The 72089-nt window shown below is 36.6% G+C and overlaps 2 protein-coding genes across 13 annotated transcripts in view; both read right to left on the bottom strand.

Moving 5' to 3' along the window:
* LOC149220968 (heat shock protein 90-5, chloroplastic-like) overlaps positions 1–11375 on the bottom strand; it is a 14195-nt gene extending 2820 nt beyond the window's left edge. For 2 of the 12 annotated variants that reach the window (XM_089384969.1, XM_089384968.1), the window contains exons 1-5: positions 10776–11358; positions 5371–5570; positions 3988–4065; positions 3335–3586; positions 3135–3237 (exon numbers count right to left, since the gene is read on the bottom strand). In XM_089384969.1, coding sequence (XP_089241095.1) covers positions 3135–3237; positions 3335–3586; positions 3988–4065; positions 5371–5379 — 442 coding nt within the window. In that variant the 5' untranslated portion in view covers positions 5380–5570; positions 10776–11358. Of the gene's footprint in view, positions 1–1579; positions 1623–3134; positions 3238–3334; positions 3587–3986; positions 4066–4498; positions 4592–4716; positions 5306–5370; positions 5571–8444; positions 8548–10775 lie in introns of those variants that run through there. The other 10 variants (XM_089384965.1, XM_089384970.1, XR_016249326.1 and 7 more) reach the window with 10 other exon arrangements.
* Positions 11376–32891: 21516 nt separating this feature from the next.
* Positions 32892–47891, bottom strand: LOC149220967 (aspartic proteinase nepenthesin-2-like). Its single transcript, XM_089387269.1, has 6 exons — positions 46499–47891; positions 41984–42037; positions 41737–41781; positions 41551–41624; positions 33269–33322; positions 32892–33017 (listed from the first exon to the last, which is right to left on the bottom strand). The coding sequence occupies exons 1-6, from the start codon at positions 47889–47891 to the stop codon at positions 32892–32894; spliced, it is 1746 nt and encodes a 581-aa protein (XP_089243395.1).
* Positions 47892–72089: the final 24198 nt, after the last annotated feature.

Here is a 72089-nt window from a genome sequence, read left to right as displayed (position 1 = left end):
GATTTGACACCCATACATCTACATACCTAGGTTGGGCCCGAAACTTTACCCTAAGAGGTTGATGTAGCTAAAAGAAAAAGAAAGAGCATATCATGGCCACAAAATAAAATAAAAAGAATATCAAAATGCCAACCCTCAAATGATAATTCTAGGAACCGCAGAGTGATATTGATGGATATTTGAGGGAAAACATTCAAATAATGATTTTTAAAGGCTTTTACACCACACTTGCCACCCAAAAGCCTCAACGCATGCCACATGGAGCTCATTTATTGGATGACACCAGCCTTTTGAGGCCTCACTGCTCACACATGTGGGCTCTCATTTGCTTTATTGTCTAAGCTATATGGGTTGACTTGTAACCCAATGCATCATTATGATTTTACTTGTCTTTTAGGGGCTTTTAGACTAAAAATTATACTTGTCCTCTTGATATAAATAAAGGAAAGGATTTTTTCATTTGTCATCATCATCACTTGTGAATTCAGCGTCTCTACTTGAGAATTTGAGCCTCTTTTCCTATTGGAGAGATGTGATCTATGGAGAATACTTTGTATTGGAGCTATATTCTTGTCTTTGGAGAAGTTGCCTTGGATCAATGATTGGATTGTACATGCATATTGTCTTGCAAGTGCTCTTTTATTGAAAAAAATTGATTTCATGTCTAATATATAGAATAAATCGGTGATCTAGATTAAATATTGTGCCTTAATTTTGTTTAGTATCAACTTTGTGGATGCTAATTCATATTATTGCATGCATTACTCATTGTATGATATGTGAATGGAAAGCCCCTTGGTGATCTTACATTAGCTCTCCCAAGTGAATTTTGGTCCCACATAAAGAAAATACTTAGGGTTATGATGTTAGGGCATCAAAATATCCTTACTCCTTTACAAGTTTTAGCCAACCTAATGAATCCATACACTCCATCAACACTAGGACTAGGCATCGCCCATCCTTATTTGGTGATAAAGTCAATTTTCATCCATTAAGTTTACTTTCTCTCTCTTACCTATCTTGGTCCTCTGAATGGCCAAGCAACCAACTAGGGCTCTCAGTGACAAGGAGAGGGAATTTTGGTCATGGAAAGTCTAAACATCGAGGGTTGAGTGGTTGCCACAAAATCATTCCCCTTGGTGGGCATTCATTCTATTTTTATGAATAATCTCCCTTACCCTAGATATTTTCCCTAGTGTAAACCCTATTTTAGTTATAGCTTCAACTTGGGGGCCTCTTGAGGGTTTCGTGTGCCTTAACCTTGTTGGAATATGTTGTAGGAAGCCCTTTCTTGGCATCTTGACCTTTAGTCATCCCAACTCTCAACCTAAAAAAATCAAACCCTAGGTCTTATGTTGCCCTAATTTGGCCTTTTCAAGGAAAGCGAACTTCTTCCTCTTGATGCCTTATGCCTAAATTGTGCCTTTCCCTTGGAGGCCTCTTTGTCACCTTACACCTCCAAGCTTAGAACACCTATTAGGTGACTTATTATATATAGGGACTCCTCCCATTGGTGAAAATCCATAATGAGCAGGGAGTTTTGGTTGTGGTGACAATGGGCCGCCACACTATTGTTGTCACTTAGTCTAGTGCATTCCTTGTAGGGTACCCCTCTCCAAGGCCTGATAGATTTTGCGGCAACACAAACAAAAGAGGTTAAAAGACAAAAGAGGCTGCAAAGGCAAAGACCACTGCTTGCCATTGTCATTGGCCTAGCACAGTCTCCAAAAATTTTAGAGATAGTTGTACAAGGATAATAATAAAGGTTGTGATGCCTCTGAAGAGGGATTGAGTGCATGAAGTATAATAGAGGTGTTAAATAGTATACTCCATGGAGGAAGAGAGTGCTCAGACACACAACAAATCGATAGTATTAGTAATTATATGCATATCAATAACAACAGCATATTTCTCCCTGTAATACCTATGAATGTTCCTACTAAGAGCCAGATGCTTGAATGTGCATTGAGAGGCCAAGAGGGGGAATATCAGTGATCAATATGTGTGCATGAGGATATGATATGTGTATTAGAGAAAAGAAAGAAATATTTCTGAGTGAAACTGTGTTTGTATTTGTGTGAAAGCAAGCCTCTTCATTGGTCAGAACAGCTAGGGATAGGATGTGTAAATGATGTATGTTCATATGATAGAGGTTCTGCATGTATGTGTATGCCTTGGTTATGTACTGACCAACCATTGCAGGTTTGTTGCTGAGGACATGGTACAAGGTCCCAGCAATGAAGAATGTTGCACTGGACACCAAGGACTCTTACACAACCTTTGTCTGCAGGTAAGAATAAATTCTGCTGCAAGAAATAGTGAGCCATTGGTGCCCAAAGAGGACATGAAGATACCTGTGAGCATGTGATGTGGGCATGCAAGCACACAGAAGAAAAGAGAAAACCAAGCTCACTTCTTTTGAAGTTCAATATTTTTCATAACACGTACTCAATCAGACAAAACATAGGACTTAGACCATATGAATAAATGTGGACAAGAACAAAAAAAAGATTTAAAATAAAAAAGACAGCAATTTTGTTCTAAAAATATCCAATCCAGACATGCATGCCTGTTCTCTTTGAAAATATAAAAAAGACAGCAATTCTGTACTCAAAACATCCAATCTAGACATGCATGTCTGTTCTCCTCTGAAAATAATAGATCTACTTGCAAGCAAAAATAATGATCACTCAAAAGCAGAGGATGAAAATTATAATAATAATCTAATTTTAAGATGTATGAAACCCCCTTGTTTGTGGGACAAGTGACCCATCTCCATGCAGTGATTTGACTGCTAAAGTCTACTGAGGTGTACATACTCTAACCCCCTGTGGTTTGACTTTGAACTTGTGACCTCTTACAAGGAAGCACATGTTATCAACTATTAGGCCCACTCAAGATGTACAAAACATAGTTTTCTCTGATGTCAGAAATGAAATTGACAAATTTTGCTTCATTTAGGGTCATGTTTCTTCTGCAACTGATGGTCAGAGAGTTGCTCTTATTCATGGATAATTTTCTACCACATTCATTGGCATGCTTCTTCAGAATGAGACAGACTGTATAGAACTTCCCAGACTCTAGTTATTGTGTTCCATCATCAAGTATATCAATACAACATACAAATTACTTACCTAGGTCCAGGTCTTCTTTTCTAATATCAACAAATTTTTTGTCTTTGTATGTCTGAAGATTTTTAATAGCGACCTCATCAATTGGGTCTACGAGATAGAGGACCTGTAAAGCAACACAGTACAATGCAGTTGTCACTTTGTATGTACTATCAAGGTACATGAAATATATAAGTCATTTATGTGGAAAAGTAAAATCATACCTCAATATCCTTCTGAAATTTTTTTTCCAAAAATGGTGCACTCCTGGCACTTTTAATGCTATCTGAAGCAATATAAAAAATACCATTTTGTTTTTCAGTCATGTTTTCAATATAATCATCCAAGCTAATCATCTCCTCATGCATGGATGAGAAGAACCGTAAAAGAGGAGCAATCCGTTTATGATTATTTGAGTCTTCGATACAGCCCAATTTGATATACTTTCCAAAGTTCTCCCAGAAGTTCTTGTAATCCTGCATTAATAATCCAAAATAATGTAAATTCCTTTTACAGAAGCTTCAAAACGCATTCACTCAATCAACATCAAAGAATATGACAAAAGACAATGCAATAATACTTCAGTTTCATTAAGCTGACAAGAATCAATCAACATTGCTGTCACAAAACATGATTTCCATTTCTGAGAAGAAAGTTCAGGAACATAAAGATGTAAGGAATCTATAAACAACTCAAATTATGGCATAGATATTAACTGGATTCTACTAATCTATGAAACATAACTCCATTCAAATAGATAGTGTTTAATGAGAACCTCACATTGAATTTAAGGTGGAAAGTAGGATAGCATAACAATATTTCTTGGGCCATGACACGGTTAATAACTTTCCTCTAAATTTACAGGTTGTGGACTTACATCTTTATTCTCACTTTGCACAATGCCCTGAATCATATCAAATGTCTTCTGTACAAGACGCATCTTCATTATACGAACCTGACATGCACATTCAAGGATTTAGTCACAACTAAACTTAATTAGTCAAATGTTCAACCGAAATGCCATTGCATCAAACATTTACTACTGCTAAAGACATGAAAGCAAATAATCACAATATCTTGTAGTTAGACTCGTTGAAACTTCAAATGGCATATGACTTGATGTAACAGCAATATAAAATCCCTACCTAGCTCCAGAACAAAACATTTACCATCTACAACTAAATCAAACATAAAGACACAATCCATATTTTTCTTCTTTAAACCCACGAAATACTTGGAAACCAAAATATTTCCAACATAGAAGCTCATATTAATGCTTGCATATCAATATTATTCAAAAAAGTACCAACTGAACTGCATATTAAATCTTATAATTTAACGTCATACAATGGCATATTTGAAAAGGAAGGTGTGAATGAGGAACTTACAATGCGGCTTTCTTGAAGGATCTCCCTGGAGACATTAAGAAGAAGATCATTTGAATCGAAAACACCTTTAACAAAGCTCAGCTAGCATGGAAACTACATACAGGTAGAACATATTTTGTTCAACATAAGCACCAGATACCCTCAAATGAGACTATAATTTTTGGAGGAAACATTCCAGGAGTGAAGTAGTTGCAAAAAAGACAATCAATACAACTTACCAATTCACCATTAAAGTCATCAGAAATAAAAACACGCTTGACATATAGACGAATGCTCTTAGTCTTTGGATGCATTATATCCTCAGTGCTGAGGGGAGCCATACCAGGGATGTAAAGGACACTTCTAAACTCTACTTCACCCTGAATTCAGACAGTATGGGGCAATTTGTTGTAATAATCTTTCATACACCGATTACGTGAACCAAAAGAAGAAATTTTCTTTATTAAAGATCTCTGTACATCTATCCAAAAGGCCATACCTCGGTTGTGAAGTGAGTGTATGTCAAAGGATCTAGAAATTCATTGAATGCCTTCTTGTAAAACTCATTGTACTCTTCTGATGCAACCTCTTTGGGATTACACATCTAGAACATGAAAGTTAGAAAGACATAAGGCTAAGCCCCAGAGGAACAACTAGAGATTGACATGGGCCATGCTTCTGCTATATATAAAGGATTCAGGCATGCAATATTAAAATGAAATAAAACAGAATTTTGAGTTCATAATTAGCCAGAAAATATATGAAATGGTTGTTCAGAATAAGATAACACCCAATGCATCCACAGGGTCTTCTAGTAGCAATAAGCCCAACATTTTTCCCTGGTGGTGCATCCCAATGTACAGTACTAGCATGATCAATACGTTGATGATTACCTCCACCATGAGGATGCCCAACTCGATTCATCGCCACGCCACGAACCTTGGGCCAACAGTTTCTTTTGACCCTATATTTGTGGTATGCATTGTGAGCCTTAAGCATTGGTTTTTTTGTTCTTCCACCTCCATCAACTTGACCAATCATAGCTGTACAACCACTTGACACAATCTTCTTAGCTCCAGAGGGAATCTTCACCCTGAAAAATGAGACAATTAGAGTTATCCCTCCCGTCATATAACAAAATTGAAATTCAACATAGAACCGAGATTCAACATACAATCTGAAAATAAGACCCCAAGTGACCTGTAAAGTGTGATTAACATGTTTCCTATAAATTTTAAGAATCATTAAAATAATTATTTTTTCTTTCTAATATTCCCATTCAGATAACATAGATCTATGGAATCATGATAAAAGTTAAGCAGTCCCACTCCTCATTCTCATGTTTCCACTACCAAATATTCTAGCTTAAAGTCATTTAAATAAATCTGTTGATGTTGACTATGTTGTTTTTGCTATTCATGGTGTTATAAGGTAAGACAAAGCACCGCATCAGATCATGTTCTCTTATTTTGAACTCCATTTTTCTTACATGCCACCTTGCATATCTGTTATTCATCAAGATTATGGGCATGGCACTTCCAATAAGGTTATGTAAGCTGATTCTTCTATTACTCATGTAAATGTTCTTCTAACTGGTTAAATGTATGTGTAAAGCTAAGATAGGGCTTTATTTGACCTTTTCCTATTGCTCATTTTTCTTGCAGTGTTTACTCCACGATCTATTTGAAAAAATAATATGTATCAGCATATTTGTGGAGTCAATTCTTGGCTATGTGGCTGACTAGTCATAATCTAATCCATCAAAGTCACCCAAGGATTGTTCTTGGCCCCATCCACATGAAATGGTTCCTTGCAGAGTCAAATAGCCCACAAGGAGCACATGTCAAAAGCAAGATTCAAACCTAGGTGGAGAATACAACTTCTAAACATCCTAGCTAAAGCTTGTTAACTTGTTTGAAGCTTGTGATTATGCTTTCACACATAGAAAACATGTTACATTATGCATCAAAAAGCAGCAAAACCAAAGACAAACAAATACACAATGTAAAACTTAACTCCAAAACACATGTTTCATGTAAACTTGGTAAAATAAAATCAACAATTTGTTCAATTTTTAAATAATGCTATAATTTCTTCTTCTTAATTTGTTGTTATTCATTCTAATTATAGGGTAGGACACCATGTATTGGACTTGTATTTTTCCCAAGGTATATTTGGTTCCTTCCACTAAACACACTCGACTTGTTTACGATGGTTCTATTTGATACTATTTTAGATAATGACTTTTTTATATGAATTCTTCTCATTTAACTTATTTTTTACCTTACACGTTCGACTCTCTCCCTATAGAGAAACCATTTCTGCTTTTGCTACATTGGATAAGATACTTATGAAGACGTTCTTCGACTCCTTACAAGTTGTTTGTTTATTTCTAGGATTCTCAACCATGAGGCCAATCCCCTTCTCTAGGGTTTTCATGCATCATTATGGTTTGAGTGCTTGGGGTTATTTTAATTGGTTTAATCAAGCCTCCATATGGATAAGCTTCCAAACTAGCTTTCCAAACCTTCTCCTTATTACAATGCCTAAGTATTTGTATTAATAAAGATTACAACTAGTTAGCTAAATAATTATGTCTCTAAGAGTATTCTTAATTTTAGCTGACTTTTAACTCAGGATTTGTTCCTACAATGGAAATTTTTGTCACTTATTATCTTTATAAAATAACCCTATAAGAAAGAATTTTAATCCCTTACTTCTGTTGGAAATTATCAGTACATAAGAACTCTTTTATAAAGTGATATTGACCCTACTGTTAAAATCTTTTCTCGTTTAAATTATTACAGGACTTTTTCCTTCCCTTAGTGGGATTCTTGCCATTTTATCATTGTATTAGGTTGAAGACATTGTATATATTTCATGTCAGACGAAATAAAATTTGTGCGATGTTTCTTACAATACATGCCCTTATGCATGATCGAATGCCATATTACTCGTTTTTTTTCTTTTTAAAGTATCAACCCATTATAATCGTTTCTTTTCTTAGTAGTAAGAAATATGGGTAATATGTGGTAATGCATCTCTTCGGATATTTTGTACTATTTATTTTTCATGTTCTATTATCTATATTGTTATTCATTAAATCTTCACTCTAGAATATTTATTTATCTAAAGAGATATTTTAGACTTGTTTAGAACATGTGTTTATTTGTAATTACATGTATTTATTTGTAATTATTAAGTTCATTCTCGAAAAAGGGCAAACTGACTGGTAAATTTTCACAGGTGAACAGAGGGCGAAAATAATTGAGAAAAGAAAAATGATCACCAAGAAACGTAAAAAAGAGTAAAATGATAATATATTATTTTCATAGAATCAACATAAAACATAATATAATACGAAAATTGTTGTTGGACGTGTTGCTAGCTTTTTCGTTGTCACTGATTTCCAGCGAAACAACTGATGGAATGATGGGCAGATATGGCTGCACAGGCAGCAGAATCATGGGCAGTAGATATAGATAGTCGAGCTTCAGTCGACATAGTTTACAGGGAGCCATGGGCAGAAGTGGAGGCATCAACTGTAGAGGAACCACCGGATAAAAGGCATCGTTGAAGGCAGAGGCATCGATTCCTTATCTGTTTTTGAATTCTTGGACATAAATATCTTAAACCATGTTTTCATCAAATATATCAGCGTAAATTTTTTATAAAAGAACCATGAAAAATAGATGAATACCATGACAAATTTTTTGTCAAATATATCAAAATTTAAGATAATATAAAAATATCTTCACAAAAAACTGTTAAAAGGTTGAAGACTCAAAAGAAAATTTAGTTCATGTGTCAAAAGTTAAACTAATTTAATAGACTATTCAGAAATACTCTGAAAATTAGAAAGCAATGGATTATGAAATTTAAAGAACTCATCAAAACCGAGAAGTACACCCAATACTATTAGAAATCACGAATGTAATTATTATTATTTTCCTGAAATCGAATGTACCTAAAATTCCCCAGCCGAACCTTCTTCAGTCAATCGTAGGTGCAGGGCACAAACATTGTGATCCATTGGCAAAACGTAGCACCCGTACACAATTTCTGAATCCCTTTGGTGGAACACGTCTATGCATCATTGATAGTTTTTTACCACTTGGAACTGCAATAATGTTGGTTAAAAATTTATTCCTTAAAAGAAAGGAATTATAATGTTCGATTAAATTTAAATTGAATTTAAGTTAAATAAGAAATAAAAGGGGCAAACTTTCATATTATATGACCCTTCAATCAAGGAGATGCCGGATAAATTGGTGCTTTCTGGTCAACTTTTTGATAGGGTTTTCAATTAGAAGCCCTGTTCTAATTTAAAGAGGGAAGCTTCACCCTGTTAGTGCTTTTAGAAGCCCAGAGGTTTCGACAACCCATATTCTGTTAATGTTTCCAGGTCTTGGAATCTTTCTGGGCTTCGACGTTATCTATGTCCTTCTAAATCCACTTAGTTTTTTTTTGGGTTTGTGTGGCTGAAAGTTTGACAGCTTCCCTTTACCTAAAGCTTCGATAGTCCTTCCTCATCCTTTTGGGCATTTGAACTCCATATGGTCATGCTCACAAAATTCTCTGATACTGCAGTTTATCAGGATGCCTCTTTTCTCTGAGGAAAAGAGTAATTCTTGACGATAGGCTTTCTTCGTTTAGATCAATGTTTGCACATATCTAGAAAAGGAATTCAACTTGTGTTCCATCGTTATCCTAGTTGGCTTAATAAAGCCAACTGGTTAGAAGAACGTCATCCTTACAATTCGAAAGTTCTAAGGAAAGGGTGGTACTACAATCTGATTCAGACTAGAGTGTTTATGGGTACATCCAATTTTGGATCAAATATCCAATGCTGCATAAGAGTCCTGCCCTACCGAGGTCCTTTTGCCATCTTATATTTGAGAAGGATGCAAAAATCGCTAAGACAACAAATATTTCCTGCAAGGGAAAGCTCGATCTCCCTGGCTTTTGAGCTTAAACAATGTCTTTGGTAATTTGAACCCCCCAGCCTCTGACAGCTTAAAATAATATATGTTCTGAAATTTGAAACCGAGGTATTCAAATCTGATCCCAACTAGAGAGCGTATGGACAAATCATTCTCAAATCAAACCCAATGATCCAATACTAAAACGAGAGCCCCTCCTTACAGAGGAACCACGAACCTTTGAAATCCATTTTGAGAAGCATGTGGAAGTTTTTGATCCATAAATTTGGCCAATAAGGGAAATCGCAACCCCTCCCGATAGCTTCCAAGTTATGTTTTTGCAAAACCGCCGAGGTATTTTCCGATGGTAAATACACATACTTCCCTCGGTCTAGATAAGGGTTCATCTATATGCTTAATATTAATACAGATTTTTGGCGCCTGTGTCAATTCTCTAAAACTACAGACCTTTGAAAATCCATTTTGAGAAGGATGTAGAAATTTTTAATCCATAAATTTGTCTCATTTTGAGAAGGATGTAGAAATTTTTAATACATAAATTGGCCCAATAGAGAAATTTGAACCCTTCCCGATAGCTTCCAAATTATGTTTTTGCAAAGCCGCTGAGTTATTTTCGGAGGGGAAATACCCATACTTGCTTCGGTCTAGATAAGGACTCATCTATCTGCATAAGATTAATACAGATTTCTGGCACCTGTGTTGATTTCTTGAAAAAGCTAGACCTGGATGGGTCCTGGCCTAGGATTCCTGACAGCTTTGCTTAAAATAAAAGCCATCAGCCCCTCCCCCGATTCAACCTCAGTAAATATCCTCCTGAAAGATACAGGCAAATCCATCACACCGCCGCTCTTTTCTTCTACCACTGCACTGCCTCTGTCGGCAACTTATGAATTTAGTATCAAGATAAAGCTAGTGTCAACATTATTAGGCCCCTTGAAATATAGATCGATGTTTCTAACTTTCGATTTGCTCACACATATTCTCGTACATACCTCCTTAATCCCAAATTCCACCTTCTTGTGCACTTTGTTACATTAATGGTCATACCACTCCTTACTGTCTAACACTTGCCGAGTAATTGGTGGTTATAGATTTATGTATAATAGGATTGAAAAGGCGAAATGAATGGCCCTAACATGGTCTATTTTATCTGAAAATAGGGTTTCTAGGGAAATAGGCATGGTCTATTCTATCTAAGAATAGTGTTTCCAGGATTTTTCATTCTTTGAAATAGAATAGGATTTTTAAGATTTTCATATAAAAGTAAAAATGATGAACAGATTCTTTAAAATAGAATACAACTTCTAGGATTTTCTTCTTTTAAATTAGAATAGGGCTCTAGAGGGAAGCTTCACCTTGGTAGTGTCGTTATCAATATTGTGGCTGACGACGATGTCTTAGTCTCCAAAGCCCTAGCAAACCTCCAAAATAGATCTCAAAGGCAACAAGTTACCCACAGTCAAAATGGCCTTCTTTCCGCAATAAACAAACTGTCCCGTGTAAATACCTTCGGTAACTAATAAGAGCTTTTTTTTATGCTTGTAATGGAATGGGTGCCCGAAGGTCACTTTGCAGAGGGGAGCGTTGCGGCCAGGGTCATGCATTACGTCCGTGAAAATTACCCTAATGTACCCATTATGCTTGCCATAGTCGAGGCTTCCCAAACGTGCAGGTCCCTTCCTATGATGGGTGTGGAATCTGAGCATGGAGCCTGCTCCTTTTCTCTGTGCACGAATAGCGCGACCCATGTTTGCAGACCAGAGCAGATCACTACACACGGAGTTTGGATCTATTGTGCCTCCGAAACTGGAAATAACAGATATGGCTATACATACAACCTATAGGTTTACAGGAATAATTTATTGTGTGCCTATAAGGAAATTCGGTTGAGAGATTATGCTATATCCACATGGTTAAACCCTTGGCCGCTAAAGCCAAAATAAATGGCCGCCCGATAGCAAAATCTGAGTTGTGAAGTCAAAAAATTCTATGTGTAATGGAAATTAATTGAAATTTTAAATATATTTATATTAAAGAAATTTTATATATTTTAATATTTAATATTTAATTATTAAATTTAATAATTTAAATTTTTAATAGGTTTATATAAGATGAAATTTAATATCTTTTCAATATTTCATATTTAGATTTACATTAAAGTTTTAAATTTTGAAAATAAAATAATTTTTTGGAGGGAGGAGTGAAATATGGTTTTTTTTGGTGAATTGTAATTTTAAAATTGTTTATATTTGTCAAAATTAATATAAATTATTTAAATTTAAAAATTAATGGAAAGAAATGAGCAAAAGCAATGGTTGTTATAGAAAGAAAACCACATATTTGTTAACCTTTAAGATGTATGATGTTGAATTTTGTTCGAATTGAAAATTTCTTATTCAAATTTTTACTGTATCGTATGGAATTCGAATCTGAATGGTAACTATGGTTTAAAGCAATGCGATTGAAGAGGTTTTGTCTGTATCCAGCGATTGTTTGACACAAATTCCATGATTCCTCTTCTCAGGACCCGAAATGCAGGGATTGCACAGAAGATGAACTATTGCATGATTTAATAGCGTGGACTACGGATTTTGTAAGGGTGGAAGAATCAATCATGCAATGGACACTACATTCAGCGAGTTCCAGGTGTGCTAAGGAGGGAGTGACAAGGTATGTTATGCATTACTGCCAAGGCATGCTAGAGTGCTAGGGAAGCATACCAGGATGTGCCAAGCACCAAGGTGTGCCAATGCGTGCTAAGGAGTGTTAGGGAGTGCCAGAGAAACTTAAGGGAGCACTAGGTCAAAATGCATGGAAATGAATGAATAAGAGTGTGTGATAGGGAGTGTGAGTGAGTTCCAAGTGTGCTAAGAAGAGAGTGGCATGGTATGATAGGTTGTGCTAAGTCATGCTAGATTGCTAGGACGACATGCAGCCAAGATGTGCCAGGTGCCAGGGTGTGTCAACATGTGCTAGGATGTGTTAGGGAGTGCTAGGGAAACACAAGGGAGCATTAGGTCAAATTAGTGCATGCAAATGAACAAATAAGAGTTTGTGACAGGAAGTGTCAGTGAGATACATGTGTGATGAGGGAGTAATAATGTATGGTAGGCAGTGTTAAGGCATGATAGAGGCTAGGGAAACATGCCAAGATGTGCCAGGTGCTAGGGTGTGCCAATTCATGCCAGGGAGTATTATGGGGTGCCAAGGAAATAAAAGGGATCACTAGTTTCAAATACATGGAAATGAATGAATAAGAGTGTGTGACAGGGAATGTTAGTGAGTTCCAGGTGTGGTAAGGAGGGATCAACAAGATATGTTAGGTAGTGCCAAGGAATGCTAGAGTGCCAAGGAAACATACCAAGATGTGCCATGTGTCAGGGTGTGTCAATGCATGCCAGCGAATGTTAGGGAGTGCCATAGAAACATAATGGAGAACTAGTTCAAAATGCATGGAAATGAAGAGATAAGAGTGTGTGATAGGGAGTGCCAACAAGTTCCAAGTGTTCTAAGGAGGGAGTCACAACGTTATATGTTAGGCAGTGCCAAGGCATGGTAGAGTGTCAGGGCATGTCAGAGAGTGCTAGGGTGTGCTAGGGAGTGCAAAGAATGCCAAAAAAAGTAGGGGATGCTAACCCACACCACATAGGGCTAAGGGATTGTTAGACGTGCCATGTGTTATGGCATGTCAAGATGTAAATTGTGTTTCTTAGTTGTTTTATGGCCATGGTTGGTCGTGAGCCTTGAATTGGTAACTTATTAAGTGGGATGAGTTGAGATTGGACATGAGTAGCCGAAGATGTGTTATAGGCAGTTCTTAGGTGAGCAAGGCATAGTCTAATTGTAGTAACTATTACTTGGTTAAGTTGTTGTAGTGGGGGAGGAATTGGTTGGGTTCCGACTAAGTCTTAAAAAAAGTAAGGGTAGTTGTGAGGGCATGATAGCTAACTTGTGCCAGGGCATGCCAAGGAATGAAAAGGTGTGCCAACACATGGCAGACAGTGTCAATGGATGGTGAGGAGTGTTAGGGAGAGTCAAGGGAACAGAAGGGAGAACTAGGTCAAAATGCTTGGAAATGAACAAATAAGAGTGTGTGCCAAGGTGTGTCAGTGAATTCCAGGTGTCCCAAGGATGAAGTGTTTTAGGAGAAGTTCAGAATAGGAATTGCAGGAGGCAAGCCTATGGTTGTGATAAGGCATGTACAAAGAAATTTCAGAGAAAGGGAGACTTTGCGTTGGGCACAATATTGTTTTGCTAATGAATTGGTTGGGTTCCCAAGTTGCAAAAAAGGTAAGGTTATCTGTGAGGGTGTTAGTGTCATCAATTCAGCCTGTCACCAATGATCAAATATGCTATTACAAGGTGTTATTAGGGTGTCAAGTCAAATTTTTTTCATTTCAGTGAGTCTTCAAACAAAAAATTGGTCACTAGCTAGTGTGTCTAGGGCTATTTCCACTCTCTCAAGAATTTCATATGTCGGTCACTTTCATCACTCAGTTGAGTCTACCATCATGAAAACATCATTAATATCACTTCAGTCACATCATCATGGTCTCCATTCAGCTCAGTGTCACCATTAGGTCATTAGGGTTAAGGTCACAAAATCAGTCATTTCATGAATAAATCGGCAAATGAGGAGTAACAATATGTAAATTTGTTCAATAACACTTGATTTCAAATGTAATTTATGTTTTTAAATGTAATAATGTTCATAAGGTTCTAAAGTTACAAGAAGAGGTCCTAAGGCTACAAAACTAAAAAAGAAAGTGAATTGGTGAGGTGGGTCATCCTACCTCATTAATCACTTAGACAACAAAAGCAAATTATAAAAGCACATGGAGCAGCTCATTCACACTCATTTGCACTAGTCTACCATGCTAGCGTCGAGCTCCCCCCTCTCCTTTGCAAAAAATTGTGATTCCATAGCCCTCACTCGCAAAAATTGACTCTCGTAGCACATAGAGAGCCTTCGTTGTGCACTTGGACAACACAATGTGCACGGGGCAGAGTTGTCCAAAATTGTTGTTTGACCACCAAAATTCATTTTTCAAAGCTCCTCTTCAGCCATTTCATCCTCCATGCTCTATAACAAGTAAGTTTTATCATTTCCATGTCCTCCTTTGCCTCATATATCAAGAAAATGATCAAATACTTCTTCGTCTAGGGTTTATATGGTTTTCATGGTTTTGATCCTCAAATGATTAGTTGTTTCCATAAACCCTAGATTCCTTGTCCCTACACCTCTGTTTGCAGCTAATACACCATTTCCATCCATCACAAAGCCTTATCCCCTCATTTTCTATCATTTTCCTCTAAACACTAATCTATCCTATCTCTTTCTAGGATAGGCCTATGTTTTGGCCTTTTCCACCCCCTCCCCTCACTCATTTCCCAAAATTCCTTTTTCCCCTACTCACTGACATCATCCCCTACCCTCCTAAATTTCCTTACAAATTTAGGCAACTCCTAAGTCCATCGTACCACCTCATTCCCTCACAGAAACAAATTCCATTATTCTTGCTTGCCTTTCACCTAGGGTTTGAAGTATGGAGCCTGACTAATCACCATCAGAGAAGAGGAAGTACAACAAGGGGGAAAGATACTGAGGTTTGAGCCCTCTAATTGCAATGAAATCACCTCCTCCCCGTTTGTCATGAAATGCTTTTAAGATGTCAATTGTTTAGGGTTTTGTCAAAGAGTGGAGGAAATAGGTTACCATGAGCATCTCACAGGTATATTTTCCCTCACCTTGAAGGAAGACAAGATCACCATTGCATGGACTGATTTCATGTTTTCAGAGGATGCCATCTCTCAAGCTACAGGCATACCAAACCATGGTGAAAATTGGTTCAAAGGCATGAACCTAAACCTAGAAGAGTACAAACCCTACTTGAAATCACAATGCAAAGGAGCTCACTCACATGTTTTCCCATTCAAATACTTGTTGGAGAGATATGCACCATTGATGAAGGCTATCATGAAGTTCTTCACATGTGAGGGTGAATTTTCCAGGCTATATCAATGCCGCATAAGACTGCTCATGCACTTTACAGCTGCCAAGTCTTTAAATTTGTCAAGCTACTTATATATGAGCCTAACCAAAATGTCTGAAAGGGTGTAATTGAAAGGAAAAGTGCATTATCCCAACCTCTTTCACCATAGCCTGATAAAGGTTATAGTACTCCAACAGTTGATAGAGAAGAATATGACATGGGACACCTTCATTGAGGCAACCTTGAAAACGCATATAACCACTTCACCAAGCCAGCGCCAAACCATGTCAGTACATCCCATGGAGGTGGGGTCATCAAGTAAACATGATGAGGTTTCCAAGGAACCTAGGACTGAGGTGACGAAGACATATCATAGAGGCAGAAAGCTTATGTTTTCTCCTCAAATTGAGGAAGGGGCCAAGCCTACTACATCAACTAAACAAGGATCACCATCACATCACGAGGCTTCTTTGCATGATGAGGAGCCCATTGTGCATGAATTTGACCTAGTTGACTTGGAGGCACATGATTAGCATTAAACCCTGCTACAAGTCATCAAAGAGAAGGATTATCAGATCATGGAGCTCAAGGACAATTTGGAAAGGGCCAAATTCATCATTTCATTCCTTGAGCAAGAAAACAATAAACTTAAGGTAAAACAACTAGTCATGGAGAAAGAGCAATTCAAAGCCAAGAAAAAAGAGATGAAAGGCAAGGAAGTGGTGTAACATGAGGACACTTAGCAGCATGAAGGACATGTGGCAAGGAACAGACCAAGGACAATGGGTCTTAGGAAGGCACTTCAGAGGGAAAGAGAACAAAAGCCACCAATGGAAGAATTGACCTTTGAAGATAGGATAGCAATGGAAATAAATATGGACAGGGATTTTTGGCTTGGAAAAGTCAATTGCCACCTTGAGAAGATCCTTAACAAGGCCAACAAGGATAACAAGTTGCAAAATAAAATGGCCATCCATTATTACACAAGGAATCAGGTTGCCAAGGTCAAAATCAAGTAGTTGAAGGAAAAACTCAAGGAAACCCTAATCAGCCAAGAGGAGAAGGGTACATTAGATTTGCTTGTTAATTCATCCATGATTGCATAACATACCTCATCATGCATCTCTGGAAAAATTTTGGGAGGATTTGGAGAAAATTTTGTGTTTTGGTGCAAATTGGTGCAGACTTGCAATTTTTTGGCAATTTTATGTCTAAGAGCGTAGCGAGCTCACGTTGTGCTTCTTCCTTAGGGCTCCAAATTATGGAAAATCATAATTTTTGGTAATATTATGACCCCATCGCAAAACCCATTTTCCCACTTTCTTGGTTTGGGGCTTCGTTTTTGAGAAATTTGCAAAAACGAGGCCAAAAATCACCTTTCTGCCCCTCTATTTCCATTTTGTTGCACACCTCGAGACACCTTGGGAGAATGGCCATATCTCATAAAAAAATGGGTCCTTTTGAGTGAAAAAATACTCATTAGCATCGTCATCATCATAATCATTGCCATCATCATCATTGTCATTGTAACCACTATCGTCTTTTTCATCATAATCACAATTCATGTCATCGCCATCATCTTCATTTTCATCATTGTCAAGATTATTGACATTGTCATCAATTGTTCATAACTGCCAATGCCATAAGGAATATCATCAATGCAGAAAATATGATGAGTGTTGGAAAAGGAATGCAAAAGCGAACATAGAAATGGGGGCAACAATAGAAGTAAAATTGGATGAAGAGTGGATGCAACATAAGTAGATGCACAACAACATGAAAAACCTGACACAAAAGTGGATGCAAAAGCAGATGCAGTTGTCAATGCAAACTTGGATGCAAACATGAATGCAAAAGTGGAAGCAAACATGGGTCCAATGGTAGGCGTAAAACTTGGCACAAATTGTGGTGAAACAAATGTGGATGCAACAACGGACGCAGAAAAGGACACAAACTTAGATGCAAAAAAGAGACAAACATGGATACAAAATAAGATGAAAAAATGGATGTAAACATGGACACAAACATGGGTGCAACAGTGAACACAAAATTAGATGCAAAAATGGATGAAACAAAAGTGGATGCAATAGGGGATGTAAAAACATACACAATATTCGATGCAAACTTGAACACAAAAGAGGGTGCAAATGTGGATGCAAAAGTGGAAGCAAATGTGGTTGCAATGGTAGGCGCAAGATATGGTGCAACAAAAGTGGATGTAACAATAGGAAAAAAAATATGCAAAATAAGATGCAAAAAGGGATGTAAAAGTGGAAGCAAACATTGATGCAACAGGCGAAACAAAATTGGATGCAAAAAATGGATATAATGGAAGTAGATGCAAAAGTAGATACAAAACGAGATGCAAAACCCAATGCATAAACCTGACACAAAAGTGGATGCAAAAAGAGATGCAATATTTGATGCAAAAGAGGATGTGAACATGGATGCAAAATTGGAAGCAAACGTGGGTACAACAGTAAGTGCAAAACATGGTGCAAATTGTGGCACAACAAAAGTGGATGTAATGATAGATGCAAAAAAAGAATCAAACTATGATGCAAACGAAGATGTAAAAAGGGATGCAAAAAGTGGACTTTAAAATGGGTGCAACAGTGGATGCAAAATTGTATGCAAAAGTGGATGCAATAGAAGTCGATGCAAAAGTAGATGCAAAATGAGACACAAAACCCAATGCAAATCCTGATCCAAAAGTGGATACAAAAAGGGATGCAAAAATAGATGTAAAAGTTGATGAAAACCTAGACACAAATGAGGATGCAAAATTATAATCAAAAGTGGGTGCAAAAGGAGGTGCCAAAATAGGCACCAATTGTGGCACAAAAATATTAGATGCAATAGTGGGCACAATAATAGATGCAAAAGAGGATGTAAATATGGATGCAAAACAAGATGGAAAAGTGGATGCAACAAAAGTAGATGCAAAATTATATGCAAAACTAGACACAACACTCGATGTAAAACTTGGCGCAAAAGGGATGAAAAAATGGATGCAAAAATGGATGCAAAAAATGAGTTAAAAAAGGATGCAAAAAAGGGTGCAAAAGTCGATGCAAAAGTTGATGCAAGTGTAGGTGCAAAAAGTGGATGCAAATGATGATGCAAAAGTATGTCAAACAAAATTAGGTGCCAAACTTGATGCAAAACCTAGAACAAAACCTGGTGCAAAGGGTGACACAAAACTTGGCATAAAATTTGGTGCAAAACGTGGTGCAAAACCTATTGCAATACCTGGTGCTAAACTTGGTGTAAGATTTGGTGCAAAACTTGATGCAAATTTTGTGTCAAGTTTTGCACCATATTTGATAAATGGATGCAAATAGCACCAAAAATGGGCTCTAGATGCAAAAAAAGAAGTAAAAAGGGACGCTAATCGTTGGTTTTGTTGTAGTGACAACCCTTGCCATCTTTGCCAAGTTTTTTTCAAAGGTACCTACTGCCATACTTAAAAGAGTAAGTTATTTATCTATTTCCAATTGTTCAGAATGGTTAAGGACCATGCACTCCAAGCAATCATACAAGCCATCTTTGACCTCCCCAACCCGCACATCTCCTAGCCGAGCTTTATAATGCTACTTTGGGTTCAAAAAATACCCAACTGCATGTATATGACAATGGAGTTTATTTTTCCATTTGTTATTAATGATCTCCCAAATATGCCCATATTTAGCTAACTTATCCTGCTAAGTTTCCTGTATCTACTCCTTTTCCTGATCCATAGCCTCATAGATGTATATAATGGCTAATTTTCCCCCATCCACAATCCGTAGCACCTTAACAAGGGGCTTAGTATTTTTCACAATCTCTGCAGACTTTTTCCAAAATTAATTGTCAAAAACTTTCTTTTTGGTGTCTTTTCCATCTTGTCTACGAGACCACCGAGATGAAGTCGAATCATCAGAAAAAAACATTTTCTGCAAGTTTTTTTTTGTTGAGAATTAAGACATTGCAATGTAAGGAAGTGAGTTGTAAATCTCATAATTGCAGGCCTCTTTGCCCCCAATGTTTTTCCTCATTAGGCTCAATACTCATGAGTGTTTGTAGATGCATTTTGAGATGCACTTGGAATGCTCTACAATGTTTTTTACCCACTCCACTTTGCATATGTCCTCATGCATGAGTTCTATGCAACGTGGAGCACATGGAGTCCAAAATATTGTCTTATATTTTGACTCTAGCATCTTTCAAGCAAGAACATAGTTTAAGGCATTATCTATAATGACCTGCATACAAATTTTATCCCCCATTATTTGTATAATCTCATCCAAAAGCTCAAATATAAGGTTTGCATCCTTCACCTTATCAGATGCATAGAATGATCTAAAAAACATGGTTCCTTGAGGGCAAGAAATAAGGAAATTAATGATAGTGCAGTTATTTCCATTGATCCATCCATCTTACATGATGGAACAACCTGTTTTGACCCATTACTCTCTATACTCGGCCAAATAATCATCAATGGAACAAATCTCTTTTTGCGAAAGAGATCCCCTCAAGTCATGCACACTAGGGCCTTTGAAGCCCTTTCCTACAACTATAACATAGTCCCACATAGTTTGGTAATAAGGTGAGCATACAACATTAAATGAGGTATTTGCATCATACCACAATATAGTGATGTATTGAAAATAAGATTCTTTGCATTGCTTCTTTCAATGGTCATCCAAAGTGGGTTGATGTTGAGTTAGACTTGGTTGGGAGGAAGTGGGATTAACAAAGGTAGTGGTGGAAGAGGTTGAGAAATAAATTTGGATGTTCATCCTATTTTTTACTTTAGATTGTTGGCCTTGACGATAAGACCCTAGAGCGGGAGGAACATAATGAAAGGGGTCATTGGTGGAAGGGATAGAAGATAATTCTTGAATATCAAAATCATCATACCCACCATCTTTCATGGCTTGTAAAATTTCCTTCTTCCTTGTAATTTCTTCTTAGATAACCTTTTCCCTAGCCTTATTCTCCTCAAACTTCATAAACTTGGCAAGGTATTATGCCTTAACAACACCTATCACTTCCTTTGGTGCATCACATGGCTTTACTTGGTCTCTTATCCCAGCGAAGTGTTGTTTCAACTTGAGAATACCCCCCCTCCAATAGATTTATTCTAAATTTTGCATATCATTTTTCCATTAATCACATCGTAATGAGCCCATGCAATGTGCTTGACTTTTGGAGGCATGGTGGCTAAATAATTTGAAATTTGAAAATGAAAGAAATCTGCAAATTAAAAAAAGATTGCAGCTAAGTAAAATGGAAAACCTAAGATAAATTTGGGGAAAAAGGGGCATATTTAGCTTACAAAATTTAAGACTTGGAATCTAACAATCGAATTTAAAAATTGATATAATATAACATATAAAAAAAATAAATACACGGAAAACAATGAAATATGGAATTTTTCAAGTGAAAATCCTTACGTGGAAATGCAAACTAGCTCCCTTAGACTCATCTTGAAGATGCCAACTCCATTAACAACTCCAAACTAGCTCTAAGTTTAGCTCCAAGCCTCCAAGATGACTAATCAAACAAAAACTCAACACTCTTCAAGCTCCCAATGAATCTCACAAAAATTCCAAATGAGATGTGTGAGGAAAATGAGAGTGGAGACCTCCTTTTATGGTCTTGGAGGGGTTATTTTTGGAGGGAAACAACCCTTAGTTTACCTCAAAACCAACTCACAAGCCTCAAAAAAGTGTCTGGTGGGTACACAACCGACGTAGCAGTGGAATTGGCCAGTTAATGGGAAAAATGGCCGGTTCTGTCATAAACTGGTCGGTTTATGCTGGATCTGACCCAAAAACCGATGAGGAAGGAGGGTTAACTAGGTTTTTCTATTGGTTTGGTGGATTTAGCCAATGAACCAACCGGTTTAATTAGTTTCAAGTTCAAACTGACCATTTTTGAATACTATGGCTGTGACTGGACACAAATTTAATACAAAATATATTCATTTATGTGAAAAACAAAAAAATAAAACTTCTGATTAAAAAAAAAAACAAAAACAACTTAATAAATTTTGTTAATAATTAATTATGTTAATAGGCTTTACCTAGTGAAGTGTTTGATGCCATGTGTGAGAGAGATGTTGTAGTTAAATATTAGATGAGATGTATGTGAGAGATATTGTATTCAACTGTTAGAGGATATACGTGAAGTGAAATGTCGTATTTAAAAATAATAGTAATAAAACATAATAAACATATTAATAAAAAATATAAGTGAAGTGTCACATTTAAAAATAATAATAATAAAACATAATAAACATATTAATAAAAATATAAATCATCTAAATTCAATTTGTTATATTAAAATTTATTTTTTATTAATAAAAATATAAACATTTTTTTTTTTTAAATTCATAACATATGTATTACATTAAAAACAATTTAAATAATCACTATTCATATTTGTAACTATAATATTTCATAACATAATATTTAAATTTAATTAATAATCATACCGAAAATTTATAATTGCAATAAAATATTTTTAATCAAATTCTTTATATATATATATCTATATATATATATATACACACACACACACACACACACATTATATCCTCGCTCCCCTGAGAAACTCTCAGGGAAACGTTTCCGTACGTCTAATTTTTTGAGGACATTGAGGGAAACTTCGGAGGACTTTTTTCTGGTGATGAAAAGCATCCCGCTCCCCAATTTTTTTTGCTAATAACAATTAAAAACATAAAAAATTTGAAAAAAATACAAATTTTAACTTAATTAAAAACATTAAAAAATTAAAATTAAAAGATAAATTAAAACTTTAAAACATAATCATTCACATCTCTCATTCATTTCTCATTGACCCTAGGATTTTGCCTTGCCGCTTGACATTCGAGGGCCTGAGACATTTGGAGTTGTGATTTTCATTTTGTGTTTTGGAGCTACTGGGATTCTACTTTTAGTTTAGTATTCTATGGTTATTTTAGACTTCAACATAATGTCATTGTCATATGATGAATTTACTTTTGGATGGCTATTGTGTAATTTCAATTGTTAAATGATTAATTTAATTTGGATGTACCTTGGATAATATTAATATTGATTGCCAAATGATGAATTTAGATGGAACATTGCATAATATCAAATGATGTTAGGTCCCTATACTACTAGTGTAACCCCTTATTGTTTTTAGTGCAACCCCCTTATTATATTGTTGTGCCCCTGTAGTCCCCATATTGTTATTATTGTGCCCTTACATTATTATTGTTATGTTGGCTCTGATTATATTATGACCCCTTAGACTCCTATATATAGAAAGGAGGTCGTGTCATTTGTATCATCCAAGAATTGTTCATTTGTGTAATGTAAAGGAGGTTGCCCCCTTGAAGAGGCTGAATTCTAAGGCATTTATCTCTCTTTTATATCTTTTTGTGAGCTAGTTTCATAAAATTTGGTATCAGAGCTTTGGATTCTAGGGTTTCGCTGCTCCAAACATGTCATCGTAGAATTTTCTCTATAACTTTTTCGTTACGAAGTTTCAGAAGCTAAAACAAAAACCCATTTGAGCCGAAATCATTTTTCACCTCGAGTCACAATTTCAGATCTTCTCTCGCTATATTTTCGGAGATATGATCTGAGGAAGTTAGGGTTTTTGAAAGCTCCAGAATTCCATCTCAAATAGGTCAGCGTGGAATTTTCACTATAATTGTTTTTCTGCGAAGGTTCAGACTTTGAAATTAAAACCCATTTGAGCCACCATTTTTTTGAAGCTCGAGCCTGAATTTCATATATTTTCTTGCTATATTTTTGGAGATACAGTCCAAGACATTTAGGGTTTCGGCAGGCTCCTGAATTACATCCTAAACATGTGACCTTGGGAAAATCGTCATACCTTTCTCCCTGAGCATCAAATTGAAATTTTGTAAGAATTTTCAGAAAGAGGACGGATTGTAGCTTTTTGTGTATTGGTTTCAGGTCCTAAGGTTGAAACTGTGACATGTGACACTTTGTACAAGTGCGCTCTACTGAACTAGTCTATAATCAGGTCATCGTAGAATATTTGACATAACTCTTCCTTGCCGAATCCAACCTTGATCAGACTTGCGGGGTTAGAAATAGAACTCAGAGGGCTACTGCGAGACCCAATTTCAAAAATTGGAGATCTGAAATTATAGAGTTATAGTTGTTTCAAGATCGAGCTTCTAAAATCAAGAAAAGGCGATATGAGGAAGTTTGATGGCAATGATCCGGTAAATTGGATACTACAGATGGAGCAATATTTTGATCTACATGAGGTGCAATTGTTACAAAATGTACGTATTGCATCTTCATATTTAGAAACATATAAATTTTTATGGTATAAAGGGCTTTGTTCTCATAAACCACTTGTTACGTGGTCAATTTTCACGGAGGAAATGATAGCACATTATGAGGATACAAAGAGAAACACCTTCTTTAGCCAATTACTAAATCTAAAAAAAAATGTTCAATGGCAGAGCACATTGAGGACTTTCAAAAATTGAGTATAAGGGAAAATGATATTCTAGAGACGCAGAGGATTGATGTCTCCATAGGGACTTTAAAGGATAACATTCAACATGAGGTTCATATTTGGGAACTTGATTCATTGGAGAAGGCATTCAGGTTGGCAAGAAAAGTGGAAAACGAAATTATGGAAACAAGGAAGTCTACCCTTCACAAGTATAAAGATGGAAGTGTTCTTTCTCCTAGCCTTCCACAACCTATGAGGTTGACACCACAACAATTGGTAGAAAAAAGAGAAAAAGGGCTTTGTTACAATTGTGATAACAAATACATTAAAGGTCATAAGTGTGCTAAGAAGAAATTATTTTACATAGATTGTGAAGAGGAAGAAGAAAAGGATCAAGAAACATCAAAATAAAAGGATATACACCAGGAACCAACTCCAGAGAAAGAAGAAATGAATCCAACCATATCTTGTAAAGCATTGGAAAGAATTACCACTCCTCAAACTCTAAAGATAGAAGGACATATCAAGAAGAAAAAGGTTCAAGAACTAAAATATCACATCGAGAAAGAAGAAATGAATCTAACCATATCTTGTAATGCATTAGATGGAATTACCAGTCCTCAAACTATCAAGATAGAAGGACATACCAAGAAGAAAAAATTAATAGTGTTGATTGATTCGGGCAGTACCCATAATTTTATTCATTGTAAGATAGCCAAGGAATTGAATTTCTTCCTATATCCAGCACCAGAGTGTCAAGTGATGGTTGCAAGTGGAGGAACCATAAATTGCTCTACAAAGTGCCATAATATCAAGCTATCCATGGGAGAATATGTATTTAATAGCCCGATACTTTCCATTCCAATACGTGGTGCTGATGTTGTATTAGGTGTCCAATGGCTACAATCCTTGGGTACAATAGCTTTTAATTTTCAAGAAATTCTCATGAAATTTTCTTCGGAAGGAAAGGAAGTTGAATTAAGGGGTATCACAAGGAAATTGGGAAAGATAATCAGCTATAACAGATTAACAAAGCTTCTAAAGAAAGAAAAACGAGGCATAATTGTAAAATTATGTTCGTTAGAGGTTCCCACATCGAAATCATTTGTTTCTCCAGATCTCAAAAAAAGTTTTGGACAATCATTTCAAGGTATTGGAGACTCCCAAAAGCCTCCCACCTATTCCTGATCATGATCATTCTATTCATTTGATTCCAGGAAGTATTCCTCCAAACATCAGGCCTTACAGATATCCCTATGCCCAAAAGAGTGAAATTGAACGTATGGTTGCAGAAATGATAGAGGTTGGTATTATTCAACCTAGTCAAATTTCTTTCTCTGCTATAGTAGTATTGATGCATAATAAGGATGGGTCATGGCGCATGTGTCCGGATTATAGAGAGCTCAACAAACTCACTATTAAAGATAAATTTCCCATTCCTGTCATTGATAAAGTATTGGATGAATTTAATGGATTAATTTACTTCACCAAGTTGGATCTTCGTTCAGGATATCATCAAATAAGAATGAAGACTGAAGACATTCCAAAAACAACATTATTGAAGAAAGATGCATTCTCAAGGACTTTGAAAGAAATGAAGGCTTTGAACTTCTTAAAGAGACAATGTGCCAAGAACTGGTCTTAGCTACACCAAACTTCACAAAACCCTTTATTGTGGAATATGATGTATCATGAAATGGAATTGGTGATGTTTTAACACAAGAAGAAAGATCCATTGCTTTCGAAATTCGTCCAATCAAATGAAAGTATTTACACAAAGCTACTTATGAGAAGGAAATGTTGGCAAGACTACATGCACTTAAGAAATGACGACCTTACATAATGAGAAGATCTCAGTTCAAACAATATTGTCAGAACTTGACGAGGAAGGAAAAATCATATTGGAACCTGGAGCAGTCACAGAAACAAGAACCTGACAACTACGAAATCGATCAATTTCAGAGTATCTCATCAAGTGAAATAACTTACCCGCTGAAGATTCCACATGGGAGGACAATAATTTTATACAGAAGCATCCATAACTACTCAAGTGTTGAAGACAACACTTTTTGAAGGAGAGGAGCATGTTAGGTCCCTATACTACTAGTGTAACCCCCTTATTATATTGTTGTGCATATGTAGTCCCCATATTGTTATTATTGTGCCCCATAGAAGCCCACTATTGTTATTATTGTGCCCTTACATTACTATTGTTATGTTGACTCTGATTATATTACGACCCATTAGACTCCTATATATAGAAAGGAGGCCTGATCATTTGTATCATCTAAAAATTGTTCATTTGTGTAATGTAAAGGAGGTTGCCCCCTCGAAGAGGTTGAATTCTAAGGCATTTATCTCTCTTTTCCATTTTTTTGTGAGCTGGTTTTATAACAAATGGTGGATTCAATTTAGTAATTTAATCTTAGATTTATAATTTTACATTGATGATTGCAAAAATGTCAAATGATAATTCCGATTCATAATAATCTAATACTAAATGATGATCATATTTAAATGTACATATCATAATAATTAAGATTTACTATTTACTAACTTAGTTATTGACATATTGTTGGGATTTTATATTTTAACTTTGTATATTAAATTTTTAATAAAAATATGTGTAATATAAATAAGAGTTATGAATTATAGTTTTTTGAACCTCTCTTATTAGTAAGTAATAATATTAACTCATGGTATTGTAACAAAACTTATTGACATATTAAAATTATAAATAACAATGTAGAGCTAAATTTTTATGGTTAACGCTCCAATATTCATCCATTCACAAGACACCCAAAGTGAACAAACTCCATAAGGTTGGATGGGAAAGTATATTCTATGGACTGTTGTTTTGTATAAACAAACTTCATGAGGGTTGACTCAATTGACAACATATTTCCGAGAAATAACTTCATCCCTACGTTTCAAGGTATACGAACATGCAAAATAGCTACGTTTTATTGGTTACATTTCAAAAATTAGAAGTCTGAAACCATCCAACTTCAATGCAATTGCTAGAAATCAGAAAACTTCATGAGGGTTGACTCAATTGACAACATATTTCCAAGAAATACCTTCATCCCTACGTTTCAAGGCATACGAACATGCAAAATGGCTATGGTTTATTGGTTACATTTCAAACATTAGAAGTCTGCAACCATCCAACTTCAATGCAATTGCTAGAAATCAGAAAACTTGAAGCATCACACTTGAATGCAACTATTCGAAATCGAAATCACAAAGGAAGAACAATAGTCCGTGCTTGTTTGAAAAACAGTACCTGATAACTTAATTCTTTCGAGAATGCTGGAGTCTAAGAATGAGTGTCAACACTTCAGAATTATGAAAAAATTGTCTGCAACTGTCACGTGCTTTGTACCACATGGCCTTTTTGGACCTTTCCCACTTCTCGTCTCAAATAGAAGCTACCATGGACAAAGAATATTACTCGCTCGCTCACTGTCACACTATGAATATTGTTAGCACGAAGCTGCCAACGCCGCTAGAATCCTAATGGAAGAGAGTTGTGATAGGGATGCGGGGAGGCTCGTGGCCGCCCCATTTCTGGTGAAGACGTATCGTTTCGTGGATGATCCCTCCACAGACCACATTGTTTCATGGGGAAACCACAACAAAACTTTCGTGGTATGGCGCCCCAAAGAGTTCTCCACATCTATACTGCCACGTTATTTCAACCACACCAATTTCTCTAGTTTTGTTTGACAGATAAATACTTATTTTAGTGTTCTTTCAATTTAATGTAACTTATCATTAGTGAAAGCAAAATCAAAATTTGGGTGTGTTAATGTGGTTGATAGGGTTGGTGATTGAGCTTTTTCTACTCGATCCATCACATTGATATTTTTAGTATTAAAGTTTCACATAATAAGTGTAGTTTACCTTTATGAAAATTGAATGAATAATGAACATATGATGAATTAAATGTAGTTATAGATTTTCATCATTTAGTCTCCAGAAGAAGCATTATATTAGGCCCAATATGTACAATATTTACAACGGTCACATCAATCACATTTATAATCACATTTATTTCTCCAAGATACAGCTGCTCTATCGCGCAGCGCCACAATTGACGAGATTCGATCGCGGGCGGGGTGCGAGGAAGCCGACAACCCCCACCGCGCGAGCCATGCACTCAGGTGCTCATTCATCTATAATAAATATGAACTAGATTTGACGATTCTAAATTTATACGAGATTTGAAAGAAAAGCTCAACGCAATTCAAATCACAGAAACTTCAATTAATTTAAAGTAAATCATGTAGGGGTAAAAATTTAAAATAAATGATGTAGGGATTTCCAAAGGTAGTTCGAGGGGTCTGCGAGTTTGCGCATGCGTTATTCAAGAAGGGTCAAAATCATCTACTCTCTCATATCTAGAGAAGAAATTCCACCACGAATGTGTCCCTCTCTATTAGAAAAAGAGGGTGCTGGTAGAAGGGTCAGAATCATCTACTCTCTCATATCTACAGAAGAAATTCCACCACGAATGTGTCCCTCGCTATTAGAAAAGGAGGGTGTTGGTAGAAGGGTCAGAATCATCTACTCTCTCATATCTACAGAAGAAATTCCACCACGAATGTGTCCCTCTCTATTAGAAAAAAAGGGTGCTTTCTAACAAGCAGTATGAGATATTATATTCTTATTCGAGGGCTTCCATGATGATCTTTTGCAGCATGCTAATTTTTCCAATTTGAGAATTGTGTTGCAAGCCATGGTTTCCCGGATCCTCTTCGCTCAGGTAGCACGAGGTTTGTCATTTCCTCATTTGTTTTTGCAAATTTTGATGAGCACTTTTGAATCGCATTTTCTTCATAGAAGTTATTAAATATTTTCGGTGCCTTCTTGATTGAAAGTATTGAATGCTGGTATGATTGCAGTGATTTTGTTGACAAAGATTTTGAGCGTTTAGAAATATCCCAGTGCATTTTCGTGATAGAAATTATTGAGTGCTAAAAGAATTTCAGTGGATTTTCTTGATGGAAATTATCGAGCGCTAAAAGAATTGCGATACATTATATTTATCGAAAATATCGACTACTAAGAAGCGATGCACAAATTTTCTTGATATAAATTATTTAGTGTTTAAAGATTGTAGTTCTTTTTATTGATTAAAATTATTGAGTGTTTTTAAAGTTCTTGTTGTAATAGAAATATATAAGGTTGTTTATTCCATAAGGCTTTGGGTTGATGGTCAATGGACATATTAACAAGGCACTCTCTATGAAATGGTCACTGATTCAAATCATTAGCCTAATAAAAAATAAAAAAACATAAATCTTAGAATGAAGGCTTTTGTGATTCATGATTAAAGAAAAACTCTTCTGGATAAATCACATCATTGTTTTAGGATCCTAAAACAGCGAGGTGATTTATCTGGAAGAGTTTTACTTTAAAAAACATAAAGTTAAACTTTTCATATTTATGTCAATAGGAATGTCTATTTTAGAACAGGGCTTCCAAAATTTTAATTTATCTATCAACAATTATTATGTGCATGGTAGGGATTTAACTTCCATGAAATATTTTTAGAGGTATGGAGAAATCAAAACTTGAGATTTATCTCCAAAGTAGTTATGTCTTTTTTTCCCTTTTAATTAAATTGATTAATTAAAAAAGATGTGACATGAAGTGAATTATGGTTTATTGGGCATGTTGTATTGATAAACCATGGTATTGTAACAAAGCCTATTTACAAGTTAATAATATCCATTATAAAGTGGGGGTAAATCTCCTTGGTTAAGAATCTTGTTCCATTTTTTTAAATGTACATATATTTAATTTATATATTACTTTTTTTTATAATTAATAATAATGATAATAACAATTTAGAATAATGAAATAATAAAAAAATAATTTACTTAGTTTTTTATGATTTTTTTTCTTTATTTTATTTTTATTTTAGTAATGAGAGATGCATACATGTTTTGATGTTTATTATGAATTGATACCTATGGATAACCTATGGATATTTACCAATCATTTAATTTATAATTTTGTTGGTTTAAAAGTTGTTAAACAACATAAAATTTTATCCAAACAATTTTTTACAAACAATTAAAATTATTGTTTAATGATTACCCAAAAAATGATTAAAAATATTTACACATATTTAATGTGCTTTCCATAGTATGGATATGGTTGTTAAACATGAACACCCACCAACATTGCCAGCCCGTTGTAATTTTAATCATTCTCTGAGGAGGAAATTGTGGCCAACACATGAGTACTTGAACCTCGAGGGTCCGTAAGATCTCCACTATTAGATTCACTGACTATGTAACCATTTATGTGAGCCACATGGGAGTATAGATTATCCAGGAAAAACCTTTGGAACTCACTTTGAAACATTCTCAAGGAGCTATGAATCTAAATGGGATTGTCGTTGAATCCCAACTTAATTCTCTAGCACCCTGGTGAAACATCATTGAAGTAGGTGGTCCACTAGCCCAAAGATGCACTGCCACCTCCTCCCCATATGCAATGCTAGGATACATATGTGCAATAGAGAGGGAGCACTTTGGGTATCCATTATAAATACCACGACCTACAAAATAATAAGAAAAGGAACTAGACACACCAACTTGATAGCCTAACCATAATCCCACTAAGTCATCACCAAATCTCCAAACGAATGGTTCAAATTCCACTGAATTGACAGGAGGGACAATTGGAGATTCACCACCCTCAGCAGATGCCCCAACAACCCAGTACCATGGAACACCATAATATGCCTAGATATAACACAAGACCTCAAATACAATACACAAACAAAGAAGGGAAACCAACGACAAGGTAACCCGACACAATTCTGATGAACTTCATCGGGAAAAACTCTCGGATCCTAAAAACAATGAACACTTCATATCTCAGGGAACCCCAAAGACTTGAACCCTCAAAACAAATACTTCGAAGAACAAGAATGGATCGTCGACCTCTAACCTCTACCAAGAACTGAACTTTAACAAACTCATGAACTAACCCCAACAATAAAGACCTACTCCTCAGGTATTGAAAGACCCACAAAGAAAATAACCCAAGATAGGGAACTAAAAATTTACACAACAGAAAATAATTAGCACCCTCATGAGTCCAACATAGAACCTAAAGCCTCACAATTGACAACAATATCAAATGCCATTAAAGCTTTGCTGTGACATACCCCCACTCCAGAGTACCAAGCTCACCCCTTCCTCAGAACCGACAATTAGCCAACAAATGGAGGTCAATGTCCAACCCTCATCTCCACTCCAACATGCTCCTACAATATTGAAATCTTCCATTTTCACACCCGTATAAAAATGCTACTAATTGTAAACCAACATACAACTTCGAATGGGCTCCTTCCAAACCCCTCCATGGTTTTAATGCACATTACAATTGTGACGTGGTGGACACAACTCCCAACATCCTCATCTCATCAGCATTGACACTCCAATTAGGGGGATATATATGATATATCCAATTTAATTAATATTATCAATTTATTGATCTTCAAAATAAATATGTTATGGGATGAATTTATCTTTCAATTATAAATATAAATGTATTTCATTTTTACATTAAATATAGTTAATGAGTTGTATATCAATTTTTTATAAAAATTATGCTTATAAGAGTTTGTTTTATTTAAATATCATTTATATATAGAAAATTAATGACCTTAACTTATTACAACTTTAAGATTATATAATAACATTTATTTTTTAGCATATATGTACAGACATATTTATGGGTCGTCGGGTCGTCTCACCCAATAGTGGGTTGTTGTTTCATTTGCATTTTTAGACAAAATGTACTTAGTTATTCTAAAACATCAATAGAGATAGAATTCATTTGCCTGTCATGAACTTTTATTATGGACATACATTTCACTAAGTATGTGACTCATCTTCAGGATCTTAATGTTCATGTCATTTTGTCTATGCATTACTGACAAATTATATTTTTTAAATTCCATTATAATAAGGTGGAAATCTTTTAATGATCTATTGTTAGTGGTGTTGAAAAACTTAATATTGTTGCTTTGAACTTGGCAATTATAATTTTTAAATTCCATGATATTGAGTTGGAAACCTTTTAAATGATATAATAACAATGAATTTGGCAATCTTTACTATTGTATTTTGACTGATGCAGGAGCATCCAGCTCAGGGAGGTCATGGCTGGGAGTTTGTCTCTTCTAACAGTTTGAGTTTCGTTAGTTTTTCATTTTCATTTACATTTCTAGGAATGGTTGTCCCAGCTAGTGTTAGTGTTTTGCTTACGTGTTTTCTTTTTCTTGTTAGTTTTATTTAAAATTTTCTTTTAGTTTACAAAACAAGAAAAGACAGTTATTCCGAAACCACTTAATGTAACCACATAATGTAACTGCTGGCAGTTTGCTAATTGTCCAGTGTTATCTACAAAACAAAGAAAGGAAACGACTGTTGCAATCTTTTGACCATCATAGAATTGAATGAAGAGAAGGCACATAAACATTTCTGAAGACAAACATCTGAATCCATTCATGTTACAGCTTTAGCATCTTTCCTATAGAGTACAATTAATTTATTTTCTTTTCTATAAGAATAATGAAGACAGATAAGTGAACAGTAATCACCAAAGAGAGGAGAGCACCCAGACAAGCGAACAACACAAACAGAGCGAGCTTACGAAGGGAACGAGAAAGCTATTACCCAAGAAAACAAGCTACAGGTACAAAAATGAACACGTAACCTTTTTTTCCTTTGCAAATTTGTAACAATCGAAACTGCTGTATAAATATAAATATATTTGTCAAAGCAAGCATCCACAGTTCACTGTTCAGAGACCAATACATAAAATAGAGTTGACAAAACTACAAACCACCATGAGGTCATTACAGGACCGCATTAATACAACCATGGTTACAATAGCAGAGCCATAAACAAAAACATATAGGAAAGCCACAGGCACAGTGAGGCCAGGGCACAGCAAGGCCGTAGCCAACCTCAACTAAAGACCCATAAAACCATACAGCAAAACCCTTAACCAGTCAACAGGAAAATACCAAGGAGCGACCCTACCCGGTTCAGGCGTAGGCGATAAGGTGAGAGGATGACAAACAAGCCCGTCGCTCACCTACATTGGCCAACAGGCAGGCCATTAGCAACGAAGAACAAAACCACAACTACAGTTACAAAACACAACCAGAAACAAAGGAAAGGGTTATGAGAAACTCATCAAGGGAGAGTCAAGCCCGTGCAAGCCAGAAGAGAAGCCACGGAACTAAGGTTGCAGTCACAGAGTTGCTCGCTGCCCACAAGGAGCAAAGATTGTCAGTGACGGAGAAAAAATGAAGCAGATAAGACTAGCACGGAGGGAGGACATACCTTTTGGACGACCGCTGAGTGAGAGCGAAAGTCGAGCCACTCCACAACCGCAACCTGTGTTAAAACAAAACCAGACAAACAGTCAAACTGTGAAGCAAGCGCATGGGGGATAGTCATGTAAACCAAAGCTGCAACTGAAAACACAACTAGAGCCGAGCGAAATTGACAATAGAGACCGATACCAACGGTTCAAAACCCGGGTCTCGAAACCAAGCACGGAACAGGGAGCATAGACATCATTTGCAGGTGGAAACCCTCACCAAGTTGCAAGCCAGGCACAATGGAAACGAAACCCTAGCAAAGAGACAGAGCAAATCCTCATTTCGTGAAACCGCAGACCTCACAAGCAACACAGCGACACAACAAATGGAATGAACAATTCGAGGTTTTAGAGGATAGTAAGAGCAGGAAGGAACGAGGCCCAAGGCCAGGACATATGTCCTCGTCACAATAAAACAACAATACAATATCATTAAAGTCCACCAACCACCGCGTTAATAAAATCCAATCAATAGTTTAACTCGAAGGTATTAAGGGTTGGACCCATCAAATTTTGGTATCAGAGTAGGTACAGTTAACTGTTTTTTTTATAAAATGGAAGCTAGAAGAAGAGGTCGTGGCAGAGCTATTTGAAGAGTGGTAGATGAAGGATTGAGGGAAGAGATTAGGATCCTGAATGCCCGTTTGGCGACAGTAGAAGCAAGAAGGAGAAGGGATCCGAAAGTAGGGGATGACAGTGAAGAAGAAGTTGTAGTTATGACAAATGGATCAGATGAAGAAGGAGCTGAGATCAAATTGTTAAGGTCAGTTTTGTTAGCTAGCAGTAAGCCAAAGCCTAAAATTTCGAACTATGATGGTAGCTTGTCCACAAAAGTGTTGTTGGACTGGATTAGTGAGTTAGACAAATATTTTGAATGTGAGGAGGTCATCAAAGATAGGAGAGTTAAGTTTGCTACCACCAAGTTGAAAGGACACGCGGCCTTGTGGTGGGACAGTGTCCAAGCATAGAGGAGAAGATTGAATAAGTTACCCATTAAGAAGTGGACCAGAATGGTCACCAAGATGAAGGGTAAGATTTTGCCCAAGGATTACCAGATTGCTCTGTATCAACAGGTGCAGAATTTGAAGCAGAGAGGAATGACGGTGAAAGAAGATACTGAAGAATTCTATCGGGTGAATTGGAGAGCTGGTTATACTGAAGACACCCCAGAAACAGGGAAAATTTTAAGAACCCCCCCTAAATTTACATGGATAATAAATGGGCGAATCTCCATGGTATATAGGAAAAATGGAAGGCGATTTTATCAATAATATGATATGTATATATAATTTTTTGGCAAATCTCTCACCAGGCATGGCGAATATTTTACTCAATTATAAAATCTTGTGTTTATTGAATATACAAATGAAATCATTGCATTTCTTTAAAATATCTTTTGAAATCAAAATTACCGAAATTACATATCGATAACCTAGTGGGTGTAGGAAAAAATTCACCTGTGCCATTCATAGAAAGCATGAGAAAAAACCTAATACTATATATAAAACCAAGAAAATTTCAAATTCAAAAAACCTAATACTATATATAAAACCAAGAAAAATTCAAATTCAAAAAGCCTAATACTATATATAAAACCAAGAAAAATTCAACTTCATCACTTCTAGGGACCTCGTAACCACCTTGCCAATACACAAGTATGTTCCTGTTTGCAATTAGAAAAATTACCCAAATTACAATCTGTTTACTCCACTTCTAGGGACCTCGTAACCACCCTGCCAATACACAAGTATATTCCCGTTTTCAATTAGAAAAATTACCCAAATTACAATCTATTTACTCGAGCATATGTTGGAAAGTTATAGAAGGATGAATAGTGCAATCAATCCATTCCTTTTAGCCCTGGATTTGTTTCAGTTTAAAACAGAAGTATACAAATATACTTGTCCAATGTCTATGCTTTAACCATTCATGTTAAGATGTTTTTACAATATAATTTCTTAAGTATATTTAATATCTTCATTATCATAAAAACCAACCTATATCCATCTTAACTCCACATCTACCACTCTTAGGGGGATGAAATCTATTTATCCCTCTGAGCACTTGGTAGACCCAGAATTAAGATGGATCTAAGATAGAATTTCCCCTTTAAATAGTCTATGCTCACATGAATACCATGGGTCAATACCATGGGTTATCATAAACCTAGAGCTTAAAAATTACTATTAGTAATTTATAAAAATTAATAAAATTAATAGTTGATTTTTATTTTATTTTTATTTTAACCAAGCTAAAATGTTTAACATACATTAAATTACAACATCCATTTTTACTCTTGATCGGATCAAATATTTTTCACTCTATGCTAGTTTGCATATCACAATATTTGATACCTCTCGGGGGTTAGTAGATGCAGAGTAAAGATGGATCTATGCTGGTTTAATTCCCCCAATTAAATAGGCTACATTCCATGTGAATACCATGGGGTCAATACCATGTGCCATTTTGGTGAATACCATGTGCCATTTTTATTTTTATTAATACTAATATTAGGGTTAATAATGTTTTTTTGCATGGTATTAATAACAATCTAGTCCATGGTATTTGTCCCATAGTATAAATATAATGTGACTTATGGAGTAAATATAATTTTTTTTTTTATTTGTTTACTATACCTCTCATTTATTTATATTTTTATTAATTTACCATACCGTTCATAAATACAAATATAATGTGACTTATGGAGTAAATATAAAAAATGTTTTATTTGTTTACCATACCTCTCATTTATTTATATTTTTATTAATTTACCATACCGTTCATAAATACAAGGTGACTTATGGAGTAAATATAAAAAAATGTTTTATTTGTTTACCATACCTCTATCTTATTTATATTTTTATTAATTTACCATATCTCTTTTACAAATATGGTATTTGGCCCATAGGATTCACTTAAATAAAACCTCTTTCTTGAGCCTTCATAAATAGAACGAGGGTTATGGACTAAATATAAAAAGAGGTTTTATTTATTTATGATGTGTCTAGTTTATTTATATTTTATTTATTTACCATAGCAAAGACGTTTTATTTATTTACCATACCTCCACTTTACTTATATTTTTATTTGTTTACACCCTTGCATGTATATAAGGTGACTTATGGAGTAAATATAAAAAATGCTTTATTTATTTACCATACCTCTCATTTATTTATATTTTTATTAATTTACCATACCTCTTTTATAAATATGGTATTTGGGCCTTTGGCCCATAGGATTCACTTAAATAAAACCTATTCTTGAAAATGGGCGAATGGATTCACTTAAATAAAACCTATTCTTGAAAATGGGTGAATGGAAGGTTGTAACTCCTAGTTTCAAGGGCTAAATTTACCTTTTTTACCCTCTCCCTTAAAATAAGGTGTGCTATTTGAGGTGATTTGTAAAAATGTACTATGATACAAAATATTCGCCCACTAAAAATTTAAAACCCCTTAATTTCACCAAAGGGCGAACATTCGCCCCTAAAATCACCCCTACCCAGAAAAGACAACAAGGTTTGTGAATGGCCTAAGGCTGGATATATTGGACAAGATAGGTATTCTTTCTCCAAAAACCATAGAGGAAGCATACCAGAGTGCCTTAAAGGCAGAAGAAAATATCGCAAGAAAGCAAAATTCCAGGAGAGGACGAGGAACTGGCAGAGGGAAAGGACAATCCTTTGGCAGAGGAAGAACTGCCAACAATGGTGAAGAGGGCAGCAGTTCAAAGACCTCAGGGACAACATAAAAGGAAGGTAGCACTAGGGGAGGAAGGCCATATCAGAGAGGTAGGGGAAATGGCAGAGGCAGAGGAGCTGCCTACCAGTGTTACAAGTGCCACAAGTGGGGGCACATGTCCTTTGAGTGTCCTGAAGGAGAACAGGCTGGTCAAAGAGGAGCATATGTTGCTCAGACAGAGGAAGCAGAGACACCACCTCAGGAGGTAGAGAATGTACTGGAGATAGGATAGTCTTGAACAAGGTACTGCTAAAACCGGCAAAGAAACAACTGAACAAACCCAAAGAAAGGCATTATTCCGGACTGTGTGCAAGTCACATGGCAAATGCTACAAACTGATTATAGATAGTGGAAGCACTGATAATGTGGTTGCAACAGAGATGGTGGAGAAATTGGGTTTAAAAAGATTGAAGAACCCTACTCCCTATAAGGTGTCGTGGTTACAGAAGGGTCACCAACTGCTAGTTGATGAGCAATGTGAGGTGGAGTTCCATATTGGCAAGTATAGGGACAAAGTGATTTGTGACATCATGCCCATGGACGTGTGTCATATTCTGCTAGGTAGACCATGGCAGTATGACTGAAATGTTGTTCATGATGGGAAAACAAACTGTTACAAGTTTGTCAAGGATGGGATTAAGCATACGCTAATACCCATCAAGGAAGAAGAAACAACAGAAATTAGTGGGACAAAAGTATTGCTGGTGGGTGGAAAAGAAATTTTGAAATAGATTGAAGATGACGAGGTAAAGTATGCTATTGTAAGGAGACCGAGAGTAGTGCTGTTGCACATTGAAATTTCTGATTTACCTGAAGAAATCCAGGAAATGTTGCAGGAATTCAGCGACATTGTGGTGGATGATTTACCAGATAAATTACCACCAAAGCGGAGTATCAGTCATCACATAGATTTCATCCCTGGAGCTAGTTTACCGAATAAAGCTGCTTACCAGATGAGTCCCAAGGACAACGAAGAGATCAGGAAGTAGGTACAGGAATTGTTGGACAAAGGCTTGATACAGGAAAGTTTAAGTCCCTGTGCAGTTCTGACAGTTCTAGCTCCCAAGAAAGGAGGCGAGTGGTGGATGTGTACAGATTGACGAGCAGTAAACAAAATTACTATCAGATATAGATTTCCATTGCCACAAATGGATGACATGATGGACTGCTTGAGTGTGGCAGCGTATTTTTTGAAGATAGATCTGAAGAGTGGATACCACCAGATTAGAATCAGAGAAGGGGACAAATGGAAAACAACTTTCAAAACTAATGAAGGGCTGTATGAATGGCTGGTGATGCCATTTGGGTTGAGTAACACCCCTAGTAATTTCATGCACTTGATGAACGAGATGTTGAAGGAGTTCATTGGGAAATTTGTGATTGTGTATCTTGACGATATACTGATTTTCAGCAAGACCAAGGAGGAACATTTTTGACATGTTTGATATGTTTTAGAGAAGTTGCAGCAAAACAAGTTGTTGATAAATCTAAAAAAATGTACCTTCTTTCAGAAGGAGTTAGTCTATTTGGGTTTCGTGATTGTAGAAAATGAGCTGAAAATGGACCTAGAAAAAGTTGCAACTATACTTAGCTGGCCATCCCCTAAGAGTCTGTTCGAAGTTTGAAGTTTTCATGGGTTGGCAAGTTTCTATCGCAAGTTTATAAAGAATTTTAGTGGAATCTGCGCACCTATGTTGGATACAATTAAGAAGGCAAGTCAACCTTTTCAGTGGACTGAAGCTGCAGAGAAGAGCTTCCAGATATTAAAGAAAAAGATCACTGAGAGGCCAATTTTGAGGTTGCCTGATTTCAACAAGCTTTTTCAAGTTCATTGTGATGTCAGTGGTACAACCATTGGAGCCATACTCAGCCAGGAAGACAAACCAGTAGCCTATCTCAGTGAAAAATTAAATGAAAGCAGACAAAAGTATACGTCCTATGACAAGGAGTTTTATGCCGTCATCCAAGCCTTGAAGCATTGGAGGCATTATCTATTGGGTAATGAGTTTGTCTTGTTTTCTGATAATTCTGCATTACAGTATGTTATGCAACAACATAAGCTGAATCAAAAACATGCAAAATGGGTGGAGTACTTGCAGAGTTTTACATTCGTATTGAAGCATATTAGTGGTTAAGCGAACAAGGTAGCAAATGCACTAAGCAGAAGAGTTCTACTCTTGCAGGAGAGCACGATACAAGTGTTGGAATTTGAACACCTGAAGGACTTATATCAAATAGATGCAGATTTCAAGAAGGCTTATGAAGCCTGCCAGAATCCATTGTTGAGGAACAATAGTCAATGGTTGGACTATAACTTGCAGGAGGAGCTGCTATTCAAGGGAGGACAGCTATGTGTCCCAGAATGTTTGATGAGGGAGAACATCATCTGGGAAAAACATAGTGGAGGTCTAGCTGGACATTTCGGCATTGATAAGACCTGGGATCAACTCAGTCATTTCTATTACTGGCCGAAGATGCGAAGAGACATGTAGTGGTATGTGACCAGGTGTAAGATATGTCAGTTAGAGAAAGGGCATAGTTAGAACACGAGGTTGTATACACCCTTGCCTATTCCAAATAGATCGTGGGATTCAGTCAGTATGGACTTTGTCCTGGGTCTGCCCAAAACACAACGAGGTTTTGATTCCATCATGGTGGTGGTGGACCAATTTTCAAAGATGGCACACTTTATTCCTTGCAGAAAAACCAGTGATGCTACCCATGTAGCACACTTGTTTTTCACTGAAGTCGTCAGACTGCACGGCTTACCCAAGTCCATTATTTCCGATAGGGATGTGAAATTCACAGGGCATTTTTGGTGCACCTTGTGGAAAAAGCTGGACACGAAGTTAAATTTCAGCTCCGCTTATCACCCACAGACTGATGGGCAGACGAAGGTAGTGAATAGAAGCTTAGGAAACCTACTGCGGAGTCTAGTTGGAGAAAATTCACGAATGTGGGATCGTGTACTTGCTCAAGCAGAATTTGCTTACAACGATTCACCGAATCGAAGCACAGGAAGTAGTCCTTTTCAGATCTTGTATGGAATGCATCCCTGAGGAGTGCATGAGCTGCGAGATTTGGGACAGTTAGAGAGAAGAAGTGCTGATGGAGAAGACTTTGCAAGAGCAATTAACAACCTACATGAGCAGGTGAAGACAAAATTACAGGACAACAGTCAGAGGTACAAACAAAAAGCAGATTTGAAACGACGGGAGGTACAATTTAATGTAGGGGATCAGGTTCTAGTGCATCTGCACAAAGAAAGATTCCCTAAGGGCGAATACATCAAGATGAAATTCAAAAAAATTGGACCTTGTAAAATTCTGCATAAGTTTTCTGCAAATGCCTATGAGCTGCAATTGCCTCCAGGTATAGGAATATCACCCATCTTTAATGTGGCAGATTTATTCCTATACACTACCAGTCCGGAAGAGAACAGTTCGACACAGCCAAAGCGGGACACCTAGGAAAGGAGTAGTTCATGGATGAGACAAATGCCTTCAGCTTAGCCACTTGAAATCGAAGGAATCCTCGATACACAGGTGTCCAGGCAGACTCGGGGGAAGGAGTACCTACAGTACCTCATCAAGTGGAAGAATCGCCATATTGAGGACAGTTCGTGGCTTGATGCATGCCAGATACAACAAGTAAGTTATTATATCAAGGAGCTCATGGACCGAAACCATGAATTTTCACCTACCCCGAGAGCCTGATGCAGGAGCATCCAGCTCAGGGAGGTCATGACTGGGAGTTTGTCTCCTCTAATAGTTTGAGTTTCGTTAGTTTTTCATTTTCATTTACATTTCTAGGAATGGCTGTCCCAGCCAGTGTTAGTGTTTTGCTTACGTGTTTTCTTTTTCTTTTTAGTTTTATTTAAAATTTTCTTTTAGTTTACAAAACAAGAAAAGACAGTTATTCATAAACCAATTAATATAACCACATAATGTAACTACTGGCAGTTTGCTAACTGTCTAGTGCTCTCTACAAAACAAAGAAAGGAAACAACTGTTGTAATCTTTTGACCATCATAGAATTGAATGAAGAAAAGGCACAAAAACATTTCTAAAGACAAACATCTGAATCCATTCATGTTACAGCTTTAGCATCTTTCCTACATAGTACAATTAATTTATTTTCTTTTATATAAGCATAATGAAGACAAATAAGTGAATAGTAAGCACCAAAGTGAGGAGAGCACCCAGACAAGCCAGCAACACAAACAGAGTGAGCTTACGAAGGGAACGAGAAAGCTATTACCCAAGAAAACAAGCTACAGGTACAGAAACAAACACGTAACCATTTTTTCCTTTGCAAATTTGTAACAATTGAAACTGCTGTATAAATACAAATATATTTGTCAAAGCAAGCATCCACAGTTCATTGTTCAGAGACCAATACATAAAACAGAGTTGACAAAACTACAAACCACCGCGAGGTCATTATAGGACCGCATTAATACAACCATGGTTACAATAGCAGAGCCATAAACAAAAACACACAGGAAAGCCACATGCATAATGAGGCCAGGGCACAACAAGGCCGTAGCCAACCTCAACTAAAGACCCATAAAACCCTACAGCAAAACCCTTAACCAGTCAACAGGAAAATACCAAGGAGTGACCCTACCTAGTTTAGGCGTAGGCGATAAGGCGAGAGGACGACGAACAAGCCCGTTGCTCACCTACATTGGCCAACAGGCAGGCCATTAGCAACGAAGAACAAAACCACAGCTACAGTTACAAAACACAACCAGAAACAGAGGAAAGGGTTATGAGAAACTCACTGAGGGAGAGTCGAGCCCGTGCAAGCCAGAAGAGAAGCCACGGAACTAAGGTTGCAGTCACAGAGTTGCTCGCTGCCCACAAGGAGCAAAGATTGTCAGTGATGGAGAAAAAACGAAGCAGATAAGACCAACATGGAGGGAGGACATACCTTTTGGATGACCGCTGAGTGAGAGCGAAAGCCGAGCCACTCCACAACCACAACCTGTGTTAAAACAAAACCAGACAAACAGTCAAACTGTGAAGCAAGTGCATGGGGGACAGTCATGTAAACCAAAGTTGCAATTGAAAACACAACTAGAGCCGAGCGAAATTGACAACAGAGACCGATACCAAGGGCTCCAAACCCGGGTCTCAAAACCAAGCACGGAATAGGGAGCATAGACATCATCTGTAGGTGGAAACCCTCATCAAGTTGCAAGCTAGGCACAGTGGAAAAGAAAACTCAACAAAGAGACGGAGCAAACCCTCATTTTGTGAAACCGCAGACCTCACAAGCAACACAACGACACAACAAATGGAATGAACAGTTTGGGGTTTCAGAGGATAGTAAGAGTGGGAAGGAACGAGGCCCAAGGGCATGACACATGTCCTTGTCACAATAAAACAACAATACAATATCATTAAAGTCAACCAATCACCGCGTTAATAAAATCCAATCAACAGTTTATCATTAACCCGAAGGTATTAAGAGCTGGACCCATCATTGACTCTCTTACTGGGCAAGTAGCTTTCTCCAACACATGTTCTTGCATTGGTCACCAACACAACATTTAATTTGGTTAAGTTTCAGTTCAATGCATCACAAATTCCACAATTTCCTCATTCAATTAGATGTTGTTGAGCCTGACATGCTTCAAGATGATTCAAATGTTTAAGGTTAGATGGTATTGAGTTTGGATTGCGCACTTGAGAAGGTAGTTGCACATGCCTTTGTTTCTAGTAGACTAGTTGATTGTATTACATTTAACATTAAGGTTTCTTTTTCACTCAAAATAGGTTATAGTTACATCACATGATATATCACAATTTTTTTAATTTATGTTCCTCATCCATATGCTATCCCCTTAAAGTGTTTCCTTTGCAACATCTAGTGCAATTGCTAGTTAAATATACATATCATAATTATTAAGATTTACAATTTACTAACTTAATTATTTACATATTATTGAGATTTTATATTTTGTTTTTATATATTAAATCAAAAGCTGCTTTGGCTATGAAATCTCTTCGATTTGGGTTTGTGGACACGAATATGATTCCAAAAATTGCTACTGTTTCAAACGAACCTCGTCTTTTATATCTCTTGGCATCAGATCGCATAAATAATTTGAAACATACTCTTTTTCGGGAGGGTCCAATTTGGTAAAAATATTTTGGGGAATTTTTCAGGAGAAAATTTATGCTTTACACGAACAACGAATCAGCTCATCTTGTTATTGTATATGTAGTTTATCTATAATATAGAGATTGTTAGGAGCTATTAATTCTTCATGTTTTGTGTTTATTGGTTCGTCATACAATTTATACTCTGGACTAATAACAAAATAACAAATTAGTTCATCTTATTATTGTATATGCAGAAATTGTTGTGGATATTAATTCTATCATATTACAAAGTGGCTCATTACATTGCTCACAAAATCGCTGAATTACATAGCACTTGCATTAAATTATGTGAGCTATAGGCTTTGCTCTGCTGCGTTGCATTGTGTTTGTATTTGATTTACCTGGAGCGGATTGGTTGTGTTCAGTGCAATTCTTGGAGAGGAATCCACAACTCAACTCCCTAACTCAAAATATTGCAAAAGGTCTGAAGCAGCAACCCACAACTCAACTCCCTATGTTTTATAATAAAATGGTGAATGTTTACAATGTTTTGATCAAGCAACGAATCTAATGCATCAACAATAAAATTTCATTTGTTTTTTATTGGGTAGAATATTTTCATCTTTAAAATTTTTGGCGTTATTTTGTGAGAGACTTATTTAGTTCTGCAACGAAGCCATTTTTAAGCTTGCTGGCGCCAATAGCTCGAGTCAACAATAACACCTCAGATTAACAGCAGTAAAAACATATATTAAAATCGATGCTTTCCATGCCCACGTGCAAATGCAAATAATACATCATTGAAGATGGTGATTTCCATCGCTGAGAGTCCAAGTGCAAAACTATATTTTTGAAACTGTAAGTTCAACTCAAAATCGTCATTTAAAAAATTCATGAACCTATATTTGAACATCGGAAAACAAACTCACATTTACTAAACTGACCTGCAGTATCTGTTTATCTTAAGCAAGCATTCGTTCCTCCTCTTTTCTGGCAAGTATGGATCCCACTTTCAAACAGACGTATAAAAAATTTGAAGGTGTTCGGTAGCCATGATAATCTATTTTGAGAAAGAATAACAACTACTTTTCCTATTCACTGGCATAACTGGGTGAGAATACACTGACATAACTGGGTGAGAATAGATGTAGCTTCGTCCAGGAAGCATTAGTATATTTTACCTGACACTCTTTCTCATTCCGGAATGAATTTCCGATTCACTCTGCATGGAATGTGGGGCCTATCATTCCATTATGATTGAAAAACCTTTGTTTACAGCGGACTCGTTTTATGAGGAAAATAATAGAATCGTTTCTAAATTTTGGTGAATTTTTTTTGGAAATCTAGATTATAGTTGTTGATTTTTAAAATTTTAGTATCTATTAGTTTTTTTTTATAGTGTTGAATCTATTTCTACCGTAAAATCACTTTTTTGAAAAAAAAACTAACCATTTTTTAAAAAAATGACAACATAAAAGCATGTGACCTAACATAACTAATCATCAAGATAAAGTACAACCTAATTAGTCAAGATAACTAACAGAAGCAAAGATAACCAACAAAGCATGTGATTTAAGATAACGAATCGTTGTGATAAAGTAACACATAATTAGTCAAGATAACTATCAAAAGAAAAGATAACCAAGAAACTGGTGGGACTACTTGCAAATTGATTCCAAACACCAACATAAAGGGTGGGACTACTTGCAAATTGATTCCAAACACCAACATAAAAATGTGATCTAATAATAATCAAGATAACTTAACACTTAAATAGTAAATAGTCAAGATAAGTGAAGCAAAGATAACCCACAGATAATCATCGAAAAGATAATTGTCAAGATAATTTAACACTTAAATAGTCAAGATAACTACAAGATAACGTAACACTTAAATAGTTAGATAACTACAACAAATATAACCAACAGATAATCATCCAGAGTCAGGATAATGTAACACTTAAATAATCAAGATAACTAACCGAAACAAAGATAACCAATAGATAATCCAAGTGGGACTACTTGCAAATCTATTTCAAACATCAAAATTCATATTGCTTGTATCCTCTTACGCTATCAAGATAACTAACCAAAGTAAAGATAACCAATAGATAATCATCGAGATAACCCAAGTGGGACTACTTGCAAATCGATTCCAAACACCAAAATTCATATTGCTTGTATCCTCTTACACTACAAGATAACTAACCAAAGAAAATATAACCAATAGATAATCATCCAGATAACCAAGTGGGACTACTAGCAAATCGATTCCAAACACCAAAATTCATATTGCTTGTATCCTCTGACACTAAGGTGTCCAATAAATAATCATTGAGATAACCCAAGTGGGACTACTTGCAAATCTATTCCAAACATCAAAATTCATATTGCTTGTATCCGCCTATGCTAAGGCTTATGGATGAAGACCTGAAGCAAATATAACCAATAGATAATCATCGAGATAACCCAAGTGGGACTACTTGCAAATCGATTCCAAACACAAAAATTCATATTGCTTCTATCCTCCTACACTAAGGGCATATGGAGGCATATGGATGGAGACCAAAGAAAAGATAACCAATAGGTGAGACTGCTTGCAAATTGATTCCAAACACTAAAGTTCATATTGCTTGTATCCTCATACACTATGGATGCGAAAGCAAATATAACCAATAGATAATCATCTAAATAACCCAAGTGAGACTACTTGCAAATCCATTCCAAACATCAAAATTCATATTGCTTCTATCCTCCTACACTAAGGGCCTATGGATGGAGGTATATGGATGAAAACCAAAGCAAAGATAACCAATCGGTGGGACTACATGCAAATCAATTCCAAACACTAAAATTCATATTGCTTGTATCCTCTTACACTAAAGACATATAAATGAAGGCATAAGTAATGACTCCAGAAACTTAAACACAACTAAAACTACTGGCAAATAAATTGCAAACACCAAAACTCCAAAAACTTGAATCTTACCATTCCAAACACCAAAAACTTAAATTAATGATAAAACCTTATATAACCCACATATTTTATCATTCACCTGCTTTACATTACATTTTCTAAAAGCATCTTTACGCTTTATTAACATTCACATGCTTCGTTACATTTTCGAAAAATATCTTTAAGTTTTATTAATTTAGAAAAGATAAATAGTTAATTGAATAGGAAGGATCTAATTGGCAAAACCATCGGAACAACTATAATTGTTCTCGACATACACTGATTATCTATACTACACTGCAGAAAATAATAGAAACTTCTTACCGCAAAACAAAAATATAGAGCAGTTCTACATCATATAGCCTGATCTACATTGAAGCACAGTTCTTCCGAGCAAAATAGAGCTTGTTATGGTGGAGATCGTAAGCTAGGTTGAAATTCTGCTGCTGAATATTTCCGAATATCGCCCCTGAACCCGCCCCCCCTGCAGATGAGAATGCAAAGCAAACTATATCATCCCTTTCTAGCTGTAGGTCTAGGAATGAATTATTTGCCGGTAGCTCATATGCCGCATCTCCTGCAAAGTGAAACGTAATAGCTGGAAGTTGGAGATCAGGCGAAGATCTGTAGCAGAGATCATAGCCTGCACCTGCAGTTACATTAACCGGCTTACTTGGAATGCTCGATTTAACGGCGGCGAGAAAAGGTATGTACGCCGGGTCCTCCAAATACGTAAACGTCGTTCCAGAATCAATAATAACACCCCCACTTCCATCAGGTAGAATATCGAAAGCACCCATGGGAATGGGCACTGGTTTGCCTGCCACGCTGATTCCAGTGACGTTAAGGTAGTAGAAGGTTGGGCCATAAGGATTACGAATCAGAGGGGTGACGCCAACGCCATTGCCAGGGGAAGGGAGGCCAACGTTTCCAAAGTAAAAAGGGGTTGTCTGTGAAAAATTATATATGGATCCTAAACAGTAGGAGAAGGTGTGGTTAATGGAGGATCCAATCTGGGAAACGAACGATAGAGGTCCTCTTCCCAGACCCACAATACCGGTGGAGTTGGAGAAATCGCCGCCCTGCCCGTCACCACAGCCGAAAACAAAGTGGTTAATGTGTGCCCATCGACGCGAACCGGCTAGTCTCGGTAGACTGAACGTCTCGTAAGATAAGTTTCCAGAGGTGTACGAAAGATCTCCATAACTGTAGTAATAGTTGCAGTGTTTGCGGTCAGCGCATTTTCCGCTCACAGCTGAGCAAAATTTGCTCGAGCAAGGAACCTTCCTGTAAGAAGACGATTGCAAGGGATTGTACATGGCGTAATCCTGGGGTACACAGGAATCGGCGCTACAAGGTTCGCATTGCGTCCACGTTAAGTCGCTGCCCGTGTCTACGATGAAATTCAAGTTCAGCGGAACGGGCGATCCTATCGCAACCTGCATCAGAAATTCTCCTTCCCCGGCATTAACCGGACTGTAGTAATGATTCTTGGATCGCCGGGCATTTCGGGCAATGAAAGATTGCAACTTTCGAAGCCTCTGGTGGCTTCTCTCAATAGCTCGGGCTACTCGTTGGGCAGGTGAAAGGTTCCGCCCGTCCAGTAACGGAGAGAGAGGGGAGTCTCTGCGTATGAGATCCACTCGTAAAGCTTCAAGGCTCTGCTTTCTTGATGAAAGACCAGTCGCGGCCTCCGCCGTCGGCCAACTGCCCAGCGATAAAGCGAGGGCAGCTATAATTAACACAACCCGTAAAATAATGCCAGGTCCTGCCATGGTCATTGAAAGGGCATAGACAAATAATCTCACGATATTGAAAACAGATTATCTCAATGGTATATATATATACAGACAAACTAGGGTTCCAGGATGAAGAGAAGAAAAGATTCTCTGAAGACTCAGATTGCAAATTGATAACGACTTCTTCATTGACAGTTTCTGAAGGAATTCCGGATTGATAACGACTTCTTCATTCACAGTTTCTGAAGGAATTCCGGATATCTGCAACTTCCAAACGTCAAGGAAATTCCAGATATCTCCACGTTCCAATCGTCAATTACATGCAGACTCCCTCTGTGAATGTCACACTCATTTTTATAACAATAATGATGATCTAACCATAGTATAAATGTCATGCAGATAAATCGATAATTTATGAATGGCATGACACATATTATAGTAAACAGCATAGTTACCAAATTCAAATGTGATTCGATTAAAAAAACAAATGGATGATCTAAAATTTAATAAGGAAATTTTTACACTCATTTTTATAACAATAATGATGATCTAACCATAGTATAAATGTCATGCAGATAAAACGATAATTTATGAATGGCATGACACATATTATAGTAAATAGCATAGTTACCAAATTCAAATGTGATTCGATTAAAAGAACAAAAGGATTGTCTAAAATTTAATAGGGAAAATTTTTAAAATATATATCGTGGCAATATTAATTTATTTTTAAATTTGAAAAAATTGAGATAAATTATAATTTTATTCAAAATAATAATTAAAATTTATTAAATTTTTTCCTAGCCATTCTTCTTTATTTATATTTAACAATAATGTTTTGTATATTTAAAATCATTTGAAAATAATAAGGGATAAATTGCATCAAATTTATTTGTATTTTAGATTGGAAAAACAAGTAAATAAAATCTATTAGTGACAACTTGAATACTGAAGTTCAATGTAAAGAATAAGATATTGTATATTAAAAGTAAGTTTCAAGTAATTTCCACATACTAAGAAATTTATGTGTCAATCAATATCTTTATCTAGATTTATTCAAGAATAAATATGTGCATATTAACCTTTGCAAACAAAAAAAAACCCTTTTAAATTTCACACTAATAACCCTTATTTTCTAGTGGCTAACAATATCTTTCAACATTGTAATCATTATCATCTTAAAAATTATAAGAATGAAAAAAATATATCTTAAAAATTTTACAACTTTTTAAATATAAAACTTACTTTCTGTTTGTATCATGTTTTAATAAGAAACTTACTTTTTCTGAGAACATAAAATTTCTATAATATTTTTAATTTGGAAATAACTATTTTTTCTTCTTTACATTATTTTAACATTTTTAATTTAAAAATAACTATTTTTTCTTCTCTATCTTATTTTTAAGGTTTTTAATTTAGGATTTTTTTTTTAAATAATGTTTTAATATAAACTTGCTGCTTTTACAACTAATAATTTTTAATTATAAATTTCTTTTTATTAAAACTTGCGAGTTTCTACCACCACTAATTTTTAATTATAGAATTTCTATAACTTATATTTTACTATCGGCCAATACGGCGGAACTTTGTAACTATCGTAAATGGTATTATTATATTTTTCATTTTTGCATGATACCTATTTTTAATTCCAAAACCTCTCGGGCCGGAATCAATAAGTCAGTGGAAGCAAGCAAGCCGCGCAAGTTTTGTTCAACAGTTCCCTTTCTCAATTATTATTTAAGCAGGGATTTTCAAAACCACTCAAAGAAAAGTATGATCGTTAAGACTAATTTTACTATGCCCAGTGATCACAGGGTAATAATACTATGTGGTGTAAAATTAAAAGCAGTGATCTAGCTCACGTTTTAATAGGCACACTAAATGCATTAAAGGAATTGGACTGATACCAAATCCCAAAGCTAATTTTTATAAATAATTTTTTAATAAATTATAAATATAGTTATGTTTCACAGATCATTTTTTGATAAATTAAAAAGAAGGTAAATTCAAGAAGGATTTATAATTTTTTCATAATTATTTATTAAATTTTAAAATATTCTTTTGGTGTGCAATCTTAATCATTCATTTTATTAAAAATATAAAGTTGAATTTTTTAAAAATATTTTTTTGGTGTGCAATCTTAATCATTCATTTTATTAAAAAATAAAATTTTCAAGTTCAATTTTAATATAGATTAAATTTTAAATTTAATTATTGTATTTTTTATTTTTTTAATATATAACAATTATTATATATAGAGTGCTTTAAATATGTATATAGAGAGAGATAGAGTGTTTTAAAATGATATAAAAATTATAAAACAAAATATACATTGAAAAAATAATAATTTTATATAATTTTATTTTTTAAAATTTAACTCAAGAAGAAATATAATATTAATTATATTAGGTCATGGTTTTTCCAAAGTAAAAATTAAACTTATATTTATTATTATAATAAAAAATATAATATTAATTATAGGAATGATTTATTATTATTATTCATTACGATTTTTTTAACCTATAAAAAAATAAAAATAATTTATTTTCACAATATCTAGATATAAAATTAATACTAAAGTTTATTTATAAGAAATTAAATTATGTATAACTCGGAAATCACATAATATAAAATATAATAATTATATATTATATTATATTATATTTTCTATAGCAATTATGAAAGAAAACCTGTATTTATTAATTATAATAGTTAGTTAATTATTATTAATTATAGTTTATTTTAGTTAAGTAGAGTTAGAATTAGATATATATTAATTTATAATTCACTATATTCAATTTTTACTAATTAATTTTAGTTCTCTTTAACTATAGTCAACCATTGTCTAGTAATATTATCTATTTGTCAACTTCCACCTTTTATATACCAATCCATATACAATTATATATTCAACTTTTATTGATTAATTTTAGTTGTGCTTAACTATAGTTAACTATTGTCTAGTAATCTTATCCATTTGTCAACTTCCACCTTTTATATGCCAATCCATATATAATTATATATTCAACTTTTATTAATTAATTTTAGTTGTGCTTAACTATAGTCAACCATTGTCGAGTAATCTTATCCATTAGTCAACTCCCCCTTTTATATACCAACCCATATATAACTATAAAAAAAAACATGTATTTATTAATTATAATAGTTGGTTAATTATTGTTAATTATAGTTTATTTTAGTTAAATATAATTAGATCTAGATATACATGGCAATTTATAATTTACTATATTCAACCTTTATTAATTAATTTTAGTTATGCATAACTACAGTCAACCATCGTCTAGTAATCTTATCCATTCATCAACTTCCAATTTCTATATACCAATCCACATGTAAAAGTAATGTTGATTAATATATTATGAGGATTCGAATACCACACAAAATAAATCTTCATTTAACAGCAAAGGAGATCTCCTAGACCAAACTTCTTCTCCGACTATCTTCAAAAGGACGAACACAATAGATCGCGAAGCTAAGACACCAATGCCCCAAGAACCAGAAGAGATGAACGAGATGCAAGATGAAGTTGGAAAGAAAGCTACAACACCAATCTCGCCAAGAAAGATGAGGAGACAGATAATTAAAAGCTAAGAAAATTATAGGTCCGATAGATCAATTTGGTCTCAGTGGATGTTAACCACCACCACCACCATCATCATTATAATATATATATATAGAAAAAATATCATATATATATATATATATATATATATATTATTTTTATATAAATATTTTAATATTATATATAAAAGTTCATGTTTATTAGTATAAATTATGATGAAATTTATTTTATATATATATATATATATAAAAGTGTAATTCATGCATATTTGGTGGCTGCTATGTTTATGAGAAAAAATTATCCACTAGCCAAACAAGCAAGGCTTAACCCGAGGAGATTTGGACCCATAACCTCCCAACTAAACTAACCTTTGAGGCTTGTTTATAAAATATATTACACTCACTATATATATAATCAAATTATTTATATAATTCTTATTATAATACTAAGCAGTAATATTATTATTTAACGTTATATAAGTATGCAATTATAAATTGTATTATATGATTAACTATAACAAGAAAATGTATAGAAATTAAAAATTTGCCACCACACTTGGTAAAGAAATCCAATATAAACTAAAACAAAAGAAATTCCCATGTTGGGGTTAAAATCTATAATATATTAGTTAAGGAACATTCCCCTCGAGTCCATGAATTAGGGACTATATCTAAAGGTTAGATCCTAGTCATCTTTGCTTTCAAAATTAAAAATATAAATTCTTTTCCACATAAGAAAGTAGCAGTTGGCTCATGATCTACCTAATATTAGTGATCCAATCCAAAATAGAGATAGGATTAGTCCAAAAGCCTATAAACTTACTTTCTTAAAGTATTAATGCTATTTTTTCCACAAAAGGTCCCAAGTTAAGATAGGGATTGCTTCCACTCTTTTGACAAACCTGCATATCTCCCGACATTTTTTACAAATTGAAGAAGAACCACTGCGCATAGAAGCATGAGTTATCTCATCATGATTAGGAGGAAAACAAATTAAGAGGTCAATGAATATAAATTACCAATTTTTTTTTAAGAAACCAACTGATCCATACACAAACATAGAGATCCATGCGGCTAAACAACATAGCTCTTCGCCAAGCACAAGCATTACCTCCATAATGAAGTTGTGCCTCCAAGATGAAGCGACAAAATGAGTATTTTCAAGGAGGACGTGGGGCGAGATTTGATCCACTTATGTGTGCATGAGTCGTGAGACTATTTATTATAAAAAATAAAAAATAATATTTTTTTTGTAATTCAAGATTCTATTCGTTCATAAAAAATGAGGTACATTAGTAGAAAAAAATAGGTAGTCTCACCTTGATCGGGTTTGTTGACTACCATGATCAGCGTATGGCAAAGAAACAAAAATACTACTAGAGAAAATCCAAAACTTAGGAGGCCAAAAGTACCAATAGACACATAAAACAAGTAAAACACATGTAACCATGCTAGTCATTTGAAGTATCAGAAGCTGAGTGGTCCAGAGTTGTACCTAGATGAGGAGGAGGATGGAAGGAACACTAGACGTGCTCTTCGAAGTGGGCCATCCATGACTCCAACTTCTCCACCTTCTATGATCACAGATTCTAGCATCGCTAGACCACCATGACATGCTCTCGGACATGGAATTGGAAGTAATACATTTTGTTCAATGTGGCAATAAACTCTGCCTGCTCTTCTTGCCGCACCCGCTCTGAGGTTTCCAGGCATTTTGGTATCGACTGAATCAAATCCCAACAATTTTCCAAATAAATTTGACGTTCTTGTCTTTGTTCGCGCCCTGAACGACTCATCTTCCCCCATCTACCCATGCTTCTGTGGCGCATCACTCCACCCCGCTGCTGAGTCCGCGAGGTGTGATCCCCATAGCCTGCTGCCGAGCCACCACGACCATGACCACCACGAGTCCCAAAGACCACCCGACCTGAACGACCAACATTTATACCGCCTCGGGCAGAGCCAGTGGTCGCCATCACCACCTGCAAGGGGGACTTCCAACCCCCCTAACCATCTGAATTGTGCATCGACTCAGAAGAAGAATAGGAAATACGAGGCACTAGGCACATTATGGCAGAACCGACACCATTGAGAAGGGACAAAGCTAACCAACAAAATGCTACACCAGTTGCAACTTCAACCACAGAGAATCACCCCACCCACGCCGGTAGGACCATAGACAACCAACCTAGGAGAAGGGAAGGGAACCACAATTTCCAACTGAAAATAGAGAGTTGGACCCACAATTAGTTGTCCTTGACCCTTTGTAAGATGACCACTGACCAGACCACCCGAACTCAAACACACTTGCGCTGCAGAAGTCGCTTAACCTTGCAGTGTTGGAAATAATACTGAGAGGGGGGGTGAATCAGTATTATCAAATCAATATAACTTTTTCATTTTCATATTTAGATTCATATACGCTACTTTAGTTGAGGCAAACTGCGTGTATACACAACTGTGTTTAATGCAACAAGCGTATATCCAATAAACTTATGATTCAGTTAGTTAATCCTTAATTAGTGCATCAGAACATTATTAACCATATGAACAGTAAACATAATAGATCATCACACATAAGCAACACACATGAACACCAAGATGTAAGGTGGAAACCCAATGTGGGTGAAAACCACCTGCTGCAAGTCGTCTCTATCTTCTTTTAATAATAAACTTCTTTTTACAATATTTCTGTACTGGTGCAGTCTTATACCAGTACACATGCTTCTACCTGTAGAAGGCTACAACCTTCTCTCGTTCTCTAGCTTCTCCTGGAAGGGAGCTGCAACCCCCTTAGCTCTTGTACTAGCTGATCCTTTTACTAGTACGTAGGTGCCGGCCTACTGAATGCTCCAACCTTCACTCATTTTCCAGCTGCTACTGGAAGGGAGCTACCACCCCCTTAGCTCTTGTACTAGCTGATGTACTAGTACGTAGGTGCCGACCTATAAAAGGCTACGACCTTCTCTTTCTTCCTCTAGGTACCACGTTTCATAAATTTTTAGACTGGATACTCATGGGACACAACATCATAATCTGAAGGCCACATTTCATCAATTTTCATATTGGACCCATCTATATCATTGAAGCACACAATCAATTAACACTAGCATCATCAATCTCTGAATCACCCAATACTGAATCACTGAAACCCTGTCAACAAAGTGCAGTCACCAGAACACAGAGTAGAACACAAAACTCTGTAACAATATTCAAAACCAACTGTATCATCAAAAATCATGCATCAGAGCACATACGCTACTTGGAAGTGTCGAACTAGTGTGTGTACGCAACTTCACCAAAGCGAACCAGCGTATATGTCATCAAGTACTTACTTATAACTTCGCTACACTTTCTGACTTCAAACATACCCAAATCATTACATATACAAGGATAATACATATGTTAGCAACTAGATCTAGTCCATCAGATCACATAAAGATAAGTCATTATGATCCTGATCCATTATAGATCTCATCCATCAACACTGAAGCTAAACATAATCAACCAATCTGAATATGCAGAATACTAACACCAGTAAACAGTCACCAGAACTCAGACTTTGCATCAACTACCAGAACCACCTGTAACTTCAAATATCATAGTGTATATGGTATACGCTACTTAGATGTATATAACCTGCGTATGTACGCGCTTTTATCAAAGTCAACCAGCATATACATCTGTAAATATTCATTCATGAGTTGCAGCTATTTCAAACTTAAGTTATATCCAGATCAAAATATTACGTGTGTCAGTATACAGATCTAGAATAAGCATAATCAAACCATATAGAGATGATTCATTTTAAACCATTTGATCCCGATATATCCTTAGATCTTGTTCTCCATCAACCGGTGAGATTCCTCCTTAGCTCAGATCAAGCAAAGCATCATGAACCCATAACCTGCATACTGGATCTCATACTTCATCAGATATTCAAGATTTTCTCAATTGCCTTTGCCTAATGATCTTCTTCTCCTTTTATAGTCTTAGGCCTTACTCAATACCATGGTCCAAAACCATTTAGAACCAATACTAGGGACCTAATACCTGGGTTCAACACTTCGGACGCAATACCAAGGTCCAAAACCATAGGTCTAAATACCACGGACCCAAAAATAAGCTTTCCCACATGTACGCGCTTTTCCGTGCATGAAAGTGCGTGCGTACGCATACGCGACTTTTGATCAGCAATGCCGCGTGTATATGCACCTTTGTATATAATGAACCTACGTATATACTTTTCTTTCTTCATTCTTTGTAGTCTGATCATCAATTCTTTGCTACTGACCTGCTGCACTATGATCTGTCATGTGTGTGAGTTGCCATCAAGGACAACACTTGTATCATAATGCCAACAATCTCCCCCTTTGAACTTGATGGCAAAGCTAACTTGTCATACTCAGAACTGTCATCTTAATGAGCTGTCATTGTTCATTACATCTGAACTGATTCCTTTGAGCTGTTCTGCATCCCATGTATTCTGTCACATCTGATATCCCTTCTGTAGATTCATCTAGTTATATATAAGTGAGTTTTTCTTCTACAAGTGGGTTGCCATCAAGTACAACACATGCATCATAATGGCAACATGCAGAACCCCCATAAAGAACTAATGGGGAAAGTGAGCCAAATTCTGCCTCGACGCAAAGGAGAACCCACGCACCCACAACAGGGCCTTCGAATGAGTTTCAGAACTAGAGGCCCAAATCCTTTCTTGCTCGAAAAAACCAAAGACCACACACCAACAAGGAAATTACTCAAGTTACTGACCCAGAAGCTGGGGAGGGGAAGCTGATGATGAAGTTGCCACCTTTCCCATACAAGGTGCCATCTATACTGTCTATTCCCGTGCCCAAAAATTGAGCTACTATCTCCAAAACGATACCATGCACAAACTGCCTAGCAGAAGACCACACCACCCTTCATAAACCTTCGACGATCGCCTCCTCTTTCTCTCTTCGAGGTTGATGGAGGTTTTGCACAAACAACAATAACGTCTTCGGTACACAAGATGTCGTGAGAGGACAGGGAGGCCAATCCTTGCACCAATGGCCACATGGTAGTCACGAAGCTAAGACACCAATGTCCCAAGAACCAGAAGAGATGAAGGAGATGCAAGATGAAGTTGGAAGAGCGTAGAGAAAAAAAAGAAAGCTACAACACCAATCTCGCCAAGAAAGACGAGGAGCCAGATAATTAAAAACTAAGAAAATTATAGGTCCGATACACCAATTTGGTCTCAGTGGACGTTAACCACCACCATCATCATCATCATCATAATATATATATAGAAATAATATCATATATATATATATATATATATATATATATATATAGATAGATATAGATATATATTATTTTTATACAAATATTTTAATATTATATATAAAAGTTCATATTTATTAGTATAAATTATGATGAAATTTATTATATATATATATATATATATATATATATATATATATATATAAAAGTGTAATTCATGCATATTTGGTGGCTGCTATGTTTATGAGAAAAAATTATCCACTAGCCAAACAAGCAAGGCTTAACCCTAGGAGATTTGGACCCATAACCTCCCAACTAAACTAACCTTTGAGGCTTGTTTATAAAATATATTACACTCACTATATATATAATCAAATTATTTATATAATTCTTATAATAATACTAAGCAGTAATATTATTATTTAACGTTATATAAGTATGCAATTATAAATTGTATTATATGATTAACTGTAACAAGAAAATGTATAGAAATTAAAAATTTGCAACCACACTTGGTAAAGAAATCCAATATAAACTAAGACAAAAGAAATTCCCATGTTGGGGTTAAAATTTAGAATATATTAGTTAAGGAACATTCCCCTCGAGTCCATGAATTAGGGACTATATCTAAAGGTTAGATCCTAGTCGTCTTTGCATTCAAAATTAAAAATATAAATTCTTTTCCACATAAGAAAGTAGCAATTGGCTCATGATCTACCTAATATTAGTGATCCAATCCAAAATAGAGATAGGATTAGTCCAAAAGCCTATAAACTTACTTTCTTAAAGTATTAATGCTATTTTTTCCACAAAAGGTCCCAAGTTAAGATAGGGATTGCTTCCACTCTTTTGACAAACCTGCATATCTCCCGACATTTTTTACAAATTGAAGAAGAACCACTGTGCATAGAAGCATGAGTTATCTCATCATGATTAGGAGGAAAACAAATTAAGAGGTCAATGAATATAAATTACCAAATTTTTTTTAAGAAACCAACTGATCCATACACAAACATAGAGATCCATGCGGCTAAACAACATAGCTCTTGACCAAGCACAAGCATTACCTCCATAATGAAGTTGTGCCTCCAAAATGAAGTGACACAATGAGTATTTTCAAGGAGGATGTGGGGCAGGATTTGATCCACTTATGTGTGCATGAGTCATGAGACTATTTATTATAAAAAATAAAAAATAATTTTTTTTTTGTAATTCAAGATTCTATTTGTTCATAAAAAATGAGGTACATTAGTAGAAAAAAATAGGTAGTCTCACCTTGATCGGGTTTGTTGACTACCATGATCAACGTATGGCAAAGAAACAAAAATACTACTAGAGAAAATCCAAAACTTAGGAGGCCAAAAGTACCAATAGACACATAAAACAAGTAAAACACATGTAACCATGCTAGTCCTTTGAAGTAACAGAAGCTGAGTGGTCCAGAGTTGTACCTAGAGGAGGAGGAGGATGGAAGGAACACTGGACGTGCTCTTCGAAGTGGGCCATCCATGACTCCAACTTCTCCACCTTCTATGATAACAGATTCTAGCATCGCTAGACCACCATGACATGCTCTCGGACATGGAATTGGAAGTAATACATTTTGTTCAATGTGGCAATAAACTCTGCCTGCTCTTCTTGCCGCACCCGCTCCGAGGTTTCCAGGCATTTTGGCACCGACTGAATCAAATCCCAACAATTTTCCAAATAAATTTGACGTTATTGTCTTTGTCTGCGCCCTGAACGACTCATCTTCCCCCATCTACCCATGCTTCTACGGCGCATCACTCCAGCCGGCTGCTGAGTCCGCGAGGTGTGATCCCCATAGCCTGTTGCCGAGCCACCACGACCATGACCACTGCGAGTCCCAAAGACCACCTAACCTGAACGACCAACATTTATACCGCCTTGGGCAGAGCCAGTGGTCGCCATCACCACCTGCAAGGGGGAATTCCGACCCCCCTAGCCATCTAAATTGTGCGTCGACTCGAAAGAAGAATAGGAAATACGAGGCACTAGGCACATTATGGTAGAACTGACACCACTAAGAAGGGACAAAGCTAACCAACAAAATGCTACACCGGTTGCAACTTCAACCACAGAGAATCACCCCACCCACGCCGGTAGGACCATAGACAACCAACCTAGGAGAAGGGAAGGGAACCACAATTTCCAACTGAAAATAGAGAGTTGGACCCACAATTAGTTGTCCTTGACCCTTTGTAAGATGACCACTCACCAGACCACCCGAACTCCAACACACTCGCGCTGCAGAAGTTACTTAATCTTGCAGTGTTGGAAATAATACTGAGAGGGGGGGGGGGTGAATCAGTATTATCAAATCAATATAACTTTTTCATTTCCATATTCAGATTCATATACTCTACTTTAGTTGAGGCAAACCGCGTGTATACACAACTGTGTTTAATGCAACAAGCGTATATCCAATAATCTTATGATTCAGTTAGTTGATCCTTAATGAGTGCATCAGAACATTATTAACCATATGAATAGTAAACATAATAGATCATCACACATAAGCAACACACATGCACACCGAGATGTAAGGTGGAAACCCAATGTGGGTGAAAACCACCTGCTGCAAGTCGTCTCTATCTTCTTTTAATAATAAACTTCTTTTTACAATATTTCTATACTGGTGCAGTCTTATACCAATACACAGGCTTCTACCTGTAGAAGGTTACAACCTTCTCTCATTCTCTAGCTTCTCCTGGAAGGGAGCTGCAACCCCCTTAGCTCTTGTACTAGCTGATCCTTTTACTAGTACGTAGGTGCCGGCCTACTAAATGCTCCAACCTTCACTCATTTTCCAGCTGCTACTGGAAGGGAGCTACCACCCCCTTAGCTCTTGTACTAGCTGATGTACTAGTACGTAGGTGCCGACCTACAGAAGGCTACAACCTTCTCTTTCTTCCTCCAGGTACCACGTTTCATAAATTTTCAGACTGGATACTCATGGAACACAACATCATAATCTGAAGGCCACATTTCATCAATTTTCATACTGAACCCATCTATATTTTTGAAGCACACAATCAATTAACACTAGCATCATCAATCTTTGAATCACTGAAACCCTGTCAACAAAGTGCAGTCACCAGAACACAGAGTAGAACACAGAACTCTGCAACAATATTCAGAACCAACTGTATCATAAAAAATCATGCATCAGAGTGCATACACTACTTGGAAGTGTCGAACCAGCGTGTGTACGCAACTTCACCAAAGCGAACTAGCGTATATGTCATCAATTACTTACTTATAACTTCGCTGCACTTCCTGACTTCAAACCTACCCAAATCATTACATATACAATGATAATACATATGTTAGCAACCAGATCTAGTCCATCAAATCACATAAAGATAAGTCATTATGATCCTGATCCATTATAGATCTCATCCATCAACACTAAAGCTAAACATAATCAACCAATCTGAATATGCAGAATACTAACACCAGTAAACAGTCACCAGAACTCAGACTTTGCATCAACTACCAGAACCACCTGTAACTTCAAATATCATAGTGTATACGGTATACGCTACTTAGATGTATATAACCTGCGTATGTACGCGCTTTTATCAAAGTCAACCAGCATATACATCTGTAAATATTCATTCATGAGTTACAGCTATTTCAAACTTAAGTTATACCCATATCAAAATATTACGTGCATCAGTATACAGATCTAGAATAAGCATAATCAAACCATATAGATATGATTCATTTTAAAGCATTTGATCCCGATCTATCCTTAGATCTTGTTGTCCATCAACCGGTGAGATTCCTCCTTAGCTCAGATCAAGCAAAGCATCATGAACCCATAACCTACATACTGGATCTCATACTTCCTCAGATATTCAAGATTTTCTCAATTTCCTTTGCCTAATGATCTTCTTCTCCTTTTATAGTCTTAGGCCTTACTCAATACCATGGTCCAAAACCATTTAGAACCAACACTAGGGACCCAATACCTGGGTTCAACACTTCGGACGCGATACCAAGATCCAAAACCATAGGTCTAAATACCACAAACCCAAAAATAAGCTTTCCCACATGTACACGCTTTTCTGTGCATGAAAGTGCGTGCATACGCATACACGACTTTTGATAAGCAAACCCGCGTGTATACGTGCCTTTGTATATAGTGAACCTGCATGTATAACCTGCGTATATACTTTTCTTTCTTCATTCTTTGTAGTTTGATCATCAATTCTTTGCTACTGACCTGCTGCACTATGATCTGTCATTTGTGTGAGTTGCCATCAAGGACAACACTTGTATCATAATGCCAACAATCTCCCCCTTTGAACTTGATGGCAAAGCTAACTTGTCATACTGAGAATTGTCATCTTAATGAGCTGTCATTGTTCATTACATCTGAACTAATTCCTTTGAGCTGTCCTGCATCCCATGTATTCTGTCACATCTGATATCTCTTCCGTAGATTCATCTAGTTATATATAAGTGAGTTGTTCTTCTACAAGTGGGTTGCCATCAAGTACAACACATGCATCATAATGCCAACAATCTCCCCCTTTGGACTTGATGGAAACAACCATACCAAGTCACTCTCCCCCTTTGACATCAAGGGCAAAGGGTGAACCAAGATATTCTCTTCCTTGATATACATTTCGCTGTCCATACTCCCCCTCAGTACTTGCTGAAATCTCTAATTTAGCTCCCTCTTTGTATATGCCAAGGTGTACCAATCTGTCCATGCTCCCTTTGAGTACATGTTGAAATCTCTGCTCTACTGAAGTGTGTTGTTCATGCTCCCCTTGACTGTAAGCAAGGTTTGCAAAAAGATGTTCTACAAAAAGAACATGACTTTATACATCATAAATGACCTTCCTATCACCAAAGACTCATACATACATCCATCTCCCAACCAAGTGGGGATATGCCAATATTGACTCATCCACCCAACCAAGTGGGATATACCAGATACCAAATGTTTGTACATGACTAAAATATTACATCATCCTTCCCATGCATAGTGGGGGTACAAATTACAACATATGACCAAAGGAGATTCATCAAATGACTGTTACAGGGAAAAGTGTCTATACAGAACTGATTATCCCACTAAGGTGTGGTGACTACCTTAGAAACAAACAAAGTAAAGCTACTTTCGTTTTTCCTTTATGAAATATAGATGAGAGAAGAACAAAGGAGACCAACCTTTGTCTTGCGCTTGGCTCCTAGTCCGATTCCTCTCTCTTCTGATAGTCCTTTGCTACTCGTTTCCTTGTACGCCTAGCTTCACAGAGTACCTGTAGAATCAGAGTGGCATAACACTATACAAGAACATGGATCTATAATCATAAACAATCTAGGATCAGATGTAAATTGACCATACAAATGCGTAAAACATAAATAACACAAGAGTATGGAGGAAAACTTGAATAGCTTTTATTGATAATCAAGAAAGAGCCAAGGGAGTTACAACCATTTGTTCTGACCCAACATCATCCTCTCAGCAAGTAAGCCCTTCTTCACCTCATACAAAGCTTAGATCACCAAACACTATGATGTTGTCTCAAGAAACCAACAACAATTCCTTACAAGATGCAAAATTCCAGCCCCTGGATCTCTGGGATGAGGGATCCATATATAGATATCTGTAAGGGAGATGAGTCAGCTTGTGATTTGATTAGTGTCTTCCCTCTTATAGTTCTTGCTTCCACTTGGAGATTGATGATCTCTTACTCATCCTTGGTCGAATTCAGAGAGGCAAGTGTCACAGGAGAAGTTTTTGGAAGATTCCATGCCTCTCCACCTCGCGGATTGACACTGCCATTTGTCACTTCTCACCCATTGCACCCCATAGAAGGGATTTTTGAAATGAAACGCACCCACAGAGTGTACTTAGGTGAGATGCAACGCACTTTGCCTATGGAGCAGGTGCAATGATCCTGTTTTGACCAGTTCTGAGTGGTTTTTCATGGAGAACTTCTGGAAGAAGCTGTAATCAGTTGACCTTGTTCCTTTAGGGGTTAGAACAACACTTTTAGGGACTTAGGAGCCCTTGGTTTATGGAAATTTTATGCTTGGGGTTGCAATGCCCAAAAATGTCTATAACAGTTGCCCCCTAAAGCATGAGGTCGTTAATCTTTTTGATGTCGGGTGAAATGCTTTATTATGAGGATCCGAAGTTCTTTCAACCTGGGAGGAGACCTGTAATAAGATACAATACAATACATTATCTTCATAATTTTTTCATGATCTAGCTGAGGCGCGCATTCCCATGCTCAGCTTTATAAATTCATTTTCATGTACATAGGACAGACAATCGTCTGAGTGTAGACTGATGATTCTGGTAGAGCCATCATCCTTTTGATTGGATGGTTATTTGTGTAGCAACGATGTACATTTGATGTCTTTATTTCCTTGAATATATATCGCAGCCCGGATGGATGAAACTAGATTCGGGGTCTTCAATCTCGTTCGATCTTCACTCGAAGTACAAGTCTATCCATGTGAGAGAGGTTCTGGAGTCGAACATGGAAAGACATCACCTGATTACCAGCCAATGATGTAATCTGTTAACAGGCGTGAGAGGAATCACCGATAATGATAATGACCCTCAAGGTACTGCAGTACAATTCACGTGGTGTGAATAAAGGACTTGGCGTCGAACACCACGCAAAATCTTTCGGTCGAAGGTCATTGATGTAAACCTGTCGCCGGAAGTGAGAAACTTGCCATTGAGGCATGCAAGCTTCAAAGTACTGAACGGGGTGTTCCTAGATCGACTTCTTGGATAATGAGCTGATGTCGACAAGAAGCGATCTGTCATAGGAGGGCTTTAATGAATCCCACATCAATGACACGGAACAGAGCAAATGATTTTAATGGAGGTGAAAATGATCTGGTGATATAAGGTTCGGGGCAGTGGTCATGAAAGAATGGAGTGTAAATGTATTGTAGCGGGTGAGACACAGGTGAATTCTCTAAATGACTTCTCTTGAACATATCGGTGACACTGACGTGATGGATTGGTAGCATTAACCCAAAATGTGGATGGTGTGATGGGACCATGGTGATGTGACCGGTGAATGAAACAACCCAACCCGACTTGGATGCGGAGTGAAAGTGTCATGTTCAAGAGCGACTTGCTACCAACAAAGTTTCTTCAAGTTTTCTTCCCAATTTTTCCCCAGTCATTGCTGACCAGTACCTCTTTATTTTTGTCAAGCTTGAGTAGGATAACATATGCTTATTCTATAATTTGCCCTTCGGGCAAACCCATCGCTATGTTTTAACGAGCCTAGCGATAGTGAAACTCGTTCTTGTCTGCTATGGACAAGTTTGTCGCTATTAGGTTTTAACGACAAAGATAACTCGGTCCTTTTCAATTTTAGAGAGTCTGAAAAGGGACGTAAAGGAAGCTCCAAAATTCCTTTTTCGTCATCTAATCCCTTAAGTCTGAAAAAGTATAAAACAATACAGAAGGGATGAATTTTCGATACTTTTAACGAGCTGAACAAAACAAGCGCTCGATCTTTTTGTGTAATAATCCCTCAAGTCCAAAAAGATTAAAATCTAAAGGAGGGATAGCACTTCCGGTCCCTTTAACGAGATGGATAGGCCAATGGCTCAGCAATCTTTTCATATTTTACGAGTCAGTTGAAAAGAGCTTAAAGGAGACTCGTTTTTTGAGGAACGAGTGATAAAATTGGGTAGCAGCTGATTCCAGGTAAGGTTTGGAATTTTCCAATCACGGCAGTGTTACAAGGATGGCTAGTGGGATCACTCTTCGCAGCTGTTCCTCAAAAGGGGTAAACAATCAAGTGGAGGTGAATGATCGGCCAATACAGAGAGGAGGTGATGATGAGAACACGACCAAGGCTTTAAAGGCTGAAGTACTACATTCACGATGGTTATTTACCAGGAAATAGTTCATTTTTTAATGAGCTTAAAGGCGTGGAGAAACATTTGCTCATGAATTATGTTTATTTTTAACGAGCTTAAACTATGTGCTAAAACTGCTCGATTAATCCAGTCGTATAATAAGAATGTCTCATATATGAAAACGACAATTTTTAGAGTTTTTCCCCACATCCTTTCTTTATGCAAGTTAGGAAACGACCAATCCTACGAGTTTAAAGGGTTAGAGGACCTACAAATTTAAAAAATAAATGGTCGCTCTTCGCTTGCACTCCAAAAGGTTTGCATGCCCCCAGGTATAAAATAAAGCTTCAAGGCTACCTTTTGTTCTACCAACAAAACATTTGTTTTATCAGGAAAGGTTTACCTCTTTCAGGTTACCAAAGATTGTTCTATTCACAGCGCAAACAAAACACTTCTTCGGCGATGTCTATCGAAATAGACAAAGGTGAGCGGTGCAGACGCCTCCACTCACATAACTTTGACGAGGGAATCTTATTCCAGTCTAACTCCCTTTTCCAATCATGGACGGGAGTACAAACTAGTCATATATCTCTCGCAGAAACCTACCCTATACCCGAAGTTTTCCTGCTGAAGCAGACCAGGGTGCATGCCCCCTGGGTTTCAGTCATGTCCCCCGAATCACTCGCGCTCATCAGGTGGACGGACTGGGGATTGATGAGACATTCCTTGTGTGAAAAGACCATTCAGGGATGGTATATGACTATTTGCTATGCGTGATCTGGGAAATGAAAGCTGGTCTACGAGCTTGACCACTCTTCCTTCATGCGGAAAACACATTACTCTAAAGAGTGATGAGACAATGGCTCCCATGCAATAAATATAGTCTCGTCCAAGGAGTAGATTATAATCTAGGGGTCTTTGGACTACCATTACGTTCATTTGAATGGTTTTCCATCTCAATGTTATGGGCACATTGGGAAGGATCCCTAACGGTCGACTGGCTCCTTTATCAAAGCTTGTTAGATTCTCATCTCAGGCAAAAGCGATGGCGAACCAAGCGCTTTCCAAGCATTCGAGGAAAGGATACTCACAGAAGCCCCTTCATCTATGATGGTACCGGCCATAACCATTCTGTATATTTGAGCAATAATTCAGAATGGTACATTAGCCGGTAAATGGGGTCTGCCTAGTTGATTCCAGTCGAAGGAAACAACTAGGTTGCTTGGAGGTGGGACCGAATAGATGGTCGGGTAGGACTCTGACGAACTTCCTTCCTGCGGTAAACGAATGGGTAAATTGCCCCCATGCTCATCGGAGTTTGTGCTTACGAAAAGAATTTGGACGGTGTCATCCTTGTTCTCTTCGGTGACTGTATCATCTGAAGATGGAACCTCTGAAGGCAAGACCGGGTCAACTACCGCCTTGACCTTTTGACTTTCGTTTGGTATGGGTTTAGATGGTTCGTCTTCAATGATAGATGCTTCGGCCGACCACTTGGGTGGGTCAGCCAGATTTTCAACTATTGACGGACTCGGCAAGAGTTTTTTATATCCAGGAGGAAGTCGTAACAGTGAAACCGGACGATCGTCCAAAACTCTTTTAGCCTCATCTAAGAAGGGACAACGGTGGATGGCATGATTGCCTTCGCACAATTTACAAGGAAATCTATATTTTCCTTTTTGTCTTGGGGCTTCACTTTCACTAGTCGACGGTGTGCTTTCAACATGATTATCAGAGGTTGACGACACCGAGTTGTGCAAACGAGGAGACCAGTCCCTTAAGATCCGAGGGATGCAGGGACAATCTCAATGATAGTGGTCTCCTTTGCAAATGACACATGGCGATTTAGGCCTGGTCGGTGCAGTGTGTGGATTTTCGCTAGACGATGCTTAGTTGCCCCCTTTCGCTTTCGACTCCTTCTTCTTCTTCTCTTTCTTCTTCTTTTCCTTCTTCTTCTCAGGTAGTTGATTTTTGGCTTTACCAGCCCCATCAAGGGAAGAGGAAGGAGGAGAGGAAGAATTGGAGGAAGTAGAGGGTTGGGGGGTAACTCTGGATTCGTCTAGTTGCTAACTCGATTGTTCAGGAATTGCGGTGTTCTGAATGACAGAGGTCGAGAAGAGCCATACGGGCAAGCCGATTGTCAATCCTGGAAGCAACAATGTGGCCATATGGGGTGCACCAACATCTCCCCAAGAGGAGAAAGGACTAGGATTTCCTACAAGGGGAATTCCTTGGTTGGTGGATTCCATTTTCTCAACCTAAGATCAACGTAGGAAAGGGTGATGATTATTCCGTTTAAAATAAATTTTAGACACTTTGACACAACTTGTTTTTTTCAATTTTTAAGAGTCGAGAAAAAACAAAAGATGACTCTAGTCGCCTTCGATTTTTAATGAGCCTGAAGTGACAAGTGCTCAGATGGACCTTTTCCGTTAATGAGTCTGAAAAGGAACGAAAGGGACTACTCTGGAAATCTAGGTAGAGGGATTACCAAACCAATCGCAAAACTGCAGAATACTTTTTACGGTACGACAGTCAATCTTCCCGAATGTTGTGTTCAGTGCATTGTGATCGATAGGGTGGCAGACACGACTTCCTATGGATAAAGGATTAAGCCTATTGTGGTCTCCCAAAATATACTCGATGGTACGTGGGAGCACAAGTCCATACTGGCACTTATCGTCTCAAAGTGGAGGAATCACCCAACCAACAGTGAGAACAACAGTTACAAGGCTTTACGATGCCGGAATACGTCTCTAGCCTAGACTTCTAGATGTTGTGCGTTAGGTTCCAAAGCGTTGTTAGATTCATTAAATTTATTTTATAGTTGATCTTGTTTAAGAAATTTTCCTTTCAGGTTCACCACATGATGTAGATTTACAATCCCTAAAATGCAATCTAAGATGATAAACAATCTTGTATCTTCTTTGTGCAATGAAAATCCTAGCTACTAAGGAAAGAGAGACAGTATTCTTTCACAAAGAGCAAAGAGCACACACTATATGCACTGTCCTAAATCAAACCAATCAAACAGTCTAAATGAAAATGCACATGCATGTATTTGTTTTCAACCTTCTTAATATGTGAATGATAAAAAGAAAGCTAATGCTCAAATCTGAATTACTTTTCAAGTGACAATTACTAACAAGTTCCTTTTCAAAATAAAAAATGAAGACAATCACAACATTTTACGATTTGGAAATGAATACTTGCTTTCGACACTAGAAAAACTACAAATCCAAATCAAATACAATAGTAACAGGGTAATCAATTATCAAGAGCAATCAGACTCTCTTCTATGACTGAAAAGGACACTTGCGACACTTTCAAATCAAGAAACGACAATATAATTACGTTACCTTTTTGCAAATGAGAACTGAAAATGACTCAACAAATACACAAAAACATTTATAGTTCTTTGCACAATGGAGGTGGAATATTAGTAAGGAAAGGGGTTTCAAACAGAGGTATACTGACCATAGGCAGCAAAACTCATGAATAGAACTGAAAAGAATGAACACAGAAACCAAAACTGAGGAACAATGTCTAGTCTGACCAGCACACCTGTAACACAGTGAATTTGAAATGCAACGCACCTACTACACTCGGGAAGTGCGCTGAATTTCAGATTCACAGAACAGAGCCTGCGCTGGGCCAGAGACGAGACTTTGCTTGGGTTCCGGTTCACAGTTTGCAGTCCAGTTCAGGGATTTTGGCCGAGCAAGTGGTAATCAATATATCAACAACAGGGGTAGATCTAAGGAAGTTACTAAAGCCACCACAAAGGGCAATTAGAGAGTTTGTAAATTAGTTGTTTAATTCATAAACAAAACCCGGAGATTGACTGAAGCGGCATTTATCTACTTTTCATTTGCATAGCAAATGCAGTTCGAAAGCTACCTGGCTCAATTTCAGGCTCCGTCTGTAAGTTTATAAAATAAACAACAAGGTAGATAAACAAACAACCTAGCCGCTCCCCAGTATGGTTGCCATTTTGTTATAGGGAAAAGTGTCTATACAGAACTGCTTATCCCACTAAGGTGTGGTAGCTACCTTAGAAACAAACAAAGTAAAGCTACTTTCGTTTTTCCTTTATGAAATATAGATGAGAGAAGAACAAAGGAGACCAACCTCTGTCTTGCGCTTGGCTCCTAGTCCGATTCCTCTCTCTTCTGATAGTCCTTTGCTACTCGTTTCCTTGTACACCCAGCTTCACAAAGTACCTGTAGAATCAGAGTAGCATAACACTATACAATAACATGGATCTATAATCATAAACAATCTAGGATCAGATGTAAATTGACCATACAAATGCGTAAAACATAAATAACACAAAAGTATGGAGGAAAACTTGAATAGCTTTTATTGATAATCAAGAAAGAGCCAAGGGAGTTACAACCAGTTGTTCTGACCCAACATCATCCTCTCAGCAAGTAAGCCCTTCTTCACCTCATACAAAGCTTAGATCACCCAACACTATGATGTTGTCTCAAGAAACCAATAGCAATTCCTTACAAGATGCAAAATTCCAGCCCCTGGATCTCTGGGATGAGGGATCCATATATAGATATCTGTAAGGGAGATGAGTCAGCTTGTGATTTGATTAATGTCTTCCCTCTGATAGTTCTTGCTTCCACTTGGAGATTGATGATCTCTTACTCATCCTTGGTCGAATTCAGAGAGGCAAGTGTCACAGGAGAAGTTTTTGGAAGATTCCGTGCCTCTCCACCTCGCAGATTGACACTGCCATTTGTCACTTCTCGCCCATCGCACCCCATAGAAGGGATTTTTGAAATGCAACGCACCCACAGAGTGTACTTAGGTGAGATGCAATGCACTTTGCCTATGGAGCAGGTGAAATGATCCTGTTTTGACCAGTTCTGAGTGGTTTTCATGGAGAACTTATGGGAAAAGCTGTAATCAGTTGACCTTGTTCCTTTAGGGGTTAGAACAACACTTTTAGGGACTTAGGAGCCCTTGGTTTATGGACATTTTATGCTTGGGTTTGCAACGCCCAAAAATGTCTATAACAATGACTACAATAGATAGAGACAAACTACTACATCAAGAGTCTTGTTATGACCTTTACATGACATTTATAACAAAGACCAAACATCTAAATAAGGCCATGATAGTCACAACGTATGATCTGCTCCATAAGCATCTGTCAACAACATCTAGACCAACATCTGAATCATTCACATTATATCATATGTGAAAAACGCCATAGCCATCTCATCAACATTAAGATCTGCATGATATTATATATCATCCAAGCATCATCACTTGGGAACATTTGCATCAATCAATAGATGTAAGTATCAACCTATCATCATATAGGTAAGAAATCATCATCATCATGTCTCCAACAATGCAACTTTGAATAATCATCCATGTATCCAACATATTGTATATAGCACTATGCAACAACAGCAATCCTCATCCATGTGAGTGCCAAGAACTATAGGAATCCTGCATCATAACTATATTATATGTCGACAGCAGCATATGAGTGACTCATCATCAAGTGTATTCAAGCTTTGTACTTCTCCTTATCCTTATGAAGATCACCATGTAAGCACCATATATGCATCATCAACCACAAATATGATCTGAACACCAACTATGTAATCCTAAGAATCATATGAGATTTTGTCATGGACAACTCATAACCATAACAAGATGTATCATTTGGCCATATAAGCATCATCACCAAGGACTATAACCATAATGCCAACAATGCATTATTAAAGGCATATGCTCCCCTTGAACCTGTGCCATCTTGCTTACTGTCAGATCTGATCATGCATATATCAACAAGAAATATCAAGGCATCATAATCATTAATTTAGGATCAAAAACACTTTTAAACATCTTACAAGTGTCAAGACATTTCCACACATCATCAGCAGATTGTAACCATTATCAAACAGAGCAAATAATGGGCCGAGTCATATCAGACCCTTTTTTTGAGCCTATCCTTACTTCTTTTCCTCAAACTAACATATACACGACTGTGCAATAACTAACTTGTGTATATATGTGACTTCCATTTATGAAACTTGCGTATGAGATTTAGGACATTGAAGTTTTACACTTTCAGCTCCCTCTGAGTCTGTTATGTCTATATATTGTGCTGTGCCACATATTTCTGACTGTACTTCCTTCTTCTTCCATATCTTCAAGTATGATGATGTTTTCTCCTTTCGGTATGGTGCCTATACTTTGTTCCTGCATTCCTTTGTTGTATGTCCAAGCTTGTTATATGCATAACATTTACATGTTTCATATTCCTTCTATAGCAATCAACAGCTTTGTGACCAAACATATTGAAAGAAAAGAGATATCCATTAAAGTACCTAGAACGTGATGATCTTTCTGTGTGATGGTATTGAACCATTCTTATTCTGCATCTGGCTGCAACATGTCCAAGATTATGACATACATAACATTTAACATTATTCATCGGAGGAGTAAAAGATTTTCTTTGAAGAATTTCTTTCCTTGGCTATTGATGGGTTTGTCCTCTCATCTCATTGTTGATTATTTTAGATTTCTCATTAGAGTTCCTCACCTCTCCTTGTGAGCTAGATTCATCTTCAACATATTCATAAAAACCAAGGCCAGTTTTGATAGCAGGAGACCTTTGACTACTAAGAATATCATCCAAGATCTTAGTACTATCTTGAAATCGTAAGAGCTTATCCTTTTCTTCTAAGTTATCTTTTAGAATATTTACCTCAACCTGATGTTGCTCCTTTTCATGATACTGTTTCTTCATGTTTTCTTCCTTCTTCCAACTGATGTCTTAGTTCAAGAACTTCGTTTTCTTGTTTTTCAAGAGCTTGGAGCAGTTCTTTATTCTGTGTATTTGATTCTTCAAGATCTTGTTTTAGCAAGAGGATCGTAGCTTCAAGACTTTCATAGTAACTGGATCTATCTTTGAGTTTCTTAATTGTTGTGCTCCTTTCATTGACTTCATTTCTTAATGATGTCACTTCATCCTGCAACTTTTGATATTGATCTTCCTTGTCCTTGAATAACTTCCTTACCTTGTTTCCTTCCTCTAGATGAGCTTTTAGTTTGGTAGCTTCTTCTTTGAAGGCACATTCCCTTTTGTTCAACAGATCTTTTTGATCTCTAATTTTGTCTGTAAGCCTTTTAAATTCCACCTCTATTTGATATCTTTCTTGCTCACCCATAAGAGAAAATTCAGTTGTTTCGCTATCACTTTCATCATCTTAAAATGGATGGATAAATGTATTACCAGAGGATAACAAATTCATACCTGATAGTTCTTTTGCTTGTTCATATTCATTTTGAAGTGATTCTGAATCTGAAGTGCTTCTTCCACATATTCCCCAATCGATTCTCCCATTGTCATAGCTCTTCTGAGATGTCTTCTTCTTCTTAGGCGCTTTCTTCTTAAGGTTCTTTCCCATTGTTCTACGGATCTCCTTCAAGCAATCAAGCTTCTACCAAAGGACTTGCTTTGATACC

Source organism: Pinus tabuliformis, chromosome Q (genome assembly GCF_031772625.1).
Source record: "Pinus tabuliformis cultivar Carrire ecotype Pingquan chromosome Q, CPIR1, whole genome shotgun sequence".
Taxonomy (NCBI): Eukaryota; Viridiplantae; Streptophyta; class Pinopsida; order Pinales; family Pinaceae; genus Pinus; species Pinus tabuliformis.
Note: the sequence above shows the minus strand (reverse complement) of the source record. Positions and strands in the feature narration are given on the sequence as shown.

Bases quoted from the DNA above. Each gene is read 5' to 3' on its own strand.
- LOC149220967 (XM_089387269.1), bottom strand. From the start codon at position 47,891: ATGGCAGGACCTGGCATTATTTTACGGGTTGTGTTAATTATAGCTGCC. The intron at 41,625-41,736 runs GTAGGTGAGCAA...GTTTTGCTGTAG, and splicing joins TGGCCTGCCTGTTGGCCAAT to GGTTTTATGGGTCTTTAGTT. The intron at 33,323-41,550 runs GTGTGTTTTTGT...GTTTTAACACAG, and splicing joins ATTATGCATGTGGCTTTCCT to GTTGCGGTTGTGGAGTGGCT.